The sequence below is a fragment of the Tauraco erythrolophus genome, chromosome Z, assembly GCF_009769465.1.
Source record: "Tauraco erythrolophus isolate bTauEry1 chromosome Z, bTauEry1.pri, whole genome shotgun sequence".
NCBI classification, from domain to species: Eukaryota; Metazoa; Chordata; class Aves; order Musophagiformes; family Musophagidae; genus Tauraco; species Tauraco erythrolophus.
The window spans coordinates 73865732-73937820 of NC_141496.1; the positions used below are offsets into that span (position 1 = coordinate 73865732).

General features: G+C 45.1%; 1 protein-coding gene across 1 annotated transcript; it reads right to left on the reverse strand.

The window, feature by feature from the left end:
• Positions 1 to 23783: 23783 nt before the first annotated feature.
• On the reverse strand, positions 23784 to 25199 carry GADD45G (growth arrest and DNA damage inducible gamma). Its single transcript, XM_086629436.1, has 4 exons — positions 25147 to 25199; positions 24934 to 25035; positions 24624 to 24837; positions 23784 to 24248 (listed from the first exon to the last, which is right to left on the reverse strand). The coding sequence occupies exons 1-4, from the start codon at positions 25197 to 25199 to the stop codon at positions 24138 to 24140; spliced, it is 480 nt and encodes a 159-aa protein (XP_086485562.1). The 3' UTR covers positions 23784 to 24137.
• Positions 25200 to 72089: the final 46890 nt, after the last annotated feature.

Here is a 72089-nt window from a genome sequence, read left to right on the forward strand (position 1 = left end):
GGTACATGGCAAAAACTGTGTTAGTAATCTTTGCCCTAAGTCGTTTGTAAAGGCAGATCTCTGGGGTAATAGTTAGAAACTGTGAGTAGGTGACAGGGTGTACGTTGGTAAGGAAAAGGATCTGTTTTGCCCTTAGTATTATTAATGGGGTTATGTGTACTGGTTAAAGAAAGAATTGCACCTGCAAACAATGAAATACGAGGTGGGGGCTAACGTGAATGAGCCAGCAGTGTGTCTTGTTACGTGTCGTGCAAGAATCGTCACTCCATCTACACCATGGAAAAGAGGCACCAGGCCCCGCTGCCTTAACGTTCTCTTTGCCCCAGACGTTTCTTGTCTCCTGTGCAGTAATGGATTGCAGAAAAATCACTGCCTACCAAGGCGATTGTAAGATCCCTCTTCAAAGGCCCTTTGCTCTCTCTTCCAAGCGCTTTTACATGCTTTCACATTGCTCAAAGCTTGCACGACGTTGCCAGGGTCAGTTCATTAAAGGCACCAAATCAAAGGAATTCAATGCTCCTCCTGCTACGCTAAGTAAAAGAACCAGAAATCCCAAAAAGGAAATTCAGGAACTAGGCATTTTGTCCACATTGCTTCCCTCAAATATGTACAGAAATTTTTCAGCTTCTATCTCTTCTAAGGTTTGTGGATTGCCATGATTTCTAGGGGACATCAGCGGTTGCCCCAAAACACAGCAGAAAAAACTTAAGGGCAACATAGCCCTTGCAGTGCTGTGGCCTCTTCGAGGCTGATAGACTCCAGCACAAGTAGAACTCGAGTCCCCATGCCATACAGACCTATTACATCTCACATACTTACATACCAGCTTCTGTTGGGCAGATGTTTCACTAAAACCCTAATGAAAGCTACATGCCATCCACAAAGTGATGGTTCCTATGCAGGCAGAAAACTGCATGGTAGCTACGGGCTCCACAGAGTAAAGGAGTATGGGTAAGGAAAGAAGACATATATGGATATTACTTATACCAAAAAAAGCGATATTTTTTGTGTCCGTTGTGTTTGTTTAAAAAATAAGCTTTAGATAAAGTATACGATACTTGTAACCCAACTACAGATATAAACACTGCTTGTTCACCTAAACGGTCATTGCTTGGCTCCAGACAACTTAAATACATAAGCACTAAGTATTATTAACTTAAAACTTAAAATAATTGACAAAGAAAATTTTTGCAATCAATGATGCCATGAGTATCAGGTGACACTAGATATAAAAACAGTTGCCTAGATGTTTTCTTTAGAGCTCTTAGTTAGTCTTTACCACCCTCCACTTCAGAATCTAGAACCACAAAAGCAACCAGTATAGTGTCAGGAGGAAGGAAGGCAAGTAAAGCTGATAAATTTTACCCAGTCTGAATAATCAGATGGTTGTCAGGCATGTGCACCTAAAACCTCTTCACTTCAAGACATCTACAAGCATTGTCACTACAGAACGAAATGACAGCTACAACGGCACTGTATTTACGCTGGTTCACAAAAGTGTGCTTATGGCAAAGCACTAGTTCCATGAAATATGTTTGGGGAAATCCCCTTGTATAGGGTTGAACTTTATCAAACGGGGTGTGTGCTGCTCTGTGAGTGTCTCAGATTAAGTCAGCTTAACTTCCATATATGTCAGATAAAGGCTGTACACTAATTGAAGGCATTGCCAGATGCTGGTAATTGAGATGTGAGAGGAAAGAAGGATCTGTTAGTTTCGACCAAAGCCGGATATGAGGAAGTGAATGAATATTATCGTGCATTATCTGGCTGACCTGAAAAGAGCTCATTTTGCCTGAAGCTAGGTAAAGCAAAAAATTTAGAATATCTTAGTCAATAGCTAAAAAGGAAGCAACAGCCCAGTCTTACCCCATAGATGGCTGCACCAATGTAGCCATCTGCCTCTAAAGTGAACAGAAAAAGTTAGGCCACTTGTGACAGGTATTCAACTGAGACCTGAATTGCACTGTAGAAGTGTGTTTCTCTTTTGCCAGCAGCTAAAGAAGGAGCTCAGAGTAGCTAAGGCACCCTTGCCAGGTATATCAGACAAGATGGAGTATGTCAAGCTGTGGTGGCACACAACAAGCCAAACAGAACTCGCAGCAAGGCCAGAGTGCAAAAAGTTTAATGATCTAGCCCTTCTTTTGGCACCAAAGAGACCAGAAAACCTGAATGAGGATGCTGATACCAGAAAAGTGAAGCTGGTAGCACCAGTTCGTGGCAGCAGCCGGGCAGCAGCTCCCAGCAGTACCCACACCACCCACTCGAGTAAGGGAGTGAATTCCCTCCTCTTTGCACCTCGTTTCTCAAGATCAGGCGAACAGACTACTCGGCCGAAAGGGACATTTTCAGAATCTGTGAATTTTCGAGGTGCACGTTAGCAAAACATGCATTCAGAGTTTGTAAAGATAAACATTTACAGTGGAAGACAAATGGTAAGTTACGCCAGCTCTCTCGATAGAAAGTCATGGCGGTGTTACCCCAAGCGAAAACAAGCAACTCTGCTTGTACTCTGAAAGAGAAGAGCATAATAAACACTGCTCTTTACAAAACGTAGAGTGTGACACATCTCCCACCTCAAGCAGTTTGCAAAGAAATGCTTTGACCTCTCAGGTAAGTCAGGAAGCATCTAACCTCTCTCACTCTGAGCAAGGCGAGACAGTGGGGTTTGTGAACGTACCGAGTGTAAATGTGATCGAGGTTTAAAGCCCTGGTCCTACAAATACGTCCCTGTGTGTGAAGATATGGTGAAACCAGTGACACTTCTCATAGTGTCAAAGCTTAAGAGCTGAACAAAAAAATATGCCTTTGCTGCGTGCCAGGGAGGGATAAAGTGCTGTGAAGGTTAACTGCATGTAGCCATGACGGACTGTTCGTTTTCTCAATTGAGCTCACTTGATGAAAGTTTGAGTATCTTCACTTAAAAGCATTTCTTGGCTTTGCAGACTGACTTGTTGATCCGCATTTTCTGCTAGCCAGTGGCTACAATAACGCCAGTCTTTCACTACAGTATCTTTCTAAATCCTTTTAACAATCATTGGATCAAATGGATAACCAAAAGCACACAGCGTGTGGAGGCTGTGGATTTCTAACCAGTGTTATGTTGTGATCCTGAAACACTGTGTACTTACCCACTAAGGCTTTGAATATGTATCAAACAGGGCATGCATGTAAGAGCTGCATGCAAGAGAAACTGGGGTTTGACAGAACAAACAGAGACAGCCTCCTGAAGAACAGCCCATAATACACTGAGTATTCACTGGGGACACAGGAGATGCAAGTCCATACTGCTTTGTGAATTATGCCTCATTTCTAAATGTTCACTTATGTGATATCATTAGAAAGTTCCCAAATGGAGATGATACATATGTTTTGGGTCAGAATTTTTTTTTTTTTTTTTTTTTGCTTGACCTAGAAGAGACATTTTTTGGGTTTTCATTTCTGTAAGAAAAGTAAAACGCAATTTCACTTTCAATCAATCTTTAATTTCTCTGATAGTTTGATAAACAAACCAAAAAGTCAAATATTCAGACGCACCTTCTTCTGGAAAACTATTGATCTCCAGTAGACAGAAAATAAGTGATAAAAATAACTGCTTTAAGCAAGTTTATGGAATATCTACTTAGATGCTGTTACGTTCTCATAAAGTATGTGATTTATTTCTTGTTTGTCCCATAGAATTGGGATGCTTGCTGTTCCCACTAGCACAACGTCTCAAGTCGGGGAAGTGAACAGTTAAGCTTCTGCAAAATAAAAGTCTGAGCAGCCATGTATGTACTATATTGACTTATGAAGTGCCTCACTTAGTCACTGTGCTCATTCTTCATACTGTAATGAAAATAAGATCCATTGTCTTCCCTTCTTTTTTTTTTTTTTTTCCTCTTTGTTGTCTTTACTTCTATCTAAACCTGACTTCTAAAGATCACCTTCACCTCCTCTGGGCCGAGTTGACCTTTTGCAAATGGGCCAACCTGTAGGGACCGATGGGCACGCTGCTGGAGTTGTTTTCACCCACTGCTACACCCATAGACAAAATGCAGGAGAGGAAGGCTGAGCAATTAACCTGCTCCTAGCTCCAGCGGTAAGCCAGGGTTCTGGTCCTGGGACTTGTTTTAGTGGGTCACTCAAACAGATGCTGAAGGCTCCTGGTCCACTCACTTCAGCATTCTTTCGGCAGGGTAGGGATGCCTGGAAGAGCAGGTGACCGTAGGTATGACTCAGAGTCACTGGGAGCTTTTCCAAGTTGACTTTAATGGAGATTATGTTTGAAGACACTTGCCTAGACAGTATATCCCAGGAACACACCACAGGTGAATCCAGATGGGCATGTAGGCTCTGAAACTAGCGGGTGGGCAAGTTTCCATCAACACTGAAGGCTAAAACCCGCAGGCAGCCAGCACATGCTGCCAGCCTGCCCCCAGCATCCCACTGGACCTCCTCCAGACACGGGTCTTCCCAGGGGCTTTCGCCTGTGTCACTCGCAGCCACTGCTGTGCCAGCAACACAGGGACAGTGGGGCTGTGTCCTATGTGCAGCCACTGGGCCAGACAGCAGAAAAGGCTACCTTCACTCTCTCCTCCAGCAGTGTGCCCCAGACCCTCCGCTAGAGCTATAAAGAGTTGTAAAGAGGTCAGATGCGTCATGCTCTGTGGGTTACAAGTACAGGTGCTAATTAATGCTTGGGATATGTTTAAGGTCTTGAATTTAGAAGAAGGTACACTTACAGAAGAGCTACTCCCACTGCAAAGAGACTCTAAAAGAGAAGAAATAGGGTGTCTGCTGGTGAAGTCCTTGGTGGACATCCAGTTGGCCTCACTCTCAAGCTACTTTAGTAGCACCATGCCATCCTTTGCACAAAGGGCGGGGGCCCTTCCTTGTGCTGGAAAGGGCAGTACTGAGCATTCCTGTGGGATGCTGAGAGACTTTCTAAGCTACCAGAAGGACCAGGGCAGCATGAGGAGTTGAAGGAGGAAAAGAGAAATACACAAATGGCTCTGGAGCCTGCCTGGCACTCCCTCACATGCACATGCAATGCCCTGACAGCCTCAGGCTGGCCCTGCGTCCCAGTGCAGGGATGGAGCAGGGGGAGTGTGGGGGCTGCCCCAAACCTGGCTGCTGCAGAGGGAGCCGGGACCTTCTGCAAGCAGGGCTCTATTCCCATCACGTTGGGCCCTTGCTTGCCTTGTTTTGTGTCCTCATTTGACATACACCCTTTGCAGCCACTTTCCAAAACCCGCTGCAAAGATATTATTAGAAGCAAGCAGGCTCGGAGCTCTTTAACGAGTGTGCAACGCCCACCTGGCCAAGCCTCTGGGTCCCGGGGTGGCTGGCACTGGCCGGGGACCCTGGGCAGGTCTCAGTGCAAGGGGGATGGCGTGGGCCACCCTGCCCTCTCTACGGGGCTGACGTTGGCTCCAGGTGGCTGACCTCAGCTTGGCTCCGTGCCACCCGCAGCCTTTGGGCCAGCAGACACAACTACGTGGCCAGGTCCTCAGGCCAGCCCACTGCCCGTCCTCGGCACCACCGGCTGCTGCAGGCTGTGTCCAAACACGCTTTGCAGCAGAGTCCTGTTGAGCAATGTTTCACAGCCATGAGTCTGGCTGCAGTTCCCTCACAGTGACATATATCCCTGTGTACATTTCAAAGTGGAGAGGTGGGGGGAGAGGTGGATTTGGGACTTTGAGAAAAAAAAGTTTTCGTTCTGTCTGCAAAGTAAGATGATCTCAGTGAAATCTAGGCACCAAATGTATGTGTCCTGGAAATATCAGGTTACACTCTGGGTTCTGGTGGATGCTTTTTGAAATGTGAGTTTTTGAAACCTAAGCTATGGGAGGCAGGGTTTACAATCAAGGCTAAGGAAATCACAAAGCAAGATAAAACTGATAGGAGATATAGCTGCCTTCACAAAAGCGGATTTGACAAGGCGAGGAGGCAGGTTTGTGTCCTGACACTGCTAATACAAACAGAAAATAGTTGGAAAATATTTACTACACATCTCTGGCTCAGATGCCTTCCAAACGCCAATGAGTGTGAACCTGTATGTGTGCTTTGCTGCTGAGACATTCGGCCATCACATCTCAGACACCCGTTGGAAGGGAAAGCTCCTCAGGAAAAGCAGCCAGGGCTGAAATAACAACATCAAGGAGGAGAAACTGGCAGCTCTCCATAAAGCTTGCTTCAGCAGTACCACTTGTTCCAAGACGCCAGCCCGATGACTGATTGCGGGAATGCCGAGGACGCGTGGTCCAAATGGAGCCGCCACCAACTCCCTGGCCAAGGGACAGGAAAAATAACCGGGCTACCAGTCCGGCTTTGCTCTAATGCGTATTTGTGCTCGGCTTTGAGGATGCGAGTCAGCTAAATAATTGCAGCCTTTGATTACACCTCATTCTGTTCATGTGACTGCCCGGATCCAGCCCTTTTATTCCTGAAAATACACGAACTGCTCCGCTCTCACGGCGGCATCTGCCATGGAGGTGCATGCCCGCCTGGGCAAGAGGCTGCCGCAGCCGGTGCATGGGGAGGGGGTCTCGGCAGGGCTGGCTTTGGGGGAGCTGCCCTGGGGTGATGGAGCAGCTCAGCCCTCCCCAGCAGCCTGCACGCTCGGAGAAGTCAGCGTGCCGGTGGAGACATGCTCCTACTTGTCCCACAGAAAATCCCGGCAGGAAGCAGGAAAAAGGAGGGATCCTCCTCCGGAGTATCGCTTTCCACATCCCACACTTTGTCACCTCTGACCCAAAGACGGGTCAACGCTGACACAACAGCCAGGCAGAAAAGCCAGTCCAACATTACACCACAAATCCTTCCTTTGGCCTCTGCTCCTGCACGGCTGCAGCTCGCAGAGGATCAGCTTTATGTCTCTGCACCACTTTAGTGGCAATTAAACAATTTTTTTAAAGAGTTTAAGCAGAATGCAAATCTTGAGTATAGTTCTACCGGCCACTTGACAGAGTAAATCTCACTTTTGAGACACAATCATTTTTTTTTATTATTATGAGCCTCCCAGCCTCAGCATTACAGTATTACTCATATTCCTGTGCAGCTCAAGCTGTATAAAGTAGGACGCATAGGCCAGAACTGCACAGGAATCTGTTTTCTGACGCTCCTGCCAGCAGGGATTTTCTCCAGCATGCAAGAGCTGTCACGTCGTACTTCTGTATGTGTCATTGTCACTCTTAGGGTTATAAACAGGGAGAGAAAAAAGACCCTAAACAGTACTGGAGAACCAAATATCAAAGCTGCAGTTTCCAGCATGACACGCTACTATAGAAACCTGAAAGACTTTTTGTTAACAAGGAAATGGGGGCATATTTGGAAATATGGGAGTGAGGGATCATATAAGCATATAGCCTGAATTCCTATAGCTTAGTATAAACCAAGCAGCAGACAAATCCATAGACACACAGCAGCAGTGAGAAAAACGCAGTATCCTGTCACAGAGGAAAAATATTAAATCCATGATTTTGCTGTGGTTTTTTTCTGCCCTACAGATATGCTCTTCACAGAGCCGGGCAGATCCCATTTTACTGTCAGTAAAGTGTGTCCTAAGTTTAGCAGTTTGCCCTGTTTGTGAATTGGACTTATCTTCTTGTGACATCTTTGTCATTCAGAAGTTTTTGGTAAAGGGTTAATGTGACCAAGTCTTAGCCTTTCATTGGCTCACGGATTGTTTACATCAACCATTTATTATAGCAAATAGTCTGTCCTCAAACACGTGGGCTGTCTTTGTTCCATGATTAAGTGGTTGCTAATTTTTAAAGAAGAGGAACACAGCCATAGAGAATAACACGGCACCTGACCAAGGAATCACGGACTCAGAGAGAGCAGTGCAAGACATATATCTATCTGGCTGGGATTTGAGAACTACAGATATTTTTGTGAACTATGTCAAAATACTTAGGGACAAATAATATCTCTGTGAGTTTATTCACAAATATTTACAAATCACTGTTTGTGATTTGGCCAATTCTGTCACACCTGGGTATGTCTTGCTGCTGAAAAAGTGAATAATCCGAGCTCATTTATCACCAGTTACCTATAAATAAGTGCAGATCAGTACAATTGAGCCTAGTGTTGTAATGAGCCAAAGAAAAACTGCTGTAATGGACCAGTACAGTTTAAGGAGTCAACGTGTGCATTCCCACAAACGGCAATAAACGGAGCAGCTTTTTGAGCGCATCCTGGGAACACTCAGTCTGTAGCACATAACATGAACATCGCTGCACTGTCTGGGGCTGACAGCATCCATGAAAACTTAGAAGCATTTAGGAGTTAGCATGTCTTTCTGCATTGTATGAGAGGTGAAAGAGAAAGAAAGGTGCAACTGGGGCGTTGCCAAAGTGGTGTGTCTGCATTTGCAGGGGGCTCTGCCAAGCAACGTGGGTCCTGGAGCCAGGCAAGTGTTGGCAGGAGCCAGCATCAGGGGACAATGGTGAGGCAGGGAGGAGAAAGCCCTGACCGGTGTCGAGTGAAGACGGGTCTCACACAAGGCCAAGACAATATCTTTAAGCAGGTGGAAACACTGAGAGCATAAATGGCTTTTGAGGGCTGTCGCACACGTGCTCCCACGCGTGGGCTGTGGCGGGAGGCAGGACAGGGGCGGAGGGCTCTCGCCCATTGCTGCAGGGTCCTCGCCAGAAACGCTCTCCGGTCACCCTCCAGCCACTCCTATCAGCAGGCTCACCTTAACATGCTTAGGGACACTGCGGACTGGCTCGTGTTTCTCTGGCCTTAAATCTGTCTTTACAGACCAGGTGGGAGCTAAGGTGCAAAAGGGTGAATTTACTCATGGCAGCCCAGGAGATGGGTAAAGGAGGATGTGATCTGACAATGCTTTCTTCCTTCATCCCTTCTAAGCGGCGGTCAGGCAGCTTATTCTCCCTTGAAGATCGGGGCCCAGAAAAAAGCACAGCCTAAGAGCACCCACTGAACAGAAAGGAATCACGAGATCATTTAGGTTGGAAAAGATGGCTGGAAACGATCCAGTACACCCTCCTGCTCAAAACAGAGATAACTACCTCCAAAGTGAGACCAGGACCGGTTTCTATCAAGCTTTGAGTATCACCTGGGATGGGCATGCCAGCCTGCCCCAGTTTTCAACCTCTTCAGGAAAAAGCTGTTTTTCTTTATATCTTGTTCCAATTTCCCTTGCTGAAATTCGTGGCAGTTTGCCTCTCATCCTCTTGCTGCGCAAGGCCCAGCAGAGCTTGGTCCCCATCTTTACTACAGCCACCCGTGAGGGAGTTGACGACAGTGATAGATCAAGCTCTCCAGCCCCCTCAATGCCCAGACTCACTCCAAGCTATCAGTATCTTTCCAAGCTATCAGTATCAGTTACAGCCTCACCAGTGCTGAGCAAGAAGAAAATCACGTCCCTCAATGCAGACTGGGGCATATTTTGCTTTCTGACTGGCACGCTCAATATACTGGCCACCAGGACCCTCGCCACCTTTTCTGCACAGACACTGATTTGGCCAGGCAGTCCCCAGCCTGTATTGCTACATGGGATTATTCCGTCCTAAATGACAGATTTAACATTTATTGCCATCAGGGGGTTCCCATTAGCTCCAGCCTGCTGAAGAGACCCTGAGCAGCAGTGCTGCGCTCGTGGGTAAAGACCAATCCTCAGCAGTCCATCCTCAGTCTCAGTCAGGAGGCTCTTGTCCCAGCTTCCTGCACTTCGTCAAGACCAGGACAAATGGCCAAATCCTTGGATGGTGGAAATCAGACCAGCTATGCTTATCCCATTGGCTTTGTAGCTCATTTCAATACGTAGTAACTGTGGACCAGCCCTTCTTTCGAAGGCAAAGGAGAGGGGAATTTTTGCATGACAAATTTACTTTTCTCACTTACAGGAAATGCTTTATGGAGTCTTTTCCTAAGAATCCCGTTTTTTCCCCAAGTGAATGTTTTTGGACCCATTTCTGGTAAGTTCACAATGCTTTTGACTTTCAGTGTTAGTGGTTTTATTGTTTATGCATTTTTCACTATTAAACAATTCCTAGAAAATATTTGTTGTCAATTTTATAAATGGACTTCATATTCTCTGAGGATTTTCCCTACGCACAGAATTAAAATCATCCTTTAAAAGTTGTCCCTAGGAAAATGCAAATTAATTGTTCACAGCTCTTCTTTCCTTTGAGGCACAGCATCCCGAGAGAAGTGCTTTTCTGTTGGCTGATTTCCTTCAGTGTTGCACAGTTAACTTTATCATCTCTCATTTTTCAGCAACTAGTTTCTCTTTAGCTGACCTCTTATGATTTCAATTTAGTTTTACAACAAAATTTTTAAGAAATATTATAGATAATATAGGTCTGCAATGTTAGGGACAAGCATTCAGGATTAAATTTAGCTTTTCGTTCAAGGTGAAATGAACCCATAAACAAAATTAATTTCTAACTACACCCAAAAGCTTTATTTTCCCCTCCACGAAGTAGTTGAAAACCTTCAGATGTCATGCACCTCAACATGTCAAAAAACAGAACACGAAGAAGTTATTTTAGTCATTTCTCCTTCCTTCAGATGAAATATTTAACGAACCAGGTCCATCCTTAAACTAACTGCAGACCCACCATGCTCTTCTTTAAGGCAAAGGTTTTAATTCTTTTTCACAGACTGTAGTCACTGAAGGGTATCAGGTTCTGAAAGTATGTTTTTGCTCTGAAATGCTGTCTCTGGTTTAGCTGATGCAAAACTTCAAACCCAGAGATGGAAAAATTACAGTGAGCTCCAGACCTTGACCTGCAGGCAATATCGACTAAGCAGTCAGTTTTGTAAGAAAGGTCACCTTGCCTTTGGCTTCAGCTTAGCCTAAAGAGAATATGGCCAGTGGTTTTGGCCCGCAGAACTCTGTTTCTGCAGAAAAAGTTGCAGTGACCCAGGGATTTCTCAGGAATGCTCGGAAAGCCAAAGTCAACCTGGGGCAGAAGCTCTCTTCACTCTGTCCACATGCTTTGGGCAAGCCAGATACAAGTGTCATTCACTACAGTTCTCTTCCAAGGCACTGCAGAAACATATCGTATCCATATGTTTTCATAGGAAAAAAAATTACAGAAATATCCTTAGCAAAACACAATGTTGGAATTAAAATTATCTACATTTTACTAAGACTTGCCAGGACATTGCCCCCTTGCTAGGGCTTGTAAAACCTTTGGAGAACAAAGTCCTTTCTGTGTGGGTAAAACACCCTTCTGTACACAGCTAATAAGTAACACAAGGGCCAGATTCTGGGTAGGGGACAAACAATAATAATAAACTCTGCTAGCCTTTCCAGCGTGCCCCAATTTAAAGAGATCTAAACAACAGAGCATCACCTGGCAGACGAGCGGCTCGCCCCGGCTGTCGGGCACCCATCGCAGCCTGCACTCATCCTTAGCCCTCGGACCTTGCCCTGCGTGCAGAGCACAGGGCAGGCCGGCACGAGACTCCTCTTTTGTGAAGGGTAAGCAGACCCTGAGCATATAGGTACAGAGCTTCCCAAACTCAACTCTTGGTTTAGTAGTAGCGAATCTTGCAGGGGTCACATCTGTCAAAGAGCTTGCAAGCTCTTTAAAGAAAATTGAGAGCTGCGCTCACATAGGCAATGGTTACCTTTCAGTTTTGTGTCTCTTCCCTGCTTCTGTTTTAATTTTGGCTGAGTTACTGCCATGCCAGCAAAGCATGCCTTTGTCTTTTTCAGCCTGCATGACCGTGTGTGTGGGAGAGCGTGCATAGTTGGAGCAACAACCCACGTGCTTACCAGATAGATACACTTGTTGGCTAATCGTCCTGGCTGATCGGAGAGGGAGAAAGGACAGCAGCTGAGGTAACCGTGCAGGAATGTGGAGTACCCAGCGCCGGTGCCATGCTGAGTTTCAGCCCCCCACGCATGCTCGAAAAAATGTGAGAGCGCACGGTGCATCCTTCATTAAGGTAGAAAGTCAAAACATAAGTCTTGGAAGAGTTGTGCTCCTTTTCCTACAAAAGGGTGTGTTACGGGTCCAGTTGTAGAATCAGAAACCCACTTCCCTATTTGCTATTTCACACATTGTGTAGAAAAATCAGCGAGTGCCAATGAAGGTGGGCTTTCTTGCTCTGCATTGTTTTTTTGAAGCAAGCTTCACACAACGCTTCCATAATATTTCAACACTAAGACCTTCGTGTTGTCTCTAATTAAAAGTACATAGCAAAAGTAAACACAGAAACAGTTCCCAGGAGGAGCAGAAGCTAAGTAAAACTGAAGACAACTAAACCATAAGGTAATATATCATGACATTTTTTAACCTACCTGATGAAGAGGGACGTATCTTGTCTACACCATGCCCACACCTGGCAAAAGGGTATCCAGCTAAGCATAGGTACTGCGTGTTCCAGATCCTTCAGCAATATGAACTGCACTGGCATGATGCTTATAAAGCAGTCTGGAGATCACAATTCTCTTCATCGTGCAAATGGCAGGGAAAGTCAAGGATGGGGTAAACCTCCCAGGACTCTGCAACATTCATGCAGCCTCCCAAGGGAGACAGATGCTAAATTTAGCTCTCATCTCATCCCATTGAATTGGAGAGAGCTAACACTGAGGCAGTTTGGCCCAATGTTTACAGCTTCCTAGTAAAGCTAAGCACAGTATAATTTAGAACAAGCCTCCAGTCAATGAAATTAGGTGACACTGGACAGCACCTGGACTGGCATGTCACTGTATCGGACATAAAGGAAGGCACAGGGGAGCACTTTCACAGGAAGAGAATTAAATATTGCCCCCTCAAGAACAAACATGTCCTATTTCTGTTCGATTTTCTAATTGCAAGGACTTTATACCTCTTCTCTGGACACGCCCACATCCTGATCATGCTATATAGCTTTTAGGAGAGAGCTCTCCCTGCCCAATCATACCGTGAGGTTTAGTGGTGGGCTTGGTGGTGTTAGGTTAACAGCTGGACTCAATGGTCTTAAGGGTCTTTTGCAACCTAAATGATTCTGTGATTCTTTCTGACCCACACAATAAACTTTGCTTCCAGTGTCTGTGAAGAATCACTGGTTATAATTTCTACTTTCATGGGAGATGTTCCTCCAAATAAGGTTAATTTGTCTCTTTTCCTGTATTTTAGGTTACAACAAAGTGTTCCTGCGTTAATCAGATACCATTGAACCCTATTACTTATCTTTAGCAGTAATGAGGCTGTTATGTTCACCTTTTTTTACTTCAGTGGCAACAACTGGCATTAAATAATTATCAAAGTACGATTGTCAAACGCATACATTGAACTGCAATCATTTTTCCTTAGTAAGTAGTACAGCCCTCCCAGAGTTCTAAAATATGGCTTAATCAGAGCAAAAGGCGTTCCTTCCAGACAAAATTAACAGTGAAGGCTTGCACTACCCATCCTCACGAAAAAGGCATACTCGTAGGGGTGATCAGTGGACCCTTGCAATGGTATCTCTGCCTTTAAAAGCAATCAGAATACGTAGCTTCCCTTTCCATTTTTGTAATGAAGAGAGGCTCTATGGAAGCAGATTGCAGGGATCTGAACAATCCCCTTCTCAGACATCTTTATATACTTCTCTAAACTTCTGGGAACTCTGTTTTTCTGTATTTCTGAGGGTACAGTCATGCCTCAGGGAGCTTTTTGTTATGCTTTCGATATGCCTGTGCACTTGCTATGTACCCACTGCCAGTATCTGAATTTTAGATATTTGGCCTCTAAGCAGGACGTCTTGAAAATATATATTGGTGCCACAGTGCTAGGTACAGAAAGTCCCAGGGCTGCAAGTTTCTTAAGAGTATCAGATACAAGACGGATCCCTGTGTGCTTGCCCTTTTCTGGTACTCTTTACTAGACATCTGCCCATTATTCACATAAGTGAACTACATAAAACATATTTTTGAATAACAATGTGTTGCTACATCATCTGCTAGGAAGAAAACATCGGTAATATCTAAATGAAAACACAAAACTCAGTGGCAACAAATGTGTAATATTACCTAATCGATCCTGTCAATGTACAGTACAACCTATGACTTTTTTGTGATTTTTCCAATTTACTTCTAAAAATTGTTGCAATGCAGCACAATGGAATCTAGCTTCGGTACAACTAACTGATACCTTAGAAAAAGAATAAATATGAAGAACTCTTAAAAAATAAAAATACACACCAAATAAGTGTAAGTAACTGGAAGGTCAATGAATCTTTTAGGAATAGATCACATTTCAGAAATAAGGTTATCTTTTTTCCCCTTTTTAAATGATATTTTTAATAATAGCTTAGGCACCAACAACAGCATCATCAAAAGGCTTCAGACAGTAAAATCCTACGTTCTTCAATATTACTTGTGTTTTCCAAATGTGTGGAGCCCATCTCTGGTACTTGGAAGCAGAAAGTTGGTAATGAGACACTCTCTGCAAAAACGAGAAGGGCTGGCATTAGTACACTTTCAGCAGGGATGATTATTACAGGCAATTAGGCTACATAATTGCCCTAGGAGAGGAAATCATCTGCTGCTAAGAAACAAAGAAGCCTTAGTTTCTAGTAGCAGCCTCTACCAGCTGATGTGCTGTTGCTCTGAAAGGCTTTAAATAAGTGTATTTGGTAACCTCAATTGTGGGCTATATTTGGTTTTCATTTCAGTAAACAATATGCCTGTGGTAGATGAGAATATTACTGTGAAAGCTGAATCAGGTGGCTGCCACCTTGTACGCTTACTAAAAAAAGTAGTTTTATCTCCAGCTTGTGGAAAGAACTGCAGCTCCTCAAGCTTTCCACTAGTCTCCTGATTTTCTCCATTGCTTCAGACAATCATGAGGAACCTGTCCATGTTATGCATTCAGTAGATCAGTGGTTGTCTCGGTGTAGATGAATCAGCTGGGTGATGGGATGCTCTCTGAGGTTGGGGCAGGGAGGAAGCCCCGTCCCCCAGGGCAGGAGAGAGAGTGGGGGGGCTGGGTGGCTTGGCCACCTTGGGATCCCCGGTGCCAAAACACCGCTGCGGCCACTGCACCTTGGGCATCTCAGAGAGCGACAGCCAGTGACATATTTGCTGCCTTGTCCTGCTTTTACGTCAGCCCCTGTCAAAGAGGCACTGCAGAAACATAAAGAGGGTAGCCAAACCTTATAGGCAGGCCCCCAGGAAAGCCTGGAGCAGCTCCTGCATGAGAAAGCTGCTCAGGTACATTGCAGCTGAGGGCTCTGCAGAGGCAGCCGTGCAGGATGTGGGCGTAAGGGGGAGAAATGCAGGCACGGGAGGTGGGGAACCAGTTCTTGAAAAACGTCCTTGACCAGCCGAGGCTTGAGCAGCAACGTCAGCACTTCTGGGAGCAGAGCGTGCCCCAGCATCTTCTCCACAGGGTCCTCCTGAATCCAGCCTGCATGGCCTTATTATCATAATTAACGCTGCAATTTTCTTTAGAGGACACACCACAGTAAGGTATTAGTAATTCAGATGAAGGTACGGCAAGGCCAATCAAATGTTTACTTTATAAACAAAGCATCGTATTAGCCTGCAGTTCCACGCAAGATGATCACCTGTAACTTAGGTAACGCAGCAGAGCTGCTGCAACGTCCACGAGCTCTGGAGCCTGGTGTCTTCTGGACGTGTATCTTCACGGCCCATTGTGCATGCTGCCTGACTCTGTTCCTACGGCTGAAGCATTTAGCAATTCTTTCTTCAAAGAGGATTTTCTGGAGTCCGTAATAAGTCACGAGCCACGTCTCAGGCTTGGCATCAGTTAGGGCCCCGAGTTGCTCTGATCTATCCAGTCACCAGCCTTTACAGATATTGTAGGGCTTAGGTATTTTCAAGAGCTCTGGTCCTGTGGCCAGCAGGTTCAAAAATTCAGTGAGGAGCTCCATATGAGGGGTTCAGTGCTACAATAGTAGGCACAGGACAGCTCCTCTTGCTGCCAGACTCCAGTGACCGTTTCCACACCTGATGCCTTCCACTCAGCCATATCTCTCCAGTTGTGCTTCCTCAAAAAGCATTTTCTACTGCTCCCACACTCAGAGGAGGTAAAGCAACACTTGGCTCCTCTGTCAAACCCAGTACAGAGCAGCATGTGTTTCTCACTGGTTAGATACAGAATAATCAGGATGCCAAAACTATAACATTGCTTTGAAAAGCACCACGCTATGTTGCCTTTTAACTGCTTTGCAAGACAAGCTCTTGCAGAACTCGCTCCCTTTTTGCATGAATAAATTCAGTGCTGCCTCATCAGGTCTTGCACCTCAGATGCCAAGCCATGAGCCCTTGATACCAGTGAATAGACAATTATTGAGAAGCACAGCACAAGGCAACTATTTCTTTGAAAATGCAGCCCAGGCCCCATGGGAGAGGTAGGGATTGAGGAGGTACAAGAGTTCAGAAACCCTTTGTATAGTTTTCAGAGCATGGCTGTTGTTTTTCCACTAAGTGACCTGCCACATTGGAAGTGTTTAACACAGCCAGACCTTCATAGCACAATATCAAGTTTGTTTGTTGATTTGTTTTTTCTACTAAAACGGGCGAGCTTGCAGAAAGTGGCAAGCCAGGGAATTCCATTCTGCGGCACTGTCCCAGTGGTAATTTATCTTCTGACAAAAGATGGAGCAGAGCACACAGAGACAAAACACAACCCTATTTGTACAGTGTCAGATTTTAATCACTCTGCATCTCCTTCCCGTGTATATACGCAGCGATGCTAAAGGCTTTTTCGTATATACACCATGAGGATATGTGTACTCTGTTTAGGTAAATGCATAGTGTCTCTTCTGAAAATATGTCTGAATTATTTTCGAGTACAACTCTCAGGATTCATTGCTAGCATTATTTATCTATTTATTTAATTTAGCCACCCAGCTCCTCTAGTGCTTCTCAGGACTTAGCTCTAAATTAGAAATCTTTTTACGTATTGCACATGCCTTGAAGCGAAGAAAACCTTATAAAACTCAAAAGATACCTTAGCCTAGGGATAAAAACATGACATTTTTCCCAGTTAAACAGTATTTTCATATGTTACAGGCCATGCAGAATGGCTATGCACTTGAAAGCTATTTTAGATATTATAAAAGCGAACAAACAGCACTTCAAAAAATTTATTTAAATCAAGAAACTGGATTCTGGATTGGAAAATGCTTCTTTCCAGAGAGCCACGCAGTCTACTTTTGCTTTAAATTACACTTGCTAGCCAGGTGTTTAGAGAGACCTGGAACAATTTTCGTCATCACTTTTAATAGGCAGAGAGCATGCTTCTATTACCTATGGCCCCAAAGCGCAACCAAGCACCTGTTTTTAAACTCATGCGATTCAGTCCGACTCGGTGAAGCGATGACCGACGTGAGGCTGAGCCTGGCGCCGGTGGGGTGAGCAGTTCCCACCTCAAACAGCACAGGCCGAGCACAGCCCATCCATCCTTCCTCTGCAGCACTCCAGGAGCAGTAGCGTCCCAATAACAGTCATTTAGTACAAACCATGCAGCACTTGTTTTCTTCTTCAGCAGTGCATTTGAAGGGCTTCAATAGCACTACAGAAACAGGGCAGCATGGAAGATAGAGAACATCTGTATCAGTGAGGGATACAACTGATCCTTTGGAAAAAGTGAAGTGCTTTACCATCCTTCTGCTTTTAACTGCATCCAACTAGCTTGCACTTTATTGCTCACTTCCCATAAACATGCCTTCAACAGCATGAAACCATCTATAATGACAGTATGCATTTTTTTTATGCTTTAACTCTTACATACAGAAAAACAGCCTAGAGTAAAGAGCATAGAAAAATTACAATAGCAATAGATATTGGCACTGGTGTGAGATTTCATAGCCTCCCATTCGGGAGCTATCATCTCCTACCATGCAAGAAGATGCATCACCTTGCGCTTATCTATATTAAAAAAAATGTTTTGCCACCTTGTAACAATTTACTCCAGTGATTCAGATCTCGAGGTAATATTTTCTCTTGAGGTACAGTCCTACTCATCCTTATGTCATATGTAAATCATCTGCCAGTACTGCGTATCACTGTACCTAGGAAGAAGGTCCAGTCGCGCAATAAGTGACAACTGAAGAAGACAGATTCCTCGTTGGGAATGGCCCCTGCTTTGAGCAGCACATGACCCACACAGTGCCCCGGCTGTCCTGTGGGGTGCATGGCAGTGGGGCAGGATCGTCATGCGTGGCCCACGGAGCCACCTGCTCCCCAGGCACAAAGGCAATGGGCCAGGCAAAGCTGTCCCAATGCTGCCAGTTGGGCAGTGCTGGTCTACAACTGAAAAAAAAATTAAAAAAATCTTTGGCAACCACTTCTAGAAATAGTCCCATTCATTGTTCTTGCCTCAGAAACAATTAAGTTCAGCAAGCTGCTGCCAAAGCAGATTTTTAGCCCTGTTAATTCAAGAGCATGCAATTATTTAAAACAAATTGGTATGTATATTACACTAAAATCTCCTCTGTGAAAAGTAGGCCAACGTCTCTCTTCTGTTATTGCCAAGACTTGCCTATTTATTCTTAATCAGCAAACAATTGTACTGTACGTACCTCAAGTGTGGTCCCATGAACTGAATGCCCAACAGCAGCTGGAAAGCATTAAGCGGTCCCTTAAAGTACATCTTCTGCCTTGGTTTCTTCCAAGAGAGATCCCGTTTGCATGCTCCAACTCTGTTCTGCCATGTGAACCAAAGCAGGTCAGCAGGTGAAGATTCACAGATTCATTTCAGCCACTCAAGCAATCCTAGCTAAAACGCTTGTGCAGCTGTGCCCCAAGGGACACCTTCTTAAGCAGAAGAGTAAAGCCTGGGGTCTGGTATGTAAGTTTATGGCTATACGGCTAAATAAGCTGATTGGTCAGAGAGTTTTGGCCCTGGGCTCCCAGCTGAGCATATAGGTATCTGAATGTGTCTAGTAGGTATTTAATTGAGGTGCCTAGTTTCTGGAAGTCAGATTTGAAACTTTGGGCTTTAGTTACTTGTTTGGGCATTTAAATAGAAATTTCTAAGTACCATTGCTTCCTTCTGGCTTCAGTAGGATGCAAAAGCTAGGCTGCTATGGCTTAGGTGTCCCAAAACAGGGAGGAGGGAGCAAACCTTAGATTCACTGCTCTGAAAATACTTAACCTCATGGTGTGGTGGGACAGCAACAATTGCTTCTGATACTGAAATTCACCTTGAGTGATCTTTGTTAAATTTTGTCACTACTCTGCAATGGATTATAGCATGTGGGGACTTTCTACAAGGAGTTTAAAGCTCTTCTAGCAAAAAGGGTAGCTTTTTTCTCATCAGTTGGAGCATGCAGGAAGTATTAAATCAGTCAGTAAACCTCTTGTTATGTCTCTGTAGATATCTCTCCAATGCAGGAGGAAAAAAAATAGTTGCACAAACCAGTTCTGAATCAGCAGTGTACACTCATACTAACTTTTCAGTCATGATTTCAAAGTAAAGTCAGCTCTACAGAGAGGATTAGGCACACTGAAGGAAATAATTCTGTGTTCTTCCACTTACAAAAATCAGAAAATAAGCATGGCAAAATAATCATATGCCAGTGTACTGGGAGATTGCAGGAGATTTTATAGGCACTACAACTGTTATGCCTGGGATCAGATTACACTTTTAAAGATATCAATACACTCAAATTAATACTTCACATACATTTCAATATTCTGAATGCTGTGTATAAGGTTATCTTACTGCAGGACAATAAAGAATAATAGTATTCTCTTGTTCAGTATGAAATAATTACACACAAAGTATTAACTCAGCTTTTCCAATATCCTATCATTGCATGTTCAGACTTTACAAAGTAAGCAAATCGTACCTGCCATGAGAAAATAGATAAGGAACAAGGAGGAAAGAGAAGACATTTTCATAAAAACCTGCAGGAAGAATTACTCTGGTGAGGCCTATATACTGTCTGTCCCTTCGAGCAAACTCGGTTTCTGCCACTTCTGCTTTACATTGAATGAGGTCCTGTGGATGCATAGTCATGAGCGGAGCTGCCCACAATGTATGTCTCTACAAGGAATACCATATTCACACGTCCTTCTCCACACATCTCTCTTGCTCACACATGTGACGACATTTGCTTCCACAAGTAACTGTGGAACTGCTGTCTGTATGCTTGCTATGGTTTAACCTGGGCATGCACTGCTCTCTCCTCCCGATGACAGGGGATCTGAGAGCTGGAGTTAACAGATACGTTGACATCAGCCAGGTCTTCTTTACGTGTCAGGCAGTCGTGCTATGGCATGTTTCTGCCGCTAACATTTTTGCAAAGATTGTATCCTTGCAGAATGTACATTAATTCAAACAGCCTCTATGACTAAAACTCCACCAGTTTGCAGAACTCTAAGGCTGCAGAGAAGGCATGTCAGTGCTCCTTCCCTGAGCACCCAGTGCTATAAACACTGTTTGAGCAGGTCGTGCAGCATATGCACAGGTTGTATGCGAACATTATTCTGAGCAGCAGTTTGCCTGCCTCTTTCTAATATACTTTTTATTATCTTATTTTTTTTTATTTCCTACTCAACAGCAAAGGAGAAAGCATTGTTTACAGTAATTGTGTTCCTGTGGCAGTATGCATGTACATATGCTGATAAGACGATGAGGCAGTTAACATAGCATGTGCTAAAAGAATCAGGCTTCTATAATATCTACCACCATCTACAACCACAAGAGAGACAAAAGTAAAGAGATGCACAGAAATGTAACAGGAAGAAAACAGCACTAAGAGAAGGAAACAGCATATGAGGGGAAATTCCTGGTAGACAGCACTATTAGATGGTGAAATAGATATTCAGCGAGAGAAACATAAACCCATTGCTCACAAAATTTTAAATGAAACTTTACACATCATTTCATTCAAAAAAAATTACTGAGAAATATAGACAGCACAACTCAAATGCCTGTGATTATAGTATCTAAATACTCAGTTCTGATCAGCTAGTGGCACACAAGGGGACGGCTTGATGGAAAGCAGATCTTCAGAAGCAGAGCCAGAAGCACCACCGCTCTGTGACTGCCCTTCGCATCCTGCACCTCCTTCTATGTCACTAGGCTGGCTCACGTCCTGGAGAACCACCTTGATCATTAGTAACTATTAACCTCAATCTCTTCCCCAGAGCCCCTGATGTGGCCCACCATGGCACAAAGCAAGGCAGCCTATGAAGACCACCGCGCAGCACGACTGAGGTGTAGGCACTGCAGCAGAGCACCCAGCAGTCCTTGCCAGCCCTGCAAACCTGTAGTGCCCCTGTCCTGGGCGCTTCTGTTTCCCAGAATGGTGACGTACACTGGGCACACCACTCCCAGACGTGAGAGGTTACTGTCCCTGTGCTCCAGATCTCCCAGATACCTGACAAAACACCCAGGACATCTGGTGAGCCAACCAACTCTCCTGACCAGCTGTCTCCACCGCAGTCAGTAACACCCAAGTCTACTGTCTATCTTTAACAACTGTATAGTTGCGCCTTGGGTAGTTATATATCTGAGCACGTAAAGATGAGTCTACTTGTATCAGTAGATACCAGCTGCTGAATTTTTGCTACATGAAGTAGTGCTGGTCTTTACAGATATTTGCAGCAGCACATAACTTGCAAGTTACAGCTGCCTTTGGTTGCAACGCCGTATTAATAACATTTGCAGGCTCACTCAGTTTAATACTGTTGGCGTTGCAGTGTATCTTCATTGAGCCAAGAGGGATTTCAGAAGAATTGTATGGGTCACTAAAATAAGAAATTGTGTACCTCTCATGAGTCATAGCTTACAGCTTCAAAAGTAATGGGGGGAGGGCAGATGTCAGACCCCCTATCTTCTAAGGGACTAGAAGCAATATCCTCACAAGGGTATTTTGGTGTTGCCTCATTAATTTCATTGTTTGCTGCATAACATACTTCTCCCATAAAAGCTGGAAAGTTAAACTTCCTACCAAGTACAACTACCTATGTCTACTGTCTCAGCCAACAAATCGGTCACATTGCTTCTCTGCTACACTTTAATAGTATAGGTAATTGTACATATCGTTGTATACGTGCTTGAAAGCTTCCTTCGATCTTCTCAAGCTTTTGTTTACACCACTCACAGCTATAAAGTACTGCCTACCCTTTACATAAAAGGTAATTTCAGGACAGTTCGCTTTAATCTGTTCTTCGCTCTGAGTACTGATTAGGACCCAAGCAAAGGACAGAAATATGTTTCTCATCTGTAAAACCATTGAAAATGAAGAAACCTGCATTTGCTAAGGGGAAAATATAAAAACGTATAAAAAAGCATCCAGACTTGATATTTTCTACGTATCGAGGCAATTGCCTTAAAGGCAGTTTCTGCTATCACAGCTGCCGAAGCTGTTTGTTCTCTTAGCTCCTCGGTGTCACTTTCCTCAAAGTCCTACAGCAGACACCAGTCGATGAGCACAGGTCAAGTAGAAAAACCAGCTACACAGAAACTCCTGTATCTTAAGAGCAAGAAGGAGTACCTGCAGAGGTCTGAGGCCCCTACAGTTTTTGCTTCAGCTTAATCTCTGGTTATGCTGCCGTCCTACAGCCTCTCACAACACAGTAACAAAGGCCAAGCAGTGCCGGATACCTCCAGTATGAGGGAGCCTATTCCAGGAATGCTTGAGCTGAATTTGAACTTCCCTTATCGGGAACAATGGAACCGAGAGCAAGCAGCTTCCCAGAAACTGCAACTGTTCAAGATATGCTATGTAGAAACAACCACTTTTCAGCAAGTGCTGCTGTCAATCACTGCAAGCCAGCCTAGAGGAAATGTAATTGTGATTACTGAGTATTTTTAGTGTCTATAGAGGAAGTGAGTAGTTTAGCTTTCTTGCTCTCCGGAGAAGGGATCATTACTATGCCATTTTAATGTCAAGTTCTGGAGCACACATATAGATTGTGCATAGAACTGGGGTGATATTTTTCCCTTTTAACATAGGGCCAAATCAGCCCACCCAAATTAACTTTCCTTGACAGGATCTCTAAAAAAGAGCACCCCATCCTTAAATTGTTTTGGACTTAATTTCATGTTGTCATGCAATTAGGTTTTGCAGAATTGGCTTCTAGAGTGACAGCTTCTATTGTTACAGCATATGGCAATCAGAGAGCAGCTTGTGGCAGATGTGATGTTTATTCACTATTAGCTAGTTTCAGATTTAATGATGTAATTCTAATCAAAGCAAATGTTAGATGTACTTGACATCTACAGAGTTTTGCAGTCCCATCATGTTTAAGCTACATCTATCAAGTGGGAACACTGCTGCTCTGAATGAGTTTTACAAAGTCACATTTAAGAACTAATGATGCAATTTACAGGAGGTCTGTATTCCAAAAATTCATGTCTCTAACATATATTATGTTCCTTCAGTAGACCACAAAGGCCACCTATTACAGTAAGTGAGCTCATTAAGCATGCAGCTCCTTAATCCTGCAAGCTGTTGCAATAAGCAGCTGTTGCAAGAGGGTGAAAGGTTGAATTATCAACTTGGACAGCACAGCTCCTCATTCAGCTGGCCCAGAGGAGAAAGTATTTGAGCAACAGCTCCATTACAGTGGAGTACACCTTGGACTACAGCACATGATCAAAGCATCAGTGGTATTTCAGTGACATGCTTCCCCACCCAGTAAGCCAGACACTCCCAGAAATTAATAGTCAAAAATTTATTATGAAAGCTTCAATAGCAGCAAATACTTCAATAAAAATTATTGCATTATTAAACCAGTTCTGCAGAGTGACCCAAGAGGCCTGTTAAAGTCTTTCTGCTTTGGAGTCTCTACATTTGTCTTAGTAACCAGTCTCTAGTAGTCCATCAAATATTGAAACTTTCTTCTGTGTTCTGTAGACAGCACCAACAGTTCCTAGTTACAGGACCCTGTTCAGTCCCTCTGGAAAGTTTTGGCCCACTTCCCCCAACTTTCTCTCTGCCTTCCGAAACAGCTCCACTTGACCAGGAAACTTGCAATACTTCTTTCAGTTCCATGGTATGTCAGCCTCTCCACGGTTGCAGCCTGCTGAGGCTCACTGGTGAGGTGAGCTGTTCTCCTCCTTCTCCTCCGTAAGAGCCCACTGCATGCCAGTCTGAGTGACTTTAATCCAGTCTCTTGACCAGGCTAATCCATGGAATCAGCAGCTTGTTGCACACTTCGGTGAACCCACACCACATTGAGAATGCAACAAAGGTTTCAGCCTCCCCAGTGCACTGGGTCACCATCACTCAGGCAGGGCAATAGTTGGCACCCAGTCATTGACATTCCGGCTCTCTTCACAAAATGAGTTCAGCTTTTCTAGAGCTGGGTCCTTCCAGCCATCTTCATTGGGGTTCTGCCAGAAAGAAAAAAGTTGCACACCATGAGTGCTGCATGCCAGCTGAGGTCACTACAATATTTACAGAAGCTTTATCTTACAAAGTATTTTCGGATGGTTTCTGTCCTGACACAGACAAAGCAGGAAGCAGAGATGCTGCCCTTGCGGACAACAGAGGAAATCCAGTTACGAGAAGCGTAGCCGCCTACTACTACGGCTGCTCAGCTGACTTGCTGCACGGTGCATGCCAAGCCCTCTTTCTCTGCCCAGAGGAGGATCCGACTCCCAGCGGGAGATGGGGCCACCCGCGAAAGGCTCTAACTGTCCCGCACCACAAGCCCGGCCCTGGCGGGCAGCGCACCGAGCACCGCTCGCCTCCCGCAGGACACCCACCGTGATGAGGATGCAGTGGAGGTCCCGGGGCTCCCCAGACTCCTCGCTGGGCCCCACGATGGCAGCCAGCTTGGCCACGTCGTTCACCCGCACAATGTCGATGTCGTTCTCGCAGCAGAAGGCCTGGATCAGGGTGAAGTGGATCTGCAGGGCAATGTCCCCCTCGTCCTCCTCGTCCGTGGCCAGCACGCAGAAAGCTACGTTGTCAGGATCGCTGCAAGAGGGGAGCGGCGCGGTGAGACCGGGAACGGCGCCGGTCGGCCCCAAAGCCCCCGCGCCCCGCCGGGCGGTCCCCGCCCGCCGTACTTACACATTCATCAGCTTGGCCGACTCGTAGACGCCGGCGGTGAGGCAGCCGCGGCGCTGGGCCGACACCAGCAGTTCGTGGAGAGCCTTGCCGGCACCCTGCATCCTGCGCACCGGGAGAGCGGAGAGTCAGCGCGGTGCCACAACCATCCCCAACAGTCGCCCCCACTGCTTCCCTCGCCCCGGCCCACCCGCAGCAGCCGTCGCCCGCACGTACCAGTCGTGGCCCGCAGGCACAGGCTCCTGTCCGTGGATCTCCTCCAGAGTCATCGCACCGAGTCCCCACAGCGCGCCGGCCAGCGATAGCTCCAAGTCACCGTTCGCCACAGGCTCCCCAAGCGTTCTGAGTCCTGCCCCGCGCCGGCCGCCATATTTATAGCGCAGGCGGCTGCGGCGCCGGCAGCTGGCGGCGCCCCCTGGGCTCCCATTGGCCAGCAGGGGAGAACGGGGGGGAGGGGGTGGGCATTATTATGTTAATCGGCGCGCGCCAGCGAGGAAGGGGCGGGGGGGGGGGGGGGGGGAGAGAGGGAGGGAAGGAGGAGCGGGCGGCTCGTGCCCGGAGGCCACGTGGGGAGGGAGCGGGGTGGGGGCGGGGCGCGGGCACGCGCCGCTCCGCCCCGCCCCGCCGGGGCCGCGGTGCTGGTGGCCGCTCTCCGCAGCCGGTGAGGTGCCGGTGCGCTGCCTGCCCGCCGCCTGCCCGCCGCCTGCCCGCCGAGCGCGGTCTGGGCTGCGGCCAGCTGCCGGCGCTCCCCGTCCCCGTGGGTTTAGCCGCCGGAAAGTACCGAGGCGTGGAACTGAAAATGCAAATGGGGCAGGGAGAAAAATAAGCGGGAAAAAAGGTTTTATCGATACGATTCCAGCCAACGCAGATGCCAAGTCCTGCTCCCGCGAAGGGATGGCCCTTGCAGCCGCTCGGGCTGGAGAGCAGCTCTGTGGAGAAGGCCCTGGGGCCATGGTGGGCAGCAGGCTGGGCATACAGCAGTGACCCTGGCTGCAGTGGAGGCCCACCGTGTCCTGGGCTGTACGAACACCAGCACGGCCAGTTGGCCGAGGAAGGTCATAATCCCCCTCTGCTCAGCACGCATGGGAAAACAGCTATGGAGTTTGTCTGGTTTTGGAACCCCCAGTAGAGGAAGCATCAATAAACTGGAGCAAGTTCAGATCAGGGCACCGAGGTGCCCAGGGCTGAAGCGCTGTCCTGACCTGCAGGCTGAGGGACCAGGGCTGGTTCAGCCTGGAGAAGGCACAGATCAGGGAGGGATCAAACAGCAGCTCCCCAAAACCTGTGAGGCTGTCATCAAGAAGACCGGGCCAGGGTCCTCACATCCATGCCTAGTGAGGAGACGAGAGACAGTGGGCATAGGCTGAATTGAGAGGCCCAGATGGCATATAAGTGAAACCCTTTTCCCCCTGAGGACAGTCAAGCAGTGGAGCAGGCTGCCCAGGGAGGCTGTGCAGGCTCCATCCTTGCAAGGCTGCAAGCCCCGATGGGACAAAGCCCTGAGAGACCTGGTCTGAGCTCCCTGGTGACCTTGCTGCAAGCAGGAGATCTCCTGAGGTCCCTTCTGGGCTGTATTGTCGTATGATTATATCGTTTTCAAATTTTTTACAGCAAATAGGGTTTTTTTTTTAGTTGAGCTTTAGTCACACGAGCTCGAGTGTACCCTTTAAAATTAATTTGGTGTGAAATTCATCTGGTTGTTGAACTCAGATCTGAACCTATTTGTCAGCAAACCAAGCAATAGTAAGACAAATTTTCCCACCGCGAATGAGCACAGCCTAAATATTAAAGAACAAATCACTTTCCAAGTCCTTTCAATTTCTGACGTCTCAGCTTAGGCTGCCGGTTAGTACTTGTCCGCTGAGCAACCACTTCAGACCAGCACCAAGTGGTTTCATGGAGGCTGTGCAGAGCCACCTTGAGGTAGATCTCTGTCTGTTGCCAGCCTGCCCCCGGACCAAGTCCAGCAGGTTGCAGAGAGCAAGCTCCGTCACCCTCGCTGCTCCCTCACCTCTGGTCACATCGTCCCCTTACAAACAAGGTTAAACCCACATCCCGGGAATGTCCTCTCCAGTACTTTGCTGGAGGTCCTAGATCAAGCATGGCTCATCTGTGACTCTGCGTAGGTACCTGCTGCCTGCTCAGTAGTTTGAGCTTCTTTGAGCACCATAATTTCAGAAGTGCTCCTCAAGTGAGCCCCTTCAAATGGCTGCTGTGTTTCCACTTCCAGTTGTTTCTAGTTAGTGTCCTTGGCATCGCTACAGATGACAGTGTTGGACCCTGCAGTAAGCTCTTAGTGAGCTTCCTTTTTAAACTGATGACATCAGCAGTGTCTGCCAGATACATCCATCCTCTCTGAGAACAATTCTCAGGTGATGTATACACAGCTTTTAGGACTGGGGGCCCAACTCCTTGTCGTAACGACGGGTTTCTCAAGCCCAATGATTTTTTAAAATTTTTTCACCCTATCAACGTGTAAAGGCATTCTTGACTTGTGAACCCATGCCAGTGACCTGGAACACTGAATTTGCTTGAGCAGGGCATCAATTCTTACTTGGTTTTCTTTGAAAAATACATGAGAAGTATTTAGAAAATTATCTCCAGGTCTGTATGTATGAAATGGCAATTATTGCCACTTGTTGGAATAAGCGTAGTGTACATAGTGTGTTCCGTTCATTCTCAAAAGATAAAAATCCTTCATACATCTACTTCTTTTTTTTCTCTAAGTATATAAACAGGGAGGAACATAGAAGAATTGCCTGAATGTTAAATGGCAGCTTTAGGTTTTCTCGTTAAATTGGGTTAGATACACTAAACGGTACATCTCTTAGAAGTATTGAAAGGCCTGTTTCTGATGTACTACAGTTTCAGTACATGATGAAATACATGGAAAATCCAGGACTGACTCAAAGCTTTGAAAGATGCTGGTATTAACTATGACTGTGATGAGTTTCCCATTACAGTGAAAATGAAAATTTCTTAAAATGGATCAAAATTAGTAGGGCAAAGTAACTGGTAGTGGATAACAGTGCATATGTAGTAGTATAACATATATAGGTACCTAAATAATAAACTGATGTATGGAACCATATCAACACATTAATCCTTTCACATGCACGCTTCCAGTTTTGGCTTAATAACCCAGCACCCTGGAGTTAGGGCTCCTTGTCATCACACTTTTCAGTTTGCCCCACTATTCCTGGGTCTCCTGGCTGAAGGCCACAAAGCATTACCAGACACCTGATCCAGCTTATTTCAAACCACAGTATCAACACCAGGCCTCCAATGCAGAAGAGGAGATGCAAGAAGGAGAGCTGTGCCTACCCCAAGTCCTGTTCCAGTTTTGAAGGTGTTAGCTCTGCAGACCGGATATCTTTGACGTCTAGTAAGCAAACTGAAGTGGAGACTGGGCTCTACTGCTTGCTTTCTTGGTCTTTTCCTCCTGTGTTTTTAATACATCCATCAAAGAAAAGAAAAAAAAATACAGAAATGAAACACCCTTTTTTTGTTTTTCAGCATTCCTAGCCGTGAGCACCAGTGTAAGGGTGCTGAATGTTTCCATCTGAAAGTGGAAGTTACACCCTTCATTGCCACAGGACACTTGAGCGCACTTAGACGTACTTAAGTGTTCTCAATATGCTTCTGTGCCAAATCCTGAGCAACGAAATTCATTCCTGTGAATGCAGCTCAGTATGATCTACGCATTTGAGGGAAAACCAGTAGGCATCAGAGGTCTAGTGGATCAGCTGTTGAGTGCTTGAAGTCACGCCATGGGTCAAGGCAGGGAATATCACATGGCAACAGTGCCCAGACACGAACAAGTGGGTTTTGCCGTTATATTTGACAGCAGCGGTATAATGCCAGTGCCACTTACCCGTGCTTTCCGTCACATCAAAAGGCTTTCCTGAAAACCCTTTTTTTTTTTTCCACTGGCACCGTTAGCACCTTACTAAGCGCGCCTCAGCCGAACGCGATGCTGCTGCGTTCACAGTAAAGCTGTGACCTCTGGTGGACATCCAAAATATTACTGCTACCAAAAAAAAAAAAATCAACGGCCCTCTGGCAAACGGTACCTACGTTCGGTTCCTGTTTTCATATCCTTAAAGCTTTTCGTGAAAAATCCGGAAAAAAAAAAAAAAAAAGTGTGGTGTTTCCTACATGAAGAAAACCCCTAAAACAGCCCAGAGGAACAGGGAAATAATAGTTTATTCAATCACAACAAAGACGAGAAACCTAGCGGAACGTAACAGATAAAGCTGCAGATAGATTACACCCCTGTAAAGCTGCTAATAAATATAATTTTGTCATCTTGTGAGGAAAATAGTAGTGTATCTCCACCTGAAGAGCAGCAGACACAGACATCACCTTTTGGCCTAACTGAGAGGAAACTCAAGCTTTCGAAATCAGAAAAGGCATGAAAACAATGGTAACAGCCAGCCCAGCCATGGGGCTCCTACATCACCCCAACCTGTCTGATGCTTTCCTGGTTCATGCTGCGTTCCTGGACTTCCCATCAGAAGGACCCTTTTTGCCTAGATATACCAGTCCTTTCAGTTTAGATGGAGTACCCTCAACCTCAAGTCTTTCCAAACCCATCAGAGCTTCTCCTCATCCCATCCCAGTCCTCCATCTAGTCTTCTGCCTTTGCAGCCCTGTTGTCCTCACCAATCTTCCTTCTCCAGATATGGCATCTCACAAAATAAAAACCAAACCAAATAAAAAACTTCTGTAAAAAAAACTTCCCTAGAAGTTTTAAGAAGCAGAGCTATAGTCGCAGCTTCCTCTACAAATTCTCTGGCTTTGATCAATCTGGTTTTTTGTTTCCATCAGATCAACAAGTCACCCAGTCTTCGTATTATTTCCTTCCACTGAACCTGACATAGATGCTGCTGATCCCCATGCTTAGTAAACCAGACCGGTCCCTCTGTTCATATGCTTTATTCTGTGGCCCTGTGGTTGTTTGAGTGTTTGTACAGACGATGGCACACCGCATCAAATAGCTGAAAGAGTTTGTAAGCGTTGCTGAACTCACACCGCTAGTGCATCTTTCCTCCCACAGATGCTAGTCTTAAAATAAAGTGGGAAACCAGAAATGTTGATCTAATAATAGAGAAGCATCCTTCTGATAATAGATGAATGTTTCTCTCCTGTTCTAAGAAAATAAAGAATTGCTTTAGAATTGCACAATCATAGAATAGTTTGGGTTGGATGAGACCTTTGATCTAGGGATCTAGTCCAACCCTCCTGCAGTGAGCCGGGACATCTTCAACTAGACCAAGTTGCTCAGAGCTCTGTCCAACCTGACCTTGAATGTTTCTGGGGATGGATATCTACCACCTCTCTGGGCAACCTGTTCCAATATTTCACCACCCTCATCATAAAACATTTATTTCTTACATCCAATCTAAATCTACCTTCTTTGAGTTTAAATGAATTAACCCTTGTCCTATGGACCTGTTGGATCAAATCCAGAGGAGGGAGCAAAGATGATCAAAAGATTGGAGCACCTCTCCTATGAACACAGGCTGAGAGAGTTGGAGTTGTTCAGCCTGGAGAACAGAAGAGTCCAGGCTAGGTAACACCTTCTAGCAGCCTTCCAGAGGGGGTCTACAAAAAGGAGAGGGACATTTCACAAGGACATGTAGTGCTGGAACAAGGGGTAATGGATTTAAGCTGAAAGAGGGTAGATTTCATTTAGATAGAAGGAAGAAATTCTTCACTTTGAGTTTGATGAAACACTGGAACAGGTTGCCCAGAGAAGTTGTGGATGCCCCATCCCTGGAAGTGTTCCAGGCCAGGCTGGATGAGCAACTCCATATAGAGGAAGGTGTCCCTGCCTGTGGCAGGGGGCCTGGAAGTAGATGGTCTCTAAGGTCCCTTCCAACCCAAAGCATTATATGATTCTATGATTCTGTCATAACAGGCCCTACTACTATTCTCGTCTTTGTTATAAGACCCCTTTAAATATTGAAAGGCTACAATAAGGTCTCCCCAGAACCTTCTCTTCTCTAGGCTAAACAACCCCAAGCATTACCTCATTGGGGAGGTGTTCTCTCCCTCTGACCATTTTCATTGCCCTCCTCTGGACCCACTCCAACAGGTCCATGTCTTTCCTGTCCTGAGGACTCCAGAGCTGAATGCAGTACTCCAAGTGGGATCTCACGAGAGCAGAATAGAGGGGCAAAATCACCTCCCTCGACCTGCTGGCCATGGTTCTTTTGATGCAGCCCAGGATATGGTTGGCCTTCTGGGCTGTAAGCACACATTGCCTGCTCATGACCAGCTTTTCAACCACCAGTACTTCTCCTTCTCCACAGGGCCACTCTCAGTCCCATCATCCCCCAGCCTGTATTGATACCGAGGGTTGCCCTGATTCAGGTGCAGGACCTTGCACTTGGCCCTGTTAAACCTCATGAGGTTCACATGGGTCCTCTTCTCAAGCTTGTCCAAATCCCTTTTACAGACATGGCTGGTTTTAACTAACTCTTTCCTTTTACATAGATGGGAGGTTGAAAGAGATAATCTTGAAAACATGTACTTGGAGCAGGTGAGAGCCTTCACAGAGGAAGAGCAAAGTACAGTGGAGGCCAACAGCCACTCGTACTGGAGCAACTCTGCATACTCTGCCTTGCTTTGCTTCAGCAGATGGTAGCCCCTGCCTGATAATGTAAATGGATATCACTAAGTACAACATCTTGTAATCTGACATCAGCTAAAAGCATCAGCCAGCCAACGCAACTGAGTGTTTGGGATGTGAACACAACTGACCATCCTCAAAACTGATTGTTTGAAAAGGCTCCTTTATCCCCTCCTCATCTCAAAACAGTGCCATTTTCCCCAGCAGGTTTGCTTTCATTGACACACTTAAATGGAAGTATTCAACAAGTTCAAGCACTTTTTCCTCTTCATGAATGATTTATTTACACAGCTGCTTAAATTCCTGTACTGCATTTATCTAGCCACGTGATGCCTCAGTTAAAGATAGTCACATAAAATGAATTTAACAGAGCATTGCACCTTTGGGTTTCATATTTTAAACGAGACATACGTCTCCTGCCCATCTCTGTCCACCAAGAGTAACTAACAGAGTTACAGATAGGAAAAGCTTTTCTTTTCATGCTTGTCTTTAATATGACAGTACTACACTGAGACCCCCACCCTAGTTTGCATCACTAAAAAAAAAAAGAAAAGGCAAAAAAAGAGTAAACCTGCGTTGCCCATTCTGTATGTAGACTGTCATGAGCGCACAGAGACTATGAGTCTGAGATGGCCAGCATCCCACCACTCCAGCCCTGTGCCAAAATCTGTATAATTCACATCCTACTGGGAGCTGAGAAGGGCAGTCCGCAGCAGCTTATGTGGGGTAGCTGATAACATGTCAGGGAACCTTCTGCTACACTCCAGCTCAGCAGTCCCTCAGAAACACTGGGAGACAGGGTGATTTTTTCCTTTCATTTTTGTTTTTAATTAAGAACTGCCGAAAGCCAGGTTTTCTTGGCAATGCTTTCTTTCTTTCAGACCAGAATTTTATCAGGGCGGATTTTTCAAGGATCCTCTCCTGGGATTTCTGTGTGTCTGTAGGTCCAGCAACTGCAACCTTATTGTGCATTCACAGCAGCTCTGACTGGCTGCTGTACGACTGGAAATCCTAGACACATTCACAGCCCATATGCACCATGGCTGCATAACACCCAGCTCGGTAAATCCTATGTTTTCAGGCCAAATTGGACAGATTGTGCATGCATGTTCAATTGAAGTCTGTGTGCCAGGAGGTCTGCAGCATCAGATTTACTATCCTTCAGCACACACCTTTGTCCAGGAATGCCTGGAAACCTTACTTAGGGATATGATTTCAGACAGATGTAATTGGAAAATTACATAAGTGACACTAAAAATTATATTTTGTAATAATTTAAGCCAGAACAGGGGCAAATGCAAGCATCAAAAATTCCAGATTCTGACTCTCTATCCACTCAGCACTGCAGTGCTCCAGCTGCTGCCAATGATAGTCTCAAGTGAGGCTCAGTTACAAACAAAACTGGGTATTTCTTGTGATATAGCTGTTTTTCATCCCCACTTACTTTAGTTCCTTCACATATTTTTTCTGCCATATCTGTTACTGTGCTGCACAGAGGCCCTTCTCCTCCAGCAGAATAAAACTACCGAAAAACAACCTTGTATTGCTAGCTCTCCAAAACAACCAGATGACTCTAAAGACTGCTTTGAATGATGACATTGGCTTTCCTGGTGTCAATGGCTCCATACGATGCCAAAGGGAATTTTTGAACAGCTGAACATAACTTGATCAGCATAACATTAAAGAATCTGATTTTATTTTGTCATGTACTGAACTTTCTTAGAGACACCAATGAAAGCTAAAAATCAAATGCTTAAGAAGATCATTGAACAGCTGTCTGTATGTTATATTGAAAGAAGAACACAGTCTTTCCTTAGCCCAGATGCTGCCAGAATTATTTATTTCACTGGGTAATTCTGCAGCATGAAGAAATGTAATTCACGAAGAAGGCAGATGTGTAGCCCTATGTCAAGTGCTGCTCGTATCTCAGCATAAGACCGTCTAATAGAACTTCTATTGCAGAGATGTGCCTAGCCAAGCAAAACAATCTAATCCTTCATTAGTTCTTTGGTGTATTCCGTTGTAGGTGTAATAGAGCAGACAAGCTGAGAATGAAAACTCAGATGATCGACCTAGACCTTGAATGTGTAACTCTGATTTTTACCATGTGCCTTTTAAAAAAAAAAAAAAAATCTATTATACTGGCTTATATCTAAACAGGTTAGACACAAGATCTGATGGAGATGGGGTTACTTTATCTTAGCCCTTTTCTTTAAAACTAACTGGAAGGTAAGAATAGCACAAATCTTTACCGAGCTCAGTTATTTGCTGAGACACCTCTGCAGATGCCAATTTTCCCTGATCACAAGCAACATCAAATCAGAACTTTTGTCTCATCCCATCTTTGAGGTAATAAAAAAGCATCAGCTTAAAAGCTAGAAAATTGATATATTTTCTCTTTCATTTTCACCCACCCAGGACGAACAGAGACATTTTCTTTAGGTATGAAGAAGTATATTAATTAAGCTACTACTTAATGGTATCTAGAAGTTCAGATTTCCTCTTCGAAGTCTTGTTAATCAAATCCACCAAACACAGTAAGAAGTGAGCCATGAACGATCCCCATAAAGTGAAATCCTTGCACTCCTTGGTGCATAAGGTTACAAAAACCAAGTGATGACAGTTGATAAATGTGCAGAAATATAACCTAACATTTAGATGCAGTTTAGCGCTCTATAGGAGAAGGCCAGTTGGGAGCTATTGATTATGAAATTAATGCAGTAGGACTGTTATTCCTGGCTATCACATTTTGCTAGTGAAGAATAAGGTCAATTCACCTTGAAACTCACTGAGATAAACTAATTTCATTAAAATATGTGTATGCCAGCTGACTGAGTTGTCATTATTTCTGTATTGCTTTTTGCTTTTTAGCCTTCTCGCGTTCCTATTTGTAATTCCTTGTCATTTCCCCTTGTAGCCCTATACCTCAGTCACTGAGTATGGGATTTTGGACCAAACAGGTGACTTACAGGTTTCCCTCTACACATTAGATGTTCATCTGATGGGGGGAAGAAGGGTCAGGGACACAGATGAGTGTCCATAAGAAGAGGTTGGCAGGAAGCCTTCCCTTGAAGTATGTGTTGTGATCAGTTACTACCTGGGGCATGGGTATGACACTGTTTTCAGAAAATCTGGATACCTAAAACCTCTCTGACTGCAGTCAGTTTGTGTATGACCCTGCGTACAACAGAGGGCCAGCACAGTACTGCTGGTAGATGCTTTTATTGATGAGTGAAAATTCAGAATCTACACCAACACCATAAACTCCATCAGCTATGATTTATGCCTGGCCCCTGACACCTGCTCTGAGGATCACACATGTTGTTTGTAATAAACAAGCCTTACGTGAAAGATGAAGTGGTCCTCCATATGGGGACCAGAATGTAGTTTTTTTCCCTTGTTCCTGCTACCTCCCCTAAGCAGTAGGCAGCAGTGCCTCTGAGCAGGACTCTCTGAAGCCCAACATATATTGGGGTTTGATAGGGAGCAGGGCTGCCTGCTGCCTGCTTGTACTGGCTGAATAGAGAGAGTGTCAAACACTGCCCATGCTAGTGTAGCATGTAGTTTGAACCAAAGTTATGCCCTGAGAGAGCTTCTGGTAGCCCTGGGAGTGGAAACTGGGATGTATGAGACTACTGAGCAAAGCCTTTTCTGCACAGCTGAATAAACAGGGGCCGCAGCAGCAGCTGCACCACAAGCCCTGGTTTTACCAAGACAGAACTGCTACATTTGGTGCCAAGTCCAGTTTTAAAGATGCAGGCTGTGCACCCTGGGCTCTCAGGACTTAGTTACAAGGGGCGAATTTGGCTGAGCTGTGGAGAAGCAGCATTGAAAGTCTGAGATTGCTCTAGACATTCACGTCGGCAGGAATTCAGTTTTGGAAACATCTCTAGCGAAAGCTGAGGCACACACATGGAGAGGGTGGAGGAGTAGGAACTTTGCCTTTTGACTTGCATCCACCCCGTCCCTATCCCTAAGAGTCTTTCTATGGCTGTGTGCCCAAAGCTGTGCACAACGTCTTTAGCTGGGAAGGCAGTGGTTCTTCAATGTCCCAGACGAGTTTATTGAACAGTGACTCCTCTCCTCATGACTCCATGCTTGATAATTCATTTTAGGTCAGAGTATCTCATTTCCCAGTATGCAGCTCTGCCTCTGTAATGTGTCTAATATCGATAAGAGAGGCCATTAGCAAGCTCCTTTGGCTTGTGCCTCCAAAATTTCTGAGAAAAAGATAAGGATGCTAAAGTGGGCTTTCATGAGTTATCTTGCACAGTGACTTCATCCTCTATATTTAAGGGTAAGGAATGAGTAAAATTACCAGCAGACACACACTGGTTTAGTCTCTTATTTAGTATTCAGTAATCTGCTGAATAGACAAGTGTCAAAAAGAAGAAACAAAGATCTACCTGCTACTGCAAGAAATGCCAGAAGCAAAAAATACACGTTATCATTTAGGATGGTGCTCTCACACTAGTCACTTTAAGCAAAACAGTTTAAATTATTTGTTATTGTACACAAGAGCTTAAAACTTTGGTACTAATATTCAGTCTTTTCTATATTCTGCAAAAGACTTGTGTGAAACAGCCCTCCAGTGGTTAAACTGAGCATTTCTTCAAATCCTTACTGCTCCGCGAAGTCCTACACCCTACACTGTTGGGGAAATCCTCCATTCAGGATCCCGGCTGAACATTTCAAAATCTAAGAATGACACACAATTTTTAGAAATATATAATTGCCCTTGTCACCGGTTTGTGTGGCTATGATAGGAGGAAAACATGAATATCACTTATCAGTTATTCAACTTAGCTCTGTTTCTATTCAGTGTTTAGGATACACACATTTGGAAATGTGGCCTGCTCGAGACTGATTAAGGAATTCTGGAGACATTGGTACCAACATTTATATAACAATAATAAGACTGGGTTTGCGACAAAGATCTTCCACCCCACAGGGCTGTGCAATGAGCAGCTTTTCATTCCGAATACAAAAGCAACTGTATAAATATCTCTCCTGAAAAAAGACCACTACTGAAGGAGGGAAGCCCAGAAATTATACATGTATCTTGACATGTGCTAGCAAGGAATAGAGAGAGTGCTGGCCAAGTAATCTTGTATTGCAGTTCAAGATGGGGAATTGTCTGTAGAATTTGGTCATCTCTGTACTTGTTCAGAAGAGGAAGGCTTGTTTAGCAATCTGGGCATCAGGACATCTAACTCTGTCCAAGATGATATGTAACCCTGGGCAAAATGGTAAATCTCTCTGTGCCTGGCCTAGTTCCACATGTGCAAAAGAGGATTAGCAGGCTGGCTGAATCTCTGCATGTTTTGTCTCATTTAAAATCTCTCCAGTTCATGGATTCATGCTAGTGAAGGGAAGCTTTTTGGTTTTTTAAATAAAGCTTTCTGACTCTTACATCCTCAGAGAAAAGCTAGAAGTGAATGAACCATAGAGATTGACATTAAAATTATTAAAAACAAAACAAAACCAAATGAAAAAAAAACACCAAAACAAAACATAAAAAAACACCACACAATAAAAAGAATCTGCTAATTAAAAAAAAAAATTACCTGTAAACTAAACTTCATGACTTTTTTTGTGGGCAAACCTCAAGGCATCCTCTACAACCTCACAAGTTAAATCTAATTAGGATCATTAGATGCCACCAGCAGCAGTGACCGTTCCTTGGATTTTTTTTGCCAAATCATAGAATTGCAGTATGATTGAAGTTGGAAGGGACCTCTGGAGGTCATCTGGTCCAAATCCCTACTCCAGCAGGCTGCCCAGGACCATCTCCAGACGGCTTTTGAATATCTCCCTAGGATGGAGGCTCCGGCAGCATACTGGGTAACCTGTGCCAGTGCTCAGTCACACTCACAGTGAAAAAGTGTTTCCTGATGTTCAGACGGAGCCTCCCATGTTTCGCTTCATGCCCACTGCCTCTGCTCCTGTCACTGGACACCACTGGAAAGAGCCTGGCTTCGTCCTCTCTGCACCCTGCCTTCAGGTTTTTACATACGTGGATGAGATCCTTCTGAGCCTTCTCTTCTCCAGGCCGAACAGTACCAGCTCTCACACACACACACACATGTTCAACTGAAAGAGGGCAGATTTAGATTAGATACAAGGAAGAAATTTTTTACATTGATGGTGGTGAGGCACTGGAAGAGGTTGCCCAGAGAAGCTGTGGATGCTCCATCCCTGGAAGTGTTCAAGGCCAGGTTGGATGGGGCTTTGAGCAGCCTGGTGTAGTGGAGGATTTTCTGCCCATGGCAGGGGGGTTGGAACTAGATGATCTTTGAGGTCCCTTCCAACCAAACCATTCTATGATTCTATGATTCTATGTGTCTGTCCTTGTCACTACTGGCAAGTCTCAGCATTGCGGAGGATGGGTGCTGAAGACTCTCACCTGCGGGGCAGGACACCTTCACACCTTGAAAACCGTGTATCTCTCTCTTGGGGCAGCCAGGCAGATCATTGGCAAAGCTGAGGATGACCCTAACCAAAGGCAGGCGTTTGGTTTTTCGTCGCTAAAGCCACCACATGGAGGCCGAGTGTGGCCCGGGGCAAGGTGCCGGTGCTCTTCCTCCCGCCGGGTCCCTCCGCAGGGTGCGGCACCGTGGCTTCCTCATCGTCACCTCGGGTACCGGGGAGGGCTCGAGACTGCTTTGTTTTATTATTAACACGACCTCATTGTCTCCGGTGGTTATTCTCCCCCACAATCGTGGCAGTTTGCTCCGCGCTCCTTAGATGACGTGCTTAGTTACTGCGTAACTTTGCAGTAGTGACTTCAACAGCGCTGCTCGCAAGGTGTCACCCGAGGACCGCGCTCCGGCAGATCTACTGGGCCCAGCTACTTCAGCGACTTTGGGAAAACCGGCGGAACCCCTTGCGTTAGGGTCGGGTTTTCTCCTCCGGTCACGGCTGGGCAGGTCACCCGCGTCTGGCAGGGAACCGGTCTGAGCGCGCCGCTCGTCACCGCTGCACTGGGCGCACCTACAAAGTTTCCGTCGTCATCGCTTTCTGAAATTAAACACGAATTACGTACCTCTCTCCTCTATTCTTGCTAATTTAACATCTGCATGCAAAGTGGTCAAAATAGGATAGATTTTGCACCCCTGAGCCCAGTGCATTGCTTCACAGAACTGAGAGGAAACAGGGAAACGGGATCTCTGTTTCACTTCTAAAGTCCCTGGCTTTCTGAGAGCAACACCTGTGCTGAGGATACCTCTGGCAACCACCTATAGGAAGTATTATCTTTCAAAGATGGAAGTAGCCAGGACTTTGGAATCGTGGAAGCAACCACGACCTGAACTGAAAGAACAAACGACTGCTATGGCAGCAAACTGGGCATCAAACAACATCACCGTGGTTTATACTGTATCCTACTGTCACAATTTAGAATGGCGTATTGTTTGTATTCCAGTATCTGAAGCCCTCCATACATTTTAATGAAGTGTATTAAAGCTATTGTTAGTTTTCAGAATGCTGCTTCTTCAATCATTTCTGTTCATGGGTGAGGTTATTATACATGAAAGTAATTTGAAAGTACTGTTGCAACAGGACTGCTTGCAAAGGCATTAGCCTAAGCGTGGATTAAATTCTTGCAGACTCAGGACCTAAATGTTTGCTCCACCACACAGGTTTGGAGTGCTTTTAGCACTGTCCTGACAATTTTCTGACACAACTGTTACAGACAGAAAGAGGTTAAAAACATCCCATCTGCAGTCAGACAGTCTCAGATCCCTGCAATTAGATGTTATCATTGCATTTGTGCTTGTAAAATGTCTGAAGGATCCTGTGATTTCATTCATTTGCAAACCCACAAGTCTGGTTAAAATTGTACTATAATAAAAGCTGAATAAATATTTGTAATTTCTCACAACAGTTAGATTATGATGACAATAATAGTAATAATTAATAAAGCTGAAGGTTTTGCACATTGCTCTTTTTTCCCAGCGTCAAAACCCAGGAAAGGAACATCTGCAACACTTGAAGTGAAAGCAGAAAAAAGAAGTTTCACACTGCCTGATTTGTGCACCCTCCCCCCTGCAACACACACGTTCCCCTGGGTCTCCCATTCTTCCTTCCGCCTCTGCTCGCACCAATTCCCCCAGCATACACAGAGGCAGCAGCCTCTTCCAGGGGTCACCGCACTCTTACTGGAGTCACTCCGCTCCCTAGAGAAACATCTCAATCCCCTTCCCCCTGATTTCCTTGGTAAACTCGTTGCCTGCACGTCTGTACTCCTGACTGCACAGCTGCTGACACACTGTGAATGCTCCATAAGACACAGACCTTACATCAGCATTCAATTGAGACTGAAGTTTGTGGCTTGATCAAAAAACAAAACAAAACAAAACAAAACAAACTCACCACTCCAGGAAAAAAAAATAAAAGGCATTTTATGTGAATAATGTGAAGACTTGTGTTGCTTTCTCATTCAGGGCTCTCAAGCAGCAAAACAGAAACAAAATACTTGAGGTTCTCTTTTTGCAGACTTGAGGCCACCCTTGCGCAGCATAGCCCCCTCTGCATGACAGGGCACGGCCTGGCTCCTGTCCTTCGTTCAACATACGGCATACACCAGAGGCCACACACAGCCCTGTTGGTTGCATGCAGGTCCTATGGAACATCTCTGGCACAGGGTCAAAAAGTAATGCCATTTATGCACTAACATACCTCAAAATCCCACACCATTATTTCACAAGGAAAACTCCAGAAGGCTGTGAAAACTCACCATTAATTCTTTAGATCAAGTTTGGTGCCACATCAAAAGCTGTAACACTTTTGCACTGCATTTCCTGTGCAAAAGGAATGAAACTTGACGATAATTTTGGGGGATTTGTGAGGATGCTTGCGACCTGGAAAAGCCCTTTGTGCTGCCAGGCTTCGAAAGGATGTTGCTTTGCCTCCATTCCTGCTGCTGCAGTCCCGGGTGGTGGTAGCCATCAGGGAGGTGTTGAGGGAAAACATCAGGGCTGGCTGTGCCCTACCCTGTGTCCGTGTGTCGCGAGGGCCTGGTAAGCCCACGCTGCGGAGTGTCCTGCTGATAAACAACGAGTGACAGCCCATTCCTCAGTCTCACGCTGAATCACACCTGCAGCTGGACAATGCAAAATGGACTCTGCGCATACACAGACGAGCTCTACCTGCTGGGGAGTTTTGGGGACATTAAATGGGAGTGTATGAGATGCTGAGGTTATTTTAGGCCACCTGAGGCTGGGTGTCGCTTAACGGGGAGTTGTGCCCACAGTCTCTCAGATGTTACAGCCTTCACGGAACATTTCAGCTCATCTTCTTATAATGGATTCGAATGATTTTGCTAAACTAGAATTGTGGACATCCCAAGGACATACACGAATCTTGAAAATAATTTGCAAGAGTCCGACTTAACCATTTTGTAGCTCCAGCTCAAGACAAGGAAAACATGCACACGACAAAGAGAAAGGCGGCTTCTGAGGAAGACGTGTATAACCAAACCGCCTGGAACCTAAACTCAGTGCTATCTCCTGAAATGAGTGTTCATCCTTTTACAATATAGAAAAAAGCAAATGAAAAGTAAGCTACTAGAAGCCTCAGCCGTACTTTGTCTAAGGAATAACAGTTGTTCAGCTTTGATTTTTAATTTGCTGTTGCTCTTGAATCTACAGCAGGAATAGCATCACGGGAATAAACAAATTACTCTCCTAACCCAGTTTAAAACAGTTTTGGCTGATTCACACAGTCTAGAGAGTAATATTTCACACGTACTAGCAGATAGTCAGTTCTAAAAACACATGAGATACACGCTCTAGGTACGAAGCAGTGGGAGGCGGGACACAATTGCACTAGTTTTCTGCTTAATGCATGAGACCAGACAGGCTTGTATATACAAATGTAATGCCTTATATCTCAGAGGAACACATTTGGTATCCTAAGCAGAGCATGGCACCGGGAGCTTATGCGCAATTAGGCTTATTCACAGAGCTCCCCTACTCTTAGAGCAACCTCAGTGCTCCACAACATCCAGCCTCCCCGATGGCCTATATTCTTTGTTTTGAGATCTGCCCGTTGGTTGCTTTGAAATATACATTTCAGTGATAGATGAACGGCCTAGCTCAGCATATTTAAGCGACCTGTTCCCACCACAGCTTACTGTTACACCAAGTGGTGAAGTCAGCCCCACATTTGACTTGCGATGATTTCAGGCTTCCTGTCAGAGAAAGACCCTGTCGAAGGGCACCATGCGTACAGCAGATCCCTCTCAGGTTCGACTGCCAAACACTCTCAACGGACAACAGTTCCCCATGTACGGTTGCTTTTTGCAGTCCCCCAGTTACCCAGCTCTTAATTAATTCAGTAGGGGACTGCAGCCGATTATTATTGGTTTTTAATCAGCGTGTGGTGGAGTCTAAGACCCTTCGCTCTGCCAGTTGTGCCCTGTATCAGCTGCTCCATTCCCTCCCATGATGGATGTCAGGTTCAGGAGCATTTAGTGCCCCACTCATCCCATTTACTCTTTTAAAAGATTGGCTTTTTTCCAACCCTTTTCAATTTCTTTGCTGCTCCATTTTTTATTTTTCATTGTGTCGACACTAATGGTTTAGAGAGCTCTTTGGCCAATTCCTGGAAGTTATCCAATCCTGCAGACTTCTAAATGTTTAAGTTTAATATCTGCCATTTAATATCTTCCCTAGTCTCTCACTAATGGAATAGAAGGTAATCATCACCGTATTCTTATACCTTTCACACATCCATCAAAGACTAAAACGTCTTTTCCACAGAGAAGCCATTTCAGATAGCTTGTCTCCATTGGTGGCCCTCCCCATCACAGCCAGGTGCCTAAGGCAGCGAGAAGGCAGGGCTGAGGCCATGCCAAAATGCCACCTTGAAGTCCTACAGGAAAGGAGCCCTTAAGCTCCAAACTGACTGATTTCACTCTTTCTTGTACTATTTCCTGCATCCCACAGGGTCTCCTTATTATCCAAGAGGGATACATGCATCCCTCCATGTTGACACAAAGAAAGCAGCCCTGCTGTTGCCATTACCACCAGGGAGCAAGCCAATGGCTTTGCAGACTCTTCTCATACTGGGCTGGGATTTTTCCCATCACCTTGCCATCTGCCCCAGGAGCCCACTCATAGATCCATGAAGCATTGCACTAAGCACTGGGTTAGGAGGGGGATGCGGTCCCTGTCCCAAAGGAGAGCAGTGGACCTCAGCTGGGTCTGATTAAGCAGCCTCGTCAACATGGTCCCCTGCAGATGAGAGGAGCAGCCTTGAGGACCTCGTCGGGTCTCACCTCACTGCAGGTACCACAGTCAGTCTGGTCAACAGTGGTCTGAGGACAGCGAGGGACTACACCAGGAGACTCCCAGAAAGTAGCAGGTCACAATCACACACCACGCAGGGTAGTGATCTCCATAAACCCAGAGCCTGAAGTTACATTTGATGCATCTTCCTCCTTTCTTGCGTGTCTGCGGTCTCTACTTCCCTCAAAATGCCGATTCCTCAAAATGATATGTTTTAAAAAAGACTGACTTGAATCAGACACGGGTTGAAAACTAGCCATGCCCTCAGACATGCCCTGGCTTCTGTCACTCGGGTGTAGACACACTTTGAAAAACACTGTCAGAAAAAAGGGAATTTCCAGTTAAAGCTGCTTCCCTAAAGCTACAAAGATTCTGATTCTCTGAAGTTATAAAGAAATACCATCGCTCTCAGACAATGGGAAACCATTATCTCTAACTTTGGATAGTGGTTTTCATCAGTGGATCTAAATGGCCTTTCCAAAGGAGATTAAGTCTTATCATTATTCCTATTTCACACAGAGATGAACTGCAGTACAGAGAAGCCGAGAGAGGGTTATGGTCACTCATTTGGCCAGCAAGGGAGATAGTCATCTGATTTCCAGTCAGATGTTCTGGTCACTGACCTACCTACAGAAGTAATGTCTATCTATAGAAACATGTTTCCTGGTAACCAACGAACACAGGAAATCACTAGGTTTTTTGAAATGCAGACCATTTTTGTCTTTCTCTCTGTGCAAAGGTCTATGAGATCTGTGTTCTTGCACTCAGACAATCTAAGAGAGAGGACGTAAACAACTGTCAAAGATCCCCACTGAGATCTATGGAGTTTTCAATAGTGTCTGACTATCTATTTAATTCAGCTTACCTGTGAAAGAGAGATAAGCCTTTACTGTTAGTTACACTAACTTCAGGCCTGCTGACACATGTTTTCAAAGCTGTTTGTAGCAGAAAAATCCTAAGGCCGGGTCTGAGAAGAGAATGGCAGCATATTGCTAACACACAGCATGAGGAGATGACGGTGGTGAAACGCATTCACATCCACAGAGCAGCTTGAAGATTGCTTGTTATCCTGGCAGTACAGATGCTGGCGAGAAAACAGTGCTTGCTGGTGACACTCCCGACAGCGGGATGTCCATCAGCGTCACTGTTCTTGCTCTCACAAAGCAGATGGAGTACTCCAGCTCCTAGTGCTACATATCTCTGCAGTCCCTGGGGACGGTAGATGTGATCATGACCAACACTGCAGGCGTGAAACTGTCAGTGACTCTAGCAGACATCAATTTCTCCAGTCCTAAAATTAATTTCCTGAGTTAAGGAAACCTCACATTTCTATACTGAAGCCAGGCTTTGCCACAAAAAAAACAAAGTGAAATAACAGAGGAAATAAAAGTTTCCTACAGATGCCTGAGACATTTAAGCAGGACACAGACGTATAAATACTTAAGGCAAGGAACACGTTGCTTTGAGGGCAAATATTCCGTTTCATACTTTGATGCAAACTGAAGACCATTTCTTGATACCAGTTCATGCTTCAGTAGTGTAACCAAGAGCAAACTTAGAGGACTATTAAGAATTATACGTCGAACTCTATAACCACACTTTTAGGTTGAAACTCTCTCAATGGGATGCATTCTTTCCTCTGTGGCACAGATGCACAGCCCTGGACTCCAGCAGAGCTGTACCGCAGAAAATACACCTAATCTGCACACTCGCAATTGCCTAATCCTATGTAAACTGGAAAACTGGCACCTACATAAAAGTGAGAGTTTTCCCAAGTGCATTTAAGTTCAGGTTTGTTTACCAAATGGCTATAACTGTAGGAATCACTTCATGTTCTATTTAATAATTTATGTAACAAATGAAATCCTTCTCTGCAAACTGTAAATTTGCAAAGAGGAGGCTGTGGGCTAGGTTCAGCAAAGACATGCACAGAACTGAAGTGCTACAATGATTTTTGAACACTCGATCCTTGGAAAAGGATCAATAGGTTTATGTTATGTCCTGCGGTTGCTGACAGAGCATGCTGGAAGTCCTTGATGCCTCAGACTGGTAATGCAAAATGCCCGCATCTCGGATCCACAAAAAGCAAGAACAGAGCACCTAAAACATGCGAAATGGCATCCCACTACAGAGGCTAAATCTGGGTCAGAGCCGCCAGAATGCACCACCTTGAATCCTCTTCTAAAAAAGGGTTCAACCTAGTGCCTCTTGGTGCAATATTGAGGTTATTTACATCATAGAAAGCAATGCAAGAGCTAGGCTTAGGGATAAAACCAGGGAGACTGAAAACCTGAGCTCTAGAACTTGCCCCAGAGAACCTTTCCATGTATGATATAAGAGATGTTAAGTACGAGACCAGGATATGGATCTACCTGGTTCCCTTACTGGTAGGCAACTGTTAACACCCCCTCTTGAATTCTGTCCCTCTCATTCTTGTTCTGGTTTAGGTATGTAAAAGGACTTTCAGTACAGAAAATCACTTTTTCATACCCATCAGAGTTAATTCATTGCAAGAGCCAAAACTAGGGCAAAGACACGGGTGAGGGGAAACCACTGCCTGCAGAGAAACTACAGACCTGTGACTGACCTGGACATGCTGGGGCGGGGGGGGGGGGGCGGGGGCACAGGTAGCTGCAGCTTGCTCTTGACTTTGAATCTGAAGACTGTTCTTCAGTGTATACGATGGCTCCTATGCAGACAGAGCCACGTCGCTCTGTCTGCTGACACATCCCATGAAACAGGCGGGATGTCAGCTGAATGCAGAACTGCAGTCGGAGAAGAGAATTTCACAGAAGCAGAGAGCTCCATAATTACAAATAATACAGGATTAGCTACATACGGTTGCTTCAGACCATGAACAGGACACGGTCTGGAGGCAAGAAGGAGAGGAGAAATCAGATTTCACAACAGATTTCACGAGCAGGCCTCGCATTTTACAAAGCAGTGAGCAGCCCAGTCATGGGACTCTGCCGTATTTAATACATAAAATGAGAGAGACTTGTTTAGTGAGACTCTATCCAGCAGCACTCTCAAGTAATTATCCAGTGCTCCCGGCAGCCAGAAAGATGTGTTTTAACTTGTGCTTTGGCCTCTCTCACACAGCATGTCGGTGTACTTTTGTCTTGACAAGCACTCTCGCTTGGCTGTCTTGGAGCCAGACAAATGTGTGGTGCAAGAGGGTTCAATTCCAGATCAGCCATTGCAGAGATGGATTTGGCATCCAGCGCTTGAAATCGTTCTTTTCTCAGGCCCACTCTTGCACAGCCGTGAGCACTGACTTCTCCGTGATTGTAATGCGAGCTGAAAATCCTCAGCCTTTTTTGGGATCGGACTTGAAATAATTAAGATAATCTTGAAACCACCAACCTGACCTGACGAGTAGGTTTCCTCCTTCTGGTTTCAGGTTTGGATATTAACTTTTTGCTGATAATCAGATTATTGACTATGTTAGTAAGGCTTTCCACAGTCCTGTGTACACAAATAAATGAGTTGGAAGACATAATTAAAGGTTGTCACAGCTGTTATAAAGCTAAAAGTCTTTGCGTTTTAGACATAAATTATATAAGTATGTAATAATATGTTTTATTAGAGGAAAGGCTATAGGAAATTTTTATTATAGGAAAGGGTTCCCTATAATGATGCAATACGAGATGCAATCAACTTCTGGCAGTGCTTGCATCTGTCTGTTAGTCTAAAATGTTTGAAACATGTGGGGATGCTTACAGAATAAAATGTTCCTATAAGATAGCAGTCCTGTCGAGCCGTCTTTCCCAATGCACCTGCTGACTTCACTTCTGCTGACTGCGTGGAAGTGGCAGTATAGTAACGTACCTGTAATAGAAACCAGTACAGTACGCTAAGTACATTTTGAGCTCATGTGGATAACTGCTTTCCTGAGAGGAGATCTGACACCTCACACCAAGCCAGGAAACAAGCAGGTATACTGCTAAGTCCTTAGCTTTGAAGGAAAGATGATTTAATGGCTAATAATAAAAATACTAAACGTATACTTTTTTGCACCGTGTAACTTTCATAATTTTAAGGCAATTGTTTGGTGGTGAGAGCGTAACTGAGCAAATAGTTAGCTGGCCAATACTTTTCTCTCTGCTTGTCTGACAGTCTACAAGTTACCGGGCGTAACCAGTACACTGGCGCAAGCTGCAGTTGATGCCAGTGGGACACTGCTATAGGTACCAATAGTAACAGGGGGGTGGGAAAAAGTGGCGAGGATTCTTTTTTTATCTGTTTCAGGGATCTAGATAAATTAAAGCGAGATTAACCACAGATTAATATACCACCAAAAAAAAAAACCAAAACCAAACAAAACCGAGCCAAACCCAAAAACCTAAAAACCCAAACTTCAAAAAAGACAGGAAAGAGGATCACTTTGCATTACTCTCACGGTACTAAAAGCTTGGAAGGCTGCCGTAAGAGAAGCAGCGGGGAATTTCTGGGGAGTATACAACTGGCACAATGGCTCTGTGCTACCTGCCTCTCTGGACTTTCTTCTGCCAGGGGGCACATTTGAATACGGAAAGAGATGAGAGGAGGTATTTCCAGATTCCCAGCTGCATTGCACTATGGGGAATCGGCTTCTGTGAGAAATGGGTATTTCGAAGCACTGAAGGGAAGCGCCTGCATGTGAGATTTGGAGGCATCCCTCCGGGTTATTCCAAAACCAGAGAGCCCTTTGCAAACTGGAATCCACCGGGCTGGGAAGAGCTCCAGGTGGTGAGTGCCGAAGCGGCTCTGCAGACTTCCCTGCGGTCACAGTTCAGGGCTGCGTGGGCACCGTGCAGCTAAAGCTCACAGCGGTGCAGCTAAAGCTGGCAGAGGTGCAGCAACTGACGCCCACTGCTCGCTTGCCTTATTACTCACATACCGAGATGCCAAGAGCACACGTGTGGGCGAGAACGAGTGGGACACTGCTCCGCCCTGCAGATGAGAGGCCATCCACCCCAGAAGTGTAAAAAAGATGTAGTTAAGCGTGTCCAGACCCGGGGCCCCAGTGAGAGGAGAGGAAATCCTCAGTGAAAGCGCTGGGACTTGAAAAGCCATACAGGAAGGAAGACAGACAGTATGCATCCTGAGCTGGTGATGGACGGCTCTCCCAGGTCCCCGCAGCTGCACCTGGTGTAGGATGCTGAGCCGCACCATCAAACCCCAATTCGTTGCCTCTGCAGCGTTGCCCTTCAGCCTCACGACACTGTGCCCTACAAGGGTAGGGGTGCCAGGCCAGCCCCCCGGCCACAGAAAGCCTCACCACCATGGACCATAAACCAGCACCGTGCTGGGGGGGAAGCCGCTGCTCTGCCGCCTGCTCTGCCCGGCTGCAGCAGGGGCCAGGTCCAGCAGTGGTGATGGACACCCCTCTGCCAACTTTAGCACAGCTGCCCCCACCCCTGCATGACTGCTGGGACAGAGCCAGATGGAAAAACCACAATGGAGATGCTGTCCAAAGGTTGTGCGAGCCCTGTGCCCTTGGCACACTCTCCCCACAGGGCAAAGAGCAGGTTTGCTGCCATGTTTTAACCCAGCTGTAGGGATCGTATAGGTCTTTCAAAGTCATCTCAGCAGTCCACGACTTAAATCTGGACATTGGCATGTGGGACAAACATTGCATGTGAACAAAATTACATCCTTTCCCTGGCAGCTAAATACCCAAATATGTGCTGTGGTCATATATAAATATGTATGTCCCTTTATGCCTAACAAACATACCAAAACCACATTGGAACATATGAGACTTTCAAATTATTTTTTTTTCTGCATTATAAGCCTTTAATGAGTGATAATTCAGAACTGAAGTAAAGTAAAAGCTTGCTTTTTTTACTTCATCAGTTACAAAATGAGGATAGAGAACGGGTACAGCCAGCAGGTATACTCCCAGCTCTGAATCCCACTTCTTGCTAGCAGGCCATGTTATTAATCACTGTTATCAACATAGATAACCATAGGAGGGATGTCACAAGGTAGGGCTGCTCTCCTCATGGGACTGAAGTCTCCTCTGGGATGCTTTGGAGGTGGGCGTGTGTTCCCTTTAGAAAATCAACCACTCGTGACAGAATGGAGGGGTGTGACGACGACAGATACTCTTATCACTGTAATTAGCAGCTTCAAGAAAGGTAGATCTGTATCAGGGCTGGCCAAAATAGACATATTTTACCCTGACAGACTCCCCCTCGGCTGGGCCAGTAGTCTTTGAAGTCACCAGAAAGAGCTGGGACTTGCTGGGGCTCCTTGTCCGGCCCCTTTGATCTTGGAGGCTCTGTCACCAGATAAGCTCGTGCATGATTTGTGCCTTCAGAAATTTTCAACACCTTCCACGGCCGCTTGCACGAAGGTGCACCGGGTGGCTTCCCCGGATACCCTCCCCACCTTCAGTGGCTCCCCTGACCCCAGCGGGGCTGAGGGTGTCTCAGGAACATGGATGCAGCTTGGCACCATCCTTGCCAGAACCAGGACATACCCTGCCATTCAAGGGGCAAAATTACCCTTAGCGTGGCAGGGTCTATCACCCTCCCCGGTGCTTTCTGGGAGGTGATCTGGCTGGTGTCCAACGCTGCTGCTTTGCAAACTATTTTTGTGCTCCCGGTCCTCACGCTCCTCTTACCTTGGTAGATTGTCCTCTGCCACCAGCTGTCTTTTCAGCTAGTGTCTCTGTTTCCCACAGCCATCTCCCATCCCTGGGGTCTTGATAGCTTTGCAGGGGCTGCACTAAAGTCCTGTCCTGAAAGGAGGATGGCAGCAGGGAGATGGGGAGTGGATGTGGTTTTCATTTTCCATGATTTCGGGAAGGAAGGAAGGAAGGGTCAGGGCAATCAAACCTGTGAGGGAGGGCTGCCCTGAGTGGGCACTGAGCCAAAACATCTGCTAGTCCCCCTCATTCATGCCCTGAGCCTCCTCTGGGCTGTCTTACCTGCTCCTCCAGGATCCCTGTACCTTGTCCCCTCCCTCCAGTTCTGGTCGTAAATCCGCAGGAGGAGGGTTCTCACCCAGTAAACCTGGCTGTCAAGTGATCTTCTGAGACCTGGCCTCCTTCCAGAAGGCTGTGGCCCCTTTTAGGGTGATTACGCAGCGCTGCAGCAAAGGCTGATGAACTTTTCACCTCCTTGGTCACTCATTTTTAGAAATCACAGCATCACCACGCTTCTGCGTGTTGCACAACTAGGGCAAGGGAGCTCAGGAGCAAGGGGCTTGCTTCCAGCATCAGGGAAAATCAGAAGAGAAATCAATATTCTAAAGGTTAAAACAGCCCTCAAAGGTCAGGCGTTCAGCAGCTATAAATCAATACAGCAGTATTCACTACAAGAAAGCTTACGTTGGTTTAGGATCTGTCCCGAGAACAATTCAAATCATAGAATCGCAGCAACGAGATGGAAAAGAACGATTAGATCATCTCCTCTGTCCCTCGGGGCAGGGCCGTCAGGCTATACTGAGCGCTTTGTGCTGTGGTCAGTAAAGCTGGAGCTGGTTCAGGCTCTGCTAAAGCTTTCCACTTCTGTTTTCCTAGCGCTTCTGTTCTTTGACAAATGTATTTTGAGTGAATAATTTATGCTTGGGATATTTAAAGAACAGAAACTTAAATCCTCTATTTACTGAATTCAGACAGAGCTAGTCTAGAAGGAAACAGCTGCAATGCCTCATTTCCCATTGCCTCCTCTCCGCTGACCTGCTCAGGACCTTCACCCCAACCCAGGGAGAGCATCCTCTCCAGGGGAAGCAGTTATTAGAAGAGTAGCCAAAATCATTCACAAATGACTGCATTATAAATGGTTTGCTTAACATGTTCGAAGCCCAGGTGTGCTGCAATATGTTTTAGTTCCTTGCATGCTTAACGACAAAGATGAAAGACATGCCATATCCTCAAAAAGAGATCAGAACTGTTCCTGGTACGTTCACACTTATCAATTCTTGCAGCTCAAGCCTTGCCTCTCTTTTGAGCATGGGCTCCAGATTATGCTGTCTGATGCCATCTGGTGAATCCACAGGGGATGAGTAAACAATACCAAACTGATTTCCCTGCCATACCGAAGGAACTTGGCTTGCTTTCACATTCCCTTGGAGGTAAATCATTATTATTCTGATTGCTAACTCAGATTCCACGAAGAGCAGAAGGAAAGGAAGGGAAGCGATAAAGGGGTCTCCTTTTGCAGCATGGATACAGTGGAGATCATGAAGACAAGGTGCAATAATAAGAGCGACATGATTGGGGCAGCTCCTTTGGTGTGCTGGTGAATCACAAGCCTTGATTTAAGCAAATAGGTCTGCATATGCTCTGCAGATAAGCAAAGGGAGAAAAGTGTGGGTGAAAAATCTACTGATTTTTAATAAGGGTAGGCAACCTTTTGTTCTCAGTTACATTGTCACGCAGTAAAGAAAAAGTAAAATGAAACAGAAGAACTTGAAAACTAGGTGCAGTACCTCCAGAAATTTATAAAATTTTGTTGGGGAGACTTCATTTAGCACATAACATATATTCAAATTATTTCCTTTTGTAATTAGATCCCTGTGAATTCATATTTTTTCAGTCTACTAAAATTGTGAAATAATTTGAGAGAGAGGGAGAGTCTTGGCCTGTAGAGACCTAACAGTGCATAAAGATAGGCAAGTCTGTAACTGGATAACTGGGTAACATGGGTAACTGGGCAGCTGTAGAGTTTTCAGAAGATAATGCGGAGTGTAGGTATTGGGCCACAGTCATGCAAGAGTTATGGAGTCGGAAGGATGGACAGAAATTACTTCTTTACACAATAAACATTCTCGGGTGAAGTCACATCTGATTTTTATTCACTCCATGGTTTAAGCCATTAGAATAGTGCTCAGGGATGAGATCCTCTTCCACAGCCTTCTGCAGACTTCCTGAGCAGTTTGGCACATCACTTGGCACGTGCACCTCGATTTCTGTCCATGCTAATTGCATCACCCTGGCAGACCCACTGACGCTGGCAGGTCTGAGAGCAGCAGCTCCAGCATGCCCTGCATCTGACTTGCTGCATCTCCCCAGCAAGGCCGGTACACCCCGGACAGACCAGAAATGTGCACGCATGGAAGGGCTCTTCACATGAGATAGACCCTAAGTAGGGTACGGCCCAACAGTTGCACACCATTGTCCTTGCTCTCAGCGTGTGCAGGAGCACTTCTCCAGGACTGCTGCCCGAAGCAGCAGATGACAGATTGCTGCTTAGCACAGTGGTCAGTTGTCAGAAGAAGGGTTGTCAGGCACGTCCTACTTAGGGGATGAAAAATGCACTGTCTGTAGACACAGGGACCACATGAGTCATTGTGACAGATGTAGAAGGAAATAAAAATAATGTTCATTAAACTTATTGCCATATCACGTGGAAAATGTGGAGGAAAAAAATAAAAAGGTCACAATGCCCTTGTTGGGACCAAGCACGCATCTACAGGACTATCTTGGGGAGAAAGGTCAACTGGCATCATCCTGGAGAGCAAACTCCGGGCAGCTGTGGGGACAGAGTAAACCACTAGGAAAGGGGTGTTTCCTCAGTGTATGAAAGAAAGCACTCAGAATGTGGGACTTTTTCAGTCAACTCAGTGGATAACAGTATTAACATGAATGGGAAAAAAAGACCGTTTGGAGGCAGGAATAAAGAATATCCCTCAGAGGATAGCAGGGCTAAAACCCAGGAGGGGACGGAAAAGGCAGATGCTCTAAATCAACCAGACAGCAGATACCAGGGAAAGAAAAAGCACCCCCTGTCCTCCCTCCAGCACCCACCTGCACCTCAGGTGGTGGCAGGGAGGCAAGCGGCGAAGACGGGCCGGGTCTCTGGGCTCCTACATCGGAGGGGGATGGAGGAGAGGGACCGGATCAGGCTCCCTCCCCTCTGCCACCCCCTCGGATGCCGCTGCAGGCAGGGATTTGGCAGCCTGTGCAGACAGGTCCTGGGAAGGAAGAGAGTTTTTCTGTTTCACTCTGGGCTTTTTGTTTGTTTTTAAACACCTACAGTATTTCCCAGTGATTATGCTCATGTTTGCACTCATTAGCAGAAGTTGTCTTTGCCGAGATACTTGTGGATTACGGCAGAAGCTTCCTTAGCCCAAGGGTGTTTGGTTTACGCAATTCGTTTTAGGAAATCTCCCTGGATTTTCCCAGGTTTTGTCTACATTTAGTTTTATTGGTGGTGGCGCTCAGCACTTCAAACCGCTCTTTGCTTTTTGATATGTTTTCGTGGCTCTGCTCCATGGCACTCAAAGACCAGCTGGGAAACAAAAGGAACCTCTGGAACCAAAAAGCTCTCAGCTAACACACCGGCTGATATGTGACTCAGCCCTGCGATAGATTTACTCTGAGAAAAAATCGGTTTCTGAATTTTTTTAACGAAAATTTTTACGGATGTAATCTAGATTTGATTCCCGCCCTCCCTTCCCCCCCTCCCCCCCCCCCGGCCATGTTGATGGCTTTATTTTTATAATGGCTCCTCCAACTAGAAGAACAAATATGTTAGCTAGGCATGATTACCTTTAGGCTCTGGACATCGCCACGACCTGCTAACATCTTCTTAAGCATAACTATCCTTGGTTATACCTGCGGATTCACATCTGATTACCTGTTAGGCCATGATGTTACATTTTAATTTTAGTTAAAATGTTTAATTGATATCGAGTTGATATGATTTCCAAAGAAACGCTTCCCCACCCCTCCTCCCTAATATATATATACACACACATACACATATATATACACATATATATATTTATATACATTAGGAAGGGTTTTCAGTTAATTGTCCCCCCAAAAAAAGAGAGTAAGCAAAGCCCACGTCTCTGCCAAGGCTATATCCGTGCGGTCTCTCTGGCTGCACAACAAAGGCAGGCAGCGGGCTACTGTGTAAAAATAAATTACAGGCAGGCACGGATCAAATATAGAAATGGTTTCTCCCCTCCACTCTGGCTCACCCGACATCCCCCCTTGACCGCTCCTCCGCACCCCCACGACGCCCTGGTCGGGGTCTGGGCACTGAGGAAGACGGAAACAAAGAAAAGCGGAGAGTTTTCCCCAGGATGCAGGGAAGGGCATATTCCACCCCCCACACCTTTCACTGCAACGTGCTCTGGGAGTTCGGGCGGTAGGTGAAAATTTAGAATTTCGTTCGGAATGTGCGTAACCATTAACCTGAAGTGCTGGGGCCAACTGCTTAGTCACAGGCGAGCAGGCGTCATGTACATGTCAATGCCTTCTTAAAGGGGGGAGTATGTCACTATTGTCAGCCTCTCCTTTCCTATTCTTCTCTTTTATAGCCGAAAAGTTAAGCTCTGTTGCTTACGCAAGCTGTAGCCGCAGAAGATTTTTGGCCATGGGATACCACAGAGCGTTGTCGTCTAGTCTAAAAGCCCCATTAAAATTCAGACTTCCAGTTTTACCTGATTACGCCAGCAGCAACCAGCCAGCGGGAGGTCTAACAAGAGCTGGGCAGGTGGTAATCCCTGTCACTGCTCGGTGACACGCTTGTGTTTCCACGCTGCCTGTTTGGAAAGTGGCCAAGGCCAGAACCAGAAACACGGGAATTCAGGAAATAACAGATGTGACAAAAGATATTTTGGAAAAAACAAAAAATAAACCCCAAAACCAACCACCAGCACCACCACCAAACCTCCAAAAAAAAACCCCCACAAACAAACAAACAAACAAACAAACACAAAAAACCCAGACAACTAAGAAGCTCTCAAAAGCAATTCTGAGAGGTCTTCTGGGCAACCCACATGCTGGAAGTGCCACAAATGTCATTTGTCCCTGCAGCTTGACCTCTTGCAGAGATTAAGTTCTTGGAGGGAAAAAAGGAAATCTTCCTACCCTTCTCCACAGACTGCGTATACCTCTGCACAGCATCCGGACCAAGAGCAGCACGATATAGAGCACCTCTATCTTGGGAAGTTTCTTTCTAATTTTGGCTAAAATGGGAACTTGTTTCACAAGTGAAAGGGCACTTCACCAGGCTGACAGTGGAAATTCAAAGTTTCTGTGTTGAACCGTTGTCTGAAAAAGAAAACCCCCAAAACCAAAATGTTATACTTTTTAAATGATAGGAAAAGCTGCTTTTGGCCACATCCTTCCTTCATGAAAATGGCAAAGCCAAGAGCAGTATTTTCTGCATGCTGCAGTGCCTCCTGTTTTAACAGTCTAAGCTTCATGTAAAAACCATTTTCCTCTCTGCAACTGACACTAGACTCATTGAGCATGTAACAAATTAAAAATACAATTATTTATTAATAAATAATGCTATTCATTCATAAGGAATGCAGTTACCGTCCTCCTCTGCAAGGGTTAAATTGCTTTTTGGCTGCTTACCACTTACTAACAATTTTCGTAGTTAACCCAGTGGGGACTGAGGAGTCAGACTGGGAGCTGCTATATGCTTGCAGTGCACACGTAGGATGGAAGCCTGACATTGTATAAAGTAAATTAAGATGGAGTAATGCAGAATGCTTATTTTAAGTAAGAACTTTATGACTTCTGAGCAAAAAGGATCAAGAATGTTTATAAATAAACTAGGCGAGCAAGTATTTTAGACTCCCCCATAACAGGCTAGCAATAAACAGAGATTTCTGTAATGTTAATTCTGGTTCAAGCAGTAATTGTACACATATGCATGCTGAGGACAATTATATTATACCAAAGTGCTTTATGCTGGGACAAGTAATTCTTTCCATTCTATGGTGCTGCATAAATAGGAAGTAATATCATAATGTAACCGTTTTCTGCAAAACCTGATCACACATAATTTCCCCCAATTTATCATCGTGCTGGTTCGTACCAAGAAGTTCCCAAAGGAGCAGCACAGTTATCAGCAGACATCGATTTCTGAGCTTGATCTACATCTTCCTACTATAACGTTTCACTTGAGAAGTGAAAAGGTTTCTGAAACTGGCAGTGGGAAGGCACACCAGCTTCCTGGGAAGAGAACATTATAAGGCATTTACTGCTGTCAGCACCGATTCCATTTACAAGGCTGTAGTGCATGGGAAACTTTTCTGCATTACTAATGAATAACATCTTCTGAAAGATGGGAAATTAGTTTGATAAGAAGCCACCCAAGCCCTTGCAGAGCAGGATAAAGGCACCCAGGAATGCATAAACAGGACGGCTGAGGCAGGGTGAAGCAGGAGGGCTGTCAGAGGAGCATAGTCTCACAGGAGCAGACTTTGTCTTTCCGAGAAGCTTCTCAGGGAGCAGCTTTCCTGGGCCCTGAATGCCACAACACCAGCAGGGCACTGACTTCACACCCAGTTTCACATTCTGGCCTTCTCGATATGGCCCTGCTCACATCTCTGCAGCAGCAGTAGGTCTGTCAAGTGCCAGGAAGGTACTGAGAGCTTCAGACCTCCCTAATTAACTCCTTAGTCATCACAGCCCTTGATCTTTCTAGTACTGCCTGTATTCCATGAAATCAAGGGAAGTGCTGACAAAAGTAGAATTACTTGGGCTGTCGTTTCATGATGCGAAGCATTTGGTGGCAATTCTGCCCGAAGGTGTTCCTTCTCCCTTCGCCTACCCACCACTTGCTCCTGGTACGGAGACCACTCCAGTAGCCTTGCTGCAAGTTGCCTGAGGAAGTGCCCCAGCTCTCAAAAAAACAAAACCTGCAAAAAAAACAGGCACCATATCTAGGAGGGAGCATGGTGCATGGGACAGGCTGGGAATGAACAGCTAATTTTGGGGGAGAGACCCAGGAGCAGAGCTGCCTCAAGCTTGGATTGTCACCAAACACTTGGTAGCCTCATACACGCGAATGTTCAAGGAGGTTTGTCCTCTGTGAGGAACTCACGGCATTTGGTATGCCAGGAGATAGCCAGCTAGCAATAAAACAGCTACTGAGTGTGATAAAATTTCCATTAGGGAAGATGTGTTTGCGTCTGGGTTCAACAAGTGACCAAGTGCCCATGACAGCTTCATGCTTAAAGAGTTATCAGTGCTCCTTCATTTTTATGCTGCACTCTCAAGCCTGATTGGTATTTTTGTCTGTTAGGTTAGAGCCAAACCTATTGTTCTTTCTTGCTAATACCATTAAAGCATTGACATTTTGGCTCTGTGAGATACTTTATTTAATGAAAAAGGAAAATAAGAGGTTTTACTTCTGCGAAGAGTAGCGGCAGGCAAGAGCTGGTATTACCAAGCTTTGAGAACAGTTGCTTTCAGGAAAATTGTTCTGCAAATGGAGGCTGAGGTCACTGACCACAGTGAACTGAAATGCGACGTGTAATTTCATTACTTTGGCTGGGCTAAGCCACTTCAGCTTATTGCTACCTTCGGCAAGAGAGCGCGTTGGCTTGCGGCGCTGCGGTTCTGCAGCGCAGGGATGGGAAAGGCTGTGAGGGTTGATTTGACCATTTTCTCAAGTGCCATAAAAAAGCGGCCAATTGGTCATTAGCCGATCACCCCATGGTGTAAACAGATCACACGCCACCGAGATCCTGAAAATATGCTGGTTAGCACTGGGGGCAGCACTGCCGTTAGAGTAGCTCTTGCATACAGGAAATCTGTTTCATTCCCACATGTGTTTGGTTTTCAGACTTACAGGCTCCATTTCAGGGGCTGGGGGGAAAACCAACAATCAAACCATCATTCCCTTGAGCTCCGCACTGAATTATTTTACTGTATGCAATCCTTTTTTGTTTACAGGGCTGTATATATCAGTACAGCATTTCCTGTTCTTTCTGGTGCTTTGAAAGTAAGAGAGTAAGAAGAAGAGCAATCTTGCACGGTGGGTGTGTATATCTGTCTGTATACACTTACGTGTGACTTTCATGTCTGTGAATTGTTCTGGACAAACAATCATGAAAACTTGACAGCCTCTCCTTCAAAGCAGTACTGTGAGAAGCAATTATGGGCACTTTGAATACCAGCCGGACAAGCTTCCCACACCGTAAAATGCAGTATTTCAATTTGAATCTCGAGGAGAGAGTCACATCCTGCCATCTTTACTCTGCCTTCAAAGATTACCTGTACTGTGCTCCAGGAAGAAAAATCATGCTGCTTACTATTTGCACTAGCTGCAGGAAACCCTGGCTGAATTTCACTGACCTCTGCGGTGCAAAGGGTGAGACTGAGCCATCTATCATCTTTAATCCTTAAAATCTATGAACAGAATGCGATACAAGCTGTTGTTATCTATGGCACAAGCCCTAGTACATAAGGCTCTGCACTCCCTAAACTGCCTCATAAAATCCTGCATTCATAATGGGTGTCAGTACTGGGTGTAACTAAACCAGCACGGAGAGTGGTTTAACAGCATGTATGAACAAGACCAAGCAATGCAAATCACAGTTCCTGCAACTCCTTTTGAGCTGTTCTTAGAACAGGGAGGAGCAATATACAATAAAGGGTGAAGAATCATGCCAGTTTTCCCCTTCTCTAGCTTTTACTTCTCATTAATTAGTTCATACTGTGAATTAGTTCTGGTTGGTGGATACATTTAGGTGTTTTGTGAGTCTGAGAGCATGTCCTACCTCCATTCAGATTATGAAACAAGCACAACAAACATGCTTATTGACTGGGTATCCGTATTGCATTCGGTCATTTGAGAAATCTGGGCCCATAAAGATCAAATGGATGTCTGAGGACAGGAGGAAGCTGGAAGTATAGAGGCCCATACATTGCAAAAGGGCTGTCAGGGGAAAAGACATGTGGACGGGCTGTTTGGTTCTCCTGTCAGACTATGACTCCATACATTGATGATAGCAATGTATTTACTTTTTTTAAAAACAAGGAATACATCTGAGCTCAATCGGATTCAAACCATCATTAATCAGGGTTCAAAACTACCTTTAAGTCTACCACACACTACTTGCTGTAAGTCAATCACCAGGGCTGACCGCAGAACACAGGAAAGATTTCATGTGTGATTTCTTAATTTGATTTCCTCTGTCTGAAACATCAAAAGGAGTGATAATTATATGGACAAGAATCCTATTCTGATTTCTCAGGGTTTTAATACATGTGTTAAAATCGCTACTTGTTCTTTTCCATAAATAGACTTCCAGCTAGTCGTTAGAAGACCAATCCCAGCTGAAGTCTCTGCTGCACCTGTTTGTCGCAAAGTGGCTGGAAACTGGCCAAGAATTGTCAGTAAAGCCCAAAAAAGCACAGAGGAGCAACTGGAAAAATTAAGGAAAAATAATGTGAACCTTTTAAATATTGACATTGTCCTGTGTCATTTCCTTCTGTGCGAAACCTCAGTGAGGAAGGCTGTCCTTGCAGATATTTTCACAAATCTTGCTGAGAAGGGAGGGATCACCCAGGAGATTGTCCTCCACGTCTGTAATTTTTGTCAGAGATGAAGCAATCTGCCCTGAGACTTTGTTCCTCAGTATCAGGTCAGGATTTTGCTCAGCGTGCTCTGGTGCAGAGCTGAGCCGATAGTATGCTGGTGATTCCCCGAGAAAAATGTAGAGGGGCTTTGATGCCCTGAAACCCTGGCAGAAGGGGAGAGGGGATGTGATGCACTAAAACCCTGTGAAAAGGGGAGAGGGGCGACGACACTGAGGGGTGGAGGGGTCTCCCTCGCACTTGCAAGACTCAGCATGGCAGGGGCAGGTGGTCTTCTACTGCCTCCTGAACAAATTCTGTTGATGCTCAGAGAGCTGGGAGCAGATGAGGCCGTCCTGCAGAGACTGTCAGCCAGGCTAATATATGAAGACTACGAAGAGGAAGATCTCTCCCTTCCAAAGAGATCAGTAAATGCCATTACAAGGCCCAGAAAGGGGCTTCGTGTAATACTGGTACTATTTACCTTATCCATTTAGTTAAGAAAATATAATTGGGCAAGACTCAATAAGGACACAAGAAAAGACAATAATGCCCCCCCTCCCAACCAGGACATGGCATTAATAGGCTTAAAATGCTGTGGAATAGCAATTGGTTATCACTTTTTTTTTTTTTTATGTTAAATAATTAGATCTTATGAAACTTTAATGAAAACATGGTAGAAGCAAGTATTTCACCATGAGTCCATGGCATTGAGGTTGGAGATAATGTGGCTTCTTACCTTGGTCCACTGTATCACCAGGGCTCTTTTCCTGAGCTCCTACCACTGGTAATTTACTGCACGAATGGTCAATCCAACCCAGCTGTTTGGGTCCATATTAGACTTTGGAAGACCCATCACTTAACATTTGTGAAAGTATATGTTATTCTTGAAAAAACAACAGGTACCTTAACATGTTTGAATTTGGACTTGGCTTATTTTTTTTCCTTTGCTTCACACAGAGAATCACGAGTGGCTCTTTTGATGCTGTTTGCTTTTTCATCATTTCATACTATCTAATAATTTCATGCTACCAGACTTCCTTGGCTGCTCTGTATGGAACGATTTCCAAGTGACTAACTCATAGACAAACAAATGAGGTCAGGCTCTGGATCAGGTAAGGTAGCGCCAGCCAGGGAGCCCAGTGCTGCGTGTGTCTTGCCTCAAAACAGTGAGATTTCGTGTGGACGGAAGGCAGGAGGATCAGTACGAAGTTTGACAGTGACTGGAAGGGAGTGATATGATACTGATACCTAAAATCCATTCAGACTATCTTAGTTTGAGCTATTTGTTCAGCTGTGAGGTCAAATTAAAAGTGGACATGGAAAGCAATAAATACCATTTTCTCATCCTTTGTTGTAGAGTCATGTACACTTTTCCAATAAAGCAGTCTCCACAATAGAAATCGACAGAACGCACAATGCAAGCAGACTACCGGTGACTCTAAAAAGCATTGCTTTAAAATGCCTGCCTCTAGGCATATCACGCAACAAATCCCAGAAGGTGGAAACTCCAGGCCTGCCCTAACACTGAAGACAGATATAATAACCAGAAACAACAGGCCTTGAAAGAAACTTCAAAACCCTAGGAAGTCTGGGAGCGAATTTTCTTTATTGCTCCTAATTACAGAATATTCCTTATCTTTCTTTTTATCTCAGCGCAAAAATTTTTTTATATGTGGGAAACATATAAATAGCAGGTCCAGCTGAGTCATTATATTTTTCCTAATGTTTTTCTCTGATCTTTTTTTTTCTCTACTTCTCTTTTTTCTTTTTCTTCACTACTTCTTAGTAAAAATGCTTTGTTTCTACCAGATCTTTCTTTCTCTACCTATTTTCGTTCCTGAAGCCAAAACAAACAATGGCAATTATCAGCTGATAACGTCCTTCATGATTCCTTTGTTGACGTTTTTCTTAGCCATTTTCTTATCTTTGTTATCCTAAAATAATTAGAAATTTAAAATATTAATCAAATAAAAAGAAAGAGTAAATATTATTTCACCTCTCCTTCTGGCTTAGTCCGCAGGGAGCTATAGCTGATAGCTATAGCACCTGATTGAATTTAAAAGAGTCAAGGTGCCTCAGCAACGAAGTATAAGGCAGGGGTTCCACTTTTGTCCCACAAATAAGCCCAAAGGTGCAGTACAGCTCTCCCACGATCCTTCCCAGCCTCTTCCTTTAGCTGGTAACAACACTACAGCAGCTCTACAGGACTGGTCCCTCTGGAAACCAACCTACTTGTTCAACCAAGGAGGTTTCCAAGCAGATGAGTTCCTTGACCTGAACTGCCATACAGCCTCCCAGCTTTCAGTGCCAGTACGCAGGAGGTGTCGGGAGAAAGCTGGAGAGGGAAGAGTGAACCAGCTGTTTGGGTAGCAGACTACTTCAATGTTATATAAAAGGGATGGAGAATGTTGAACCAAAATCAGAGCTAACAGATTTTACCTGGCAGTTTCACCAGCCTCAGCACAGGTGTACTTGTTACCATGGTCCAGCTGATGGATGGCGACGTGCTGAGCGACCATACCCAGCATCTCTGATGTAATTTGCCTCACAGTCGCATCACACTGTCATGAAATCATGAGAAGTAAATGTGAGTGACCACCAGGCTTTTACTTTTTTTGTTTGCTATCTATCACGTTGCACTACTCGGAAGACTACTATGAATTTTGGGCACCTCCTTTCTTGCCCTGGAAAAGTTTCCTTGATTTCGAAGCGTTACCAACTCAAAACCAAAAAAATCAATGTAGAAATTGTTCCCAGTCAAATGGTTTATCAAATTGCTTCATCTGTAATTGAGCTTTTTTTTTTTTTTTAGTGTTAATTAACAAAAATAAAAAGTTTCAAAAGGAGAAGTCCTTTGGGATAAAAACTTTCAGCTAATGATGTATTGATAATTTTAAGAACAAAATAAATATTTAACCACAATAGCTGAAACTGTTTCCTCGTAAATGGCTTTTATGTTAACCAATGGAGAATTTCCGGAATTATGTAAGAAAAATCCTAGCTTGCTCTACGATAAAACTTTTTCTTCCTCTTCTTCCAAGACTTCTGGGTGTTTTTTTTTGGCAATTTCTCTGTAGGGTCTGGCAGTTCTGCAGAAATATGAATATAAAGAACTTGTAAGGGGGGTGATGTTTTAGACAGTCAAAAGACATCTTTTGCAGATAGACAGACCACTCAACACACATTAAATGCAGTAACTGTAAGTCTTTGTATTTGCTGTCTTTCCATGGGGACAGAGAGGTACAGATGTGAATTTTGATATTGTGCACTTCTACTCACTTAGATTGTTATGCAAGGCATAGAAATCTATAAAAAGTTCCCAATTTCTGCACGCTTAAAGTGATCTTTTCTGTCTTTGTAAGCCTCTTGTCAAAGACCATCCTTGGTCCCTTACACCCTATCTTTTATTTGCCTTTTTGTTATTCTCAGGAGCAGAGAGCTGTGTTCCCAAGGAGATTTTGTTAGTTGAAAATCATTCATATCAGCTTAGAAAATCCCTTCCTTTCCTGTACTGTATGTCCTTTTATTTAATTTATAATAGTGAGGCAATTGGATCCTTTGCTTTTGTTCTCCATGTGAAATAACAGAAACCTAATAGGAGCAACTGGTGGAAAGGAAAACCTTACTGTAGGGCAGGAAAGAAATGTCCCTGTAACATCACACTGAGGAATCATGACCTGGTTTAGCTTCAGCAAAGGGACGGTTATTAGGGCAACTTAGTTCAAGCAGCAAGTTACATCAGGTTTTTGCATTCTTTTGGAGTGAGAAGGACAAGGTATGCCAGCACAAAAAAAAAAACCACCGAAAAAAGAAGAGGGCATGCAAGGAGAGGAGTCTGCTTTCACCTTTTATTCATGGTATCCTTCCATTGCTGGCTTCTCATTTTGTGGATTTGTGGTTGTCTGAGTGCTGACAGGAATTAATTGGTTTGAGCATTAGTTGAGGCAGATGCTCAGTACAAGAACAGTAGCAACTAAGAGATATATTTCTTGAAGTCAATATGCTTTTCTTATCAAGGTCCAAACTTGGAGTCTACAGGTTTTAGTTGGATAATAAACTGAAGTTACAGGCAGTGGTACAAGTCAGAGAATCTCACTAGTCTCGTGATTCTCTCCGAGTAAACTGGCATGTATGGAAAAAAAAAATTATTATTATGCTTTGCTGAATGGTAAAAAGGAAAACTTTTCATTCACTACGTAAAGGAGACAGGACTGTGGCTATTAACTTTTACAATCAAGTTGTCACAAGGTAAATCCCTTATAATTCCATTTCTTAATTCATATTTGTGAAGTGTGATATGCAGTTACCGATCCATAAATACAATTGTGGAAAATATTAAAAAGTCATAAGGTATTGTAATAGGGCAGGCAATAAAAACATGGTGTTCATATAGGAAGATTGCAAGCTTAGTACGAAGTTTATAAATGTCTCAATCCATTACCGTCAAACCCTGCATTTGCTATTCCTGCATTAACAACAGAACACCTTTGTTACCTCTCTGATTTCATACTTCTTCGTGACTAGCACAGCTACCCCACATCAATAGTTTCATATTGACTTGTGTGAAAAACATGTAATCAAAAATAATTCCTGTGATTGGTAATGACTCCATTTAAATATTTTCATTAACGTTGATCTTTTTAGAAATGTAATTGCATTTTCAAAAGAGACAAAAACAATATAATGAGTTTTCGTTTCTTCATTATTCTTCATGTACTACATTATTAATGTTGCCTCATTGACCTTGTCCCTCGAGGCAGTCACTGCGGACACCTTTTTTATTATTTTTCTCATTAATAAACATGTTGTGCCTCCTCCAGTAGCCCATGCACTTCTTCCACTATGTAGAGTGGATAAAGTGTCTCTTATCATTCATTTATCATTCATTGACTGTTGATCCTACGTCTTTCCATGCCAGCTTCCTACGAAAAGACCTCTTGACTGGTTAGATTCTTTGTTTTGTACCATGCAGGTAACTTAGCTGTCTGAATAAGAATTATAGGCTCCAAACTTTGACAATGATATGTCAAAACTATTAACACAAAATACTTGAGTTGTTGCTATTTTGTCTAGGAGCAAAGCACGTCAATAATACAATTTGCTAGTGAGTTCTCATTGTAAAATATGAATGCTTACACAGAACCAGAATGAGGGAAATTCCTACCACTTTTGCCATCCTTTTCTAAATTCATCCTGTCCCTCATCCCTTCAGCAAACTTTTTAACAGGCTTTGCAGTGAGATTTAATGAAGGCTGGACTACAGATCACTGTTTTGTACGTTGGTCAGACACTGACCTACAGTATACCTCCACTAAAGCTGTTATTTCGGATTCGGAAGAAAAAAAGAAAAGAAAAGGAAAATATTCTCTGTAATCTTGAGGGGGTTCCTGGCCACTAGATCCATTAAAAGTGAAGAAAGAGACCCTCCTCTCCTATTTCATTCAACCATGCGCTTCCTCTAAACTATAGTCTAAAGTCTAAAGGCAGATAGATGTGTGTGCAGCACCTACTTAGGTCCCTCTCCTTCTGCCTTAGACACACAGACATATGGTAAATACAGGGACAGTTTTAAAGTCTTGGATTGTATCCTCTACATAACTGCCAGGCTTATCCATAATAATATAGGAAGTGTTCAGACCAAAAAAAAAAAAAAGCAACAAACCCACAGGGTTGGGAGATAACGCCCCTTAACTATTATAATTTAGTTTCATTGCCTCTGTAATTGCAAAAGTGAAGGCAATGCATTTTCTCTGCCTGATGGAGAAGATACAGAAGTAAAAGGTCAAGGTTTTATCTGTCTGTGCCTCTGCCACTGGCTTACAGTGTAATCTTGGATAAATAACTTTTGAGTGTCGTGTATCATGTTCTTAGCTAAGATAAAGAATTAATGGTATTTTTCCTACTCTGCAAATAATTTTAGATCTATGTCTATTTTAGTAGTTTAATAATGTTAATCAACATGAATTCACTGGACAGTGCTCTTACATGCCTTTTGTGTGCTTATTTTTCTATGTTAAGGTTTGCAGTACTGTTTTTATTGTCATGACTGTAAAGTGCACTTAAAATCCGAAGTTTTATCATGCTATTTTTCCGAGATCATTAGTCAAAATGTTTTTTTGTTTTTGTATTTGTTTTTCTTTTCAGGAATGCATGCTCTTTTCCTCTAGCACTGATTGATTTCAGTTACAAATGATCTGAAAAGTGATGCCATGGTAGCAATATAGCAATGAAACTCTATAGCTTGAAACCTTGACTTTGTTTAGAATTCTTCACATGGTCACATTCATCCAACCCAACTGTTTATTCTTTTATCTTCTCATCCATCCCCTCTCTCACATACTCTGCTACTGACCTATTCATTGCATTATATATTGGTCTGCAAACCTCCAGGCACGTTCACTGCCCTTTTCACTGACTTACTAAATACCTACCACCTGTTCACTCACTCACTCTTGGACTGATCTGCCCTCAGCTTCAGACCTGGCTTCCGGGCCAGCTTTGGTCTTCCTCTCATTCCCTGCTTTCCTCTAGTATCTCCTACCCTGCAGCTTATTTCTTCCTGAATTTAATTAAGGACTTTAAGAGCACAGTCAGTTGTTAGAGCTTTCTTTCACTTTTTCTTGCTTAATTGCTGCTTTTTTTTTTTTTTTTCCCCTGGCACAGATTTGATACAGCTTGCCTAGACTTAAAATACCCATGTGTATATTCATCCCTCAACACGATTTCTGAATTAGGTATATTATGACTGAGGCCATCTTACATATAATTACTTTGCAGCATGCATTATGTGTACTTTCAAAGATTATACTTTATTATGCTTATAATGGAGGTTTTTAAAAGTATGTTTCATGCATATCCTTGGAATACCTGCTATGGAGTTGGCGTGGACAGGTATTAATAGTTGTTCATTATATGATCTCATTGCCACAGCATGTAGTATTTGAAAGACGATAATTGCTTTTAGCAAAACAAATTCAGTTGTAATTACTGCAAGAACCGGAGTCTTTAGCCCTACGCCACTAGTTCACATACAATCCAGGCTAATGTTACAGATGTTTGGAAAACCTTCCAAGTCTGTGTCCATCATGCCTTGGAGGCCATTTGTTTTTAAATCTTGTGAAAGATGTTACTTATAATGGGAACTGATCGGAATTTTCAGTGGTGCAATTTATGCTACTTGCTATATGATCCTGACACTGTTACTACTAGTGCATTTCGTTTTTGTCAATAAATCCCTGTTGGCAACACATTTTGCTTGAAAGAAGATCCTGATTACGACTGGGAATCTGGTATTTGATGAGGTCCGAACAGCAGTTCCTTGTTATACTGCTGACCTTTCAGTCTGTGATACTTCACAGGTTTTACTGAGAGTGCAGACTGAAAACTACGCCATACAAATGAACAATATAATTCTTAAAGGTCACAAAATCTCACCTAGATAAAGAGAAGTAAGGGAAATTCTGTCTTGACGCTAGCCTTTGCTCTGGTTCCTTTGTGGCACTCTCAGTTTTTGGAAGCTTGTGCAGACGATAGGCTCCCTGGGGAACCTCGCAAAACCCCTGTGATTTTCCTACTCTACATAAAGAATTGCCCTAGCCTAGAATTCGTACAATGCTAAAGAGATTAAAAGAGCACCTTTGTTTCTTCCCTAGGAATATCATTTCATAGCTGTATCCCTCAGGAGATGCTTAAAGTCTTGTCTACGCTAGGAAGGTTTTGCTGATACATTAATACCAGCAGCCATTCCCAGAGGAGATGCAGCTTATTCTTTTGCTGGTATAAATTACAGCAATTCCCCAAATAAAATACGATAAGGATTTTTTATCCTGCTACTGTATTTTCTTCAGGGATTTTCCGGAGTGGGTTCAAAATTTGATCCTTTTTCATGCCCCTGGCAGACACAGGTAAATTGTCAGAAGTGGTTCTCGCCCTGCCCGCAGATCCTGAGTCCTCAGCTCCTCCTGCTCCCCGTTGCTGTTACCTCCCAGATCCAGGTGTGACTACCTGCTTCTCCATGCCTCAGATCTAACGTTTTGGTGGTGTGTGACCTCGTGTGATGTTAACAGTGTGATGAACGCTGGTGGCCCAACATTAAGCTGACCTAAGTTAAACCACCATTTTGAAAATGTAATGAGGGGAAGTGGATTTCCTAGTGTTTTCCACGCAACAACAAACTGTTCATTGGCTCTGCTAACATCCTCCCTCAAACCTTACAGTTTCAGATACTATGAAGTATCAAGGTGGCCAGGTCTGGCCTTGCATGTAAACTTTCTTCTTCTGAAGTTATCATGACTCTGTGTCTTTAAGAGGCTCTATTTCCTCAATAATTTTGTTTTGACAGTATTTCTCAGCTACAGCTAATGTGAATTATAGATATCAGAAACTGAGTCATGCTATTGTGACAATACATACATATTGTGTAATGCTGGAATTAGAAGGCCTGACAGTAAAGCTAATGCCAACATCCAATAAATTAAGTATTTTGTCTAGTCTTGCTTAAATGACTCCTGTTAACCGAGCTATGGCAATCAAATGACATTGGATATCACCTGTTCCACAGCTACAAAAAAATCCCAGGCATCCATGTGTTGGTTCGTGTCATTCCCCAGAACAGTTGCAACAGACGTGCACGGACAAAACGGTAATCAATAACTCATCAGTGACTCAGCAGAAGCATCCTGGGTGAGATTTGTGCAGTCTCTGACCTATTTTCTTTTTGAGCCAACCTGCTCCTCCTTTAATATTACCCAGCAGTCCCCTACGTGGGCCTACGCTTTCAGGTACAGTAATTCCTGTAACATTTGCTTTCAGTATAAATCATTCATATTTCTGCGGTGCTGAGAGGCTGCATCCCGGATATGATTTGTGCTGTGGTCTGCACTGAGCGGATCCAGTCTACCTGAGACAAGAAAAGATGGAGCACGGGCAGGAGCAGGGGCAGGGGCAGAGGAATGTGACACGCAGCACTAGGTGCGAGGAGGCCAGCGGCTATTGCGTGGCCTGATTAAATTGCGGGGGCACCGCATCTGCTTTCGGCAGAAGTGCCTAAAAGCCTTTTCAAGCCACGCACCCCTAAATCATTAGGGAGAAGCCGATTTGCAGGTCCCGCTACTAGGTGTGCCATCGAGTGGGCATCATCAAACTGTTGCCTTCTCTGGACTCTCCGGCGGGACCCTGGAGCGATGCTGCTGTTAACGGGAGATGCGGTGAGGTAGCGGCAAGGAAAAAATCACAGAGTTTATTGAAAAGAGGGCGGAGCGGACGCCCCGCCGAGCCCCGCCGGTGCGGGCACAACCTCCCCGGGCCCCCCCGGCGACCGAGGGCCGGGTCCGCCCCCCGGCGCCGAGCGGCTGCAGCCCCGCTCCGGGCGGGCACCGCGGCTCTGCACGCCCGCCCCCCGGCCGCCGCCGCCATACTGCAGGGCAACCCAAACTTGTTACACACGGGCATCAACTCAACTCCTCCTCCTGCCTCTGCCGCCGCCCTGCCCCCGCCGGCGTGAGGAGGAGGGGGCTGCACCGGCCCAGCCTGCCGCGGGGAAGGCGCCGAAGCGGGCGGGCGCCGGGGCGAAGGGAGCGCCGGCAGACCGCCGCAGGTAGGAGCGCCCGGCGGGGCGGACTGCGCGCCGCCCGGGGTCAGGGGAGGCGGCGGCAGCGGGTGGCGCGGGGGGAGGGAGGAGGAGGAGGCGGCGGCAGCGGCGACGGCGGCGCTGGCGGTGGAGGCGGACGCAGGGCGGCCGCCGCTGGGGCGAGCGTCTGGCCGTGCCCGCCGTGCTTCCTCCCGCCGAGGTGGGTGCGGGGGCTGCCGGGGCGGCGGGGCTCGGGTCTGCACCGCGGCGGGAGGGACCGGCCGGGCGGGCCGTGCCGGCGCACCTGCGGAGCGGGGCCTCCCGCCCGGCGAGGCCGATCCGGCTCGCCGGCTCCGGGGAGGGGACGCAGGCGGCGGCGGCAGCCGCGACGTGGGACCCGGCGCGGGCGCTGGCAGCCCCTGCCGGCGGCGCGGCCGGAGCGGGGCGGAGAGGAGGAGCCTCCCGCAGCAAATGAGCGAGGGCTGGCAGGTTTATAAATGTGCTTTTTCTCCCACCACCCCCAAGCCCCGCTGGCTCCGGCGGCAGCCCGCCCGCTGCCCGCGGCGGGTCCCCCTGGTGCGTCCCGGGGCGGCGGGCGGGCCGGCGCCTGGGCCTCCGCTGCCGGTTCTGGTTGCACCTGCCGCGGCGGCGGGGCTGGGCGGGGGCCGGGGACACCTTCCCGGGGATGGTGAATATGGTTGCGAGGCGTTTTCACCCCGCCGGGAAGTGGCCCGGTCGTTTCCAAGTGCTAGCCCAGGTTGCTAGTAATGTCTCCGGGCACTTCAGGGGAGGCTGCTGGCTGCTGGGAACGGCGGTCCCTCACTCAGCGAATAGCAGGACGCTGTGTGCTGGGTGCTTGCTTTTTAGGAACTGGCTGCGTGTGTTTTGGGGACCTATTATATGCTGTTTTATTTTTCAGCTGTCAGGAGAGTTTAAATCGGGTCTGCACAGAGGTGGTGAGTTTGCAAGGGATGGGTAAAGCGGCATAAGAGTTTCCTGACTATTCCTACCTGCCCTCCAGCTGATTATAAGGAATTGTCCGCTCTGCTGCTTCGTGGAGGTACGGGCTGTTAGGCGGTGTTTTCGGCATATACGAAGCCACGCAGCATCGGTGTTTAAGGGAGAAGGAGAGAGTGGATGAGTGTAGCGAATATAACTTCATTGTTGCAGCTCGTTTCTGTTATGTGACTGCCATTAGCAGGGAGGCGAACAGGAGCTTGTTCCTGCCCTAGTGTGGGAGGGAACCTGATGGATCTGCAGGTTGAAGGGCCTTTTTCATGTCTGCTCTTTGGTTTCATGCTGAAACACTTTCTTGCCTGCCTCTCACCTCCTGTCTTTATTATCGCCTACCTCTTGCAGGGAGATACTTCAGCTGAAAAACGTGAAACATTACCTTTATGACACCCCAGTATTTCTAGCCAGCTCTGGAAATCAATGTAGTAGTAAAACCTCTCTCTCTCTCTTTTTTTTTTTTTAATTAAAATTCCTACAATAATTAGCCGTAGGCCGTTGACTGCTTTGTGACCATCAGACTCAGAAACAGCAACTAATCTCGCGCTTCCTTTTGGGTACCTATACGGAGGTTTTGTTCGGGAACTGTTTAATGACTTCTTTTATTAGAAAGACTGTGAGCTTGGGCAGTTGTGAAAGTGCACCTAAAGGAAGCCTTGGGGTGGGAGTATCGCTTACAAACTGGATTAGAAAGGGGCTTTGTAAGAGAGAGAACCGAGTAGCTCTTGTAGGGTGAAACACGATGTGTACTGTGTTCTCTGCTGTGTGGGGAAGTGTAGGGGTACAGTAGGCCGTTTGGGGTCTGCCAGCAATGGACGGGTGCCTGTCACTCTTTCAGATAGCAGAGATGAGGTGCAGGCGGCTCTTTTCCCACTGGAAGCAAACGAGTGACAAGGGGATACGTTTCTACCAAGGAAAAAAAAAGGAAATTTTGCAACTGTGGAGCTGCGTTGACAGGTGAAGTCTGTCTCTGCTGGGATTTCTTGGCCTAGAGAGCAAACAGTTCACCCCCCACCCCCAAAAAGCAATTATTCTGTGTACACTTTGTGGTGGTCAGGGTTTGGTACAGAGTCTGCTGGCAAAAGCTGCTTGCATTCATGCCTACCAAAACAGGTCTATAGCTGTTTTTTTTGTTTGTATTTTTTTTTTTTTTTAAAGAAACAAAAGGCATTGTAGCTGATGAGGAGGGCGGTAGCTCCTTCCACGATGAGTGAAGCATTTGATGTCAGTGTTTGATGTGAGTGGATTTATCCAAAACTATAGGAGTGATTCATAGATTTTTCTGGACATTGTAAGTACAGGTGTGCCTGGAGACTTCTTTTAAAGTGCTGTGTTACCTTCTCTTTGCTGGTGTTATGATTCAGTCCCCTTTCCTCCCCCAATATAAACAGCTATTACATTAAACACTTGATAAACTTTTGTTGACCTGCTTGCATGCAGACAGCTGTGCCCTGCCAAAAGCATGTGGCTTTATGCCACTTAAAGGTCCTGCAAGGAGAGACGATGTGGATACCCTAGTGCTTCCCTGCTGGCCTGCCTCGAGCCGCTGGGTTTCAGAATTACCTGCTTTGTGCAGCCTCTTTCTGGGGAGGAGCTGGAGACCTCTCCAGAGGATCTGTGATCTGACCAGGGCTACTTGGCTGGAGCCAGAGACTTCACTGTGCTCACTCTGCTGTGTGCTCTCACACTCTCTCCCAGCTATATTAAGGGGTGTTGAATGAACGTTATGATGTTAAAATATGTTACATTAGATGTTTTATTGCAGTGAAGTAAGTCGAGGTCTCTTTCAATCATGCTGAAATGAATTCTTGATCTGAGCTTCTGTCATTTGATCTAATACTTGTATATGCCATCTAGTTTGCAAAAGGTGTTGGATAAATTGGTAGATGGAAGGTGATTGGGCCTTGCTCTGATTCTAAGGATGACGATCCAAAGTGGGACTCTTTTTAAATAAAAGTGGAAATAACTGATAGAACTGCTCCAAGATTTTATGTTATCTCTGAACTCCTCAAATGTTTTGTTTGACTTTCTGTTTTCTCTGGGAAAAATGGAATCTCAAGCCACTGTTGATGCAATTTTGTAGATCATAAGAAAATAAAAGTATTTTCACTGAATGCTCAGGGATGAGGTTCTTTGTCCCAGTTTTTGCTCTGCAAAGATAACTTTAAATGAGGGAAGGAAAGATGTAATTGTCAAAGTTACCTGACATTCTTGTAGGCCTTCAGTGCTTCCAAGTGTTGGATCTTGTAAATATTCATATTATTGCATGATTTAAATGAGTTGAAAAGTAGTTTCTGAAAGTCCATGACCATGAAAGCGTGTGTTATTCATTAATGGATGCTGATCTACCATGCTTTCCACTAAACTGAGGTTTAATTA

What these genes read in the sequence shown, in the direction of transcription:
- GADD45G (XM_086629436.1), bottom strand. Translation starts at nt 25,199, where the DNA reads ATGACTCTGGAGGAGATCCACGGACAGGAGCCTGTGCCTGCGGGCCAC. An exon ending in TCGGCCAAGCTGATGAATGT is followed by an intron (nt 24,838 to 24,933) that starts GTAAGTACGGCG and finishes CCCCTCTTGCAG; the next exon opens with CGATCCTGACAACGTAGCTT. An exon ending in TCCACTGCATCCTCATCACG is followed by an intron (nt 24,249 to 24,623) that starts GTGGGTGTCCTG and finishes TCTTTCTGGCAG; the next exon opens with AACCCCAATGAAGATGGCTG.